General features: G+C 53.3%; 1 protein-coding gene across 1 annotated transcript; it reads left to right on the top strand.

Moving 5' to 3' along the window:
• The first annotated feature begins 28,321 nt into the window (after window positions 1–28,321).
• On the top strand, window positions 28,322–60,267 carry MXRA5 (matrix remodeling associated 5). Its single transcript, XM_079766207.1, has 7 exons — window positions 28,322–28,549; window positions 37,193–37,417; window positions 39,669–39,798; window positions 42,161–42,551; window positions 43,811–48,718; window positions 52,241–53,159; window positions 56,245–60,267. The coding sequence occupies exons 1-7, from the start codon at window positions 28,503–28,505 to the stop codon at window positions 58,166–58,168; spliced, it is 8,544 nt and encodes a 2,847-aa protein (XP_079622333.1). The 5' UTR covers window positions 28,322–28,502; the 3' UTR covers window positions 58,169–60,267.
• The last annotated feature ends 8,597 nt before the right edge of the window (window positions 60,268–68,864 follow it).

Raw genomic sequence — 68,864 nt, 5'->3', positions numbered from 1 at the left:
CCCTCAGTCTGCAGGCCGACGCTCCATCCACTGAGCCACACCGGCCCGGCCCGATGGCCCATTTTTGCTATTTTGGACCGATGCCTTGTCACGTCCATTTCTACGGCTTCCCCCCGTCGCCAGCGGGTTCCTTGAGGATTCCCGAGTCGCATCTGTTCATCTCCCATCGCCTGCGTCCCTCCCTCCCGCAGGGCGACGGCATGAGTAAACATGCCTCATCCGGCTCCAATAAAAATCTGGGCTCATCGAGTCTGAGTTTGCCTAAGTTGTTTGTGCAAACTTCCTGCCGCTAAAGAGAAACCGTTTGGCTCCCGAGCGTCTAGCATCGTCCACCCCGGGAGCCGGAGAATTGCATCCAGAAGAGAGAAAAGACCACGAAAATATCCAAGAAAAGGATTGCAAGTTGGTTCGCAAGAAGAATTTCCCTTCTCCCAGGAGGAGAAGGAGAAAGATTCAGACCAGCCCGGCCGGGGTGGCTCCGTGGTTGAGCGTCGACCTAGGAACCAGGAGGTCCCGGGTTCGATTCCCGGTCAAGGGCACAGGCCCGGGTTGCGGGTTCGATTCCCAGTGGGGGACGTGCAGGAGGCGGCCGATCCATGATTCCCTCTCATCATTAATGTTTCTATCTCTCTCCCTCCCTCTCCCTTCCTCTCGGAAATCAATAAAAACATATATATATTTTTTAAATTATATTTTATTGATTTTTTACAGAGAGGAAGGGAGAGGGAGAGAGAGCTAGAAACATCGATGAGAGAGAAACATCGATCAGCTGCCTCCTGCACGCCCCCCACTGGGGATGTGCCCGCCACCAAGGTACATGCCCTTGACCGGAATCGAACCTGGGACCCTTCGGTCCGCAGGCCGACGCTCTATCCACTGAGCCACACCGGTCAGGGCATGATCTTATTTTTTTTAAATGTGCAAATTCTTTGCCCCTAATGGGGTAGGCCTTAAATCCATAACGCCGGATTTGGGGGTAATTATAAGAACACATTTTCCGGATCCACTTTTGAGGGTCTTCATTTAGGGTAAATCCAGGCCTCAGGGGAAGGAGAGAAAAAATCCTCGCCTTTCTGTCTTTGTTGGTTTTATTTGCAGCTGAACCTAATTTGTTCCATTTTTATTTTTTTTCTCTCTCCCTCAATGAATCTCCTTTGGGAAAAAAAAGGAATTCCCGTGGGAAAGAAATAAATATTAAGTCTCATTTCTATAAGAATGAATGAGTCCTGCCCTGGCCGGTGTGGCTCAGTGGATAGAGCGTTGGCCTGCGGACTGAAGGGTCCCGGGTTCGATTCCCGGTCAAGGGCACAGGCCCGGGTTGCGGGCTCGATCCCCAGTAGGGGGCGTGCAGGAGGCGGCCGATCCATGATTCTCTCTCATTATGGATGTCTCTCTCTCTCTCCCTTCCTCTCTGAAATCAATAAAAAAAAATATATATTTTTTAAAATGAATGAGTCCAGTTAACAGTATAAGCTGAATAAAGCTTGCCTTTATTTTTATTTTTTTTTTAAATGTGACTAAGCTGAGGGTATACCATCAAGGTGGGCCCCAGCCGGTGTGGCTCAGTGGATAGAGCATCAGCCTGCGGACCGAAGGGTCCCGGGTTCGATTCCTGTCCAGGGGCACATGCCCAGGGTGGCGGGCTCCATCTCCCTCCTCCCCCCAGTAGGGGGCGTGCAGGAGGCCGCCGATCCACGATTCTCTCTCCCTCTCTCCCTTCCTCTCGGAAATCAATAAAAATAAAAATACAATTTAAAAAATAAGATCATGCCCTGGCCGGTGTGGCTCAGTGGGTAGAGCGTCGGCCTGCGGACTGAAGGGTCCCGGGTTCGATTCCCGGTCAAGGGCATGGACCTTGGTGGCGGGCACATCCCCAGGTGGGGGGCGTGCAGGAGGCGGCTGATGGATGTTTCTCTCTCATCGATGTTTCTGACTCTCTCTCCCTCTCCCTTCCTCTCTGTAAAAAAATCAATAAAATATATTTTTTTAAAAAATAAATAAGATCAAGGTGGAACCACAGTTACGGCTGATGCTCACGGGCAGGACCAGGCGTGGGCCGGACTCGACAGGACCCCCGTTTGCTTTATGGCTTTTCTGCCGACGTTAGCGGGCGCCTTCGACGTTGGCTTGACCTCTGCGTGACCCCAGGGGGGTGTGTGGGGGTGCGAGCTGAGTAGCTACAGGAAGTGGGGGGGCTGGGCTGGGCTGGGGTGATGGCAAACAGATCCCCAGCCTCCCTCCCTGCCTCCTCTCCCTCCTGTGACACCTCCATACGCCCCCCTCCCCCCTTTCCCCCGCTTGCACATGTGGGATGCATTAAGCCAGACTCGTTTTGTGCAAGCGTCTCCGAAGAAACCGGGGAGTCGAGAATTTTCTACCAGCCGTGCATTTTCAGGAAACCACGGGGACACGGTTTCGGGGAGCGCAGCCAGATCCTGGCCGATGGGGAGGGGAGAGGAGGAGAGGGAGGGGGCGTGGGGAGGGGGGAGGGGGGAGGAGGGGGGAAGATTGCATCAATTAAAACCAGGTTTTCCAGCCTCTTTGGAAATGAAAGTGACGTGAGGGAAATTTAAAAAAAAAAAGGAAGAAAGAAAAAAGTAAAAATAAAATACGGCCCAAATGGAATCCAGATGTCCGCAGCGCGGAGGGCGTCTCGGCTGCCCCTGCGTCTCCATCTTATTTTCTGAAATGGATTCGACTTGTGCCCCCGGGCCGGCCGGCGTGGCTCCGCGGTTGAGCATCGAGCTAAGGAACCAGGGGGGTCCCGGGTTCGATTCCCGGTCAAGGGCACATGCCTGGGTTGCAGGCTCGATCCCCAGTAGGGGCGTGCAGGAGGCAGCTGATCCATGACTCTCTCTCATCATCGATGTTTCTCTCTCTCTCCCTCTCTCTCTCTCTCTCCCTTCTTCTCTAAAATCAATAAAATACACGGAGCGGCCAGATGATGACGATCTCTGAACGCATCATCATCTGGCCGCTCCGTGTCTATCCTATAGAATAAAAGGCGAATATGCAAATGGTCCCCTCGACCGGGAGTTCGACCAGCAGGCAGGCCGGCCAACCGCCCACGTCCCCTCCCCCTGGCCAGGCCGGCCGGACCCCACCCATGCATGAATTCATGCACCGGGCCTCCAAAATATATATATACACACACACACACACACACACACACGGAGTGGGCAGGTTATTATGCGTCCAGAGATCATCATCATCTGGCCGCTCCGTGTATAGAAGACTGATATGCAAAGCGTCCCCGCGGGAGTTCGACCGGGTGACCGGGCGTTCGACCGCTCACCACGACGTGAGCTGACCACACGGGGCGGCGTGGAATGAAGGGAGGCCCTGACCAGCAGCTTGAAGGCCCGCACGGACCCTGATCGCCGGCCAGGCCTAGGGACCCTACCCCTGCACACAAATTCCGTGCACCGGGCCTGCAGGGAAAAAAAATATATATATATATATATATTTTTTAATAAAAAGGAATGGATCTGACGTCCGGAAAAATGACTCTGCACAGCGAGCTCTCTCCTCCGCGTGGGACGAGGGAACGCGGGAGGCGCACGGATAGATCCCCAGGTCTGACTCAGCGCAAGGGGAGGGGGCCGGTCTGGAACGGATTAGGTTCGACGTGTTTACGGGGTTCAGAGAATACCGGGGCGGGCGGTAGCTTAAGAGTAATTTATGCTTTTTTTTTTCCCTTTTTTTTTACCCCGGAATCCGTCTTCACGCAGAAAACTCACACCCACGGCCAAGCTTTCCCCCAGTCAGCACGGCCCACGGTTTCATGCATTTGACACTCCGGTGAGCGGCGGGACGTGGTGACTTTCTGCTTGTGTTTTATATATTTTTTTTTATTGTTCATTTGAGGGAGAGAGAGAGAGAGAGAGAGACATCCATGAGGAGAGAGAATCACGGACCGGCGGCCTCCTGCACGCCCCCGACTGGGGATGGAGCCCGCAACCCGGGCCTGTGCCCTTGACCGGGAATCGAACCCGGGACCTCCTGGTTCATAGGTCGATGCTCAACCGCTGAGCCACGCAGGCTGGGAAATAAAGAAAAAAATTTAAAAATAATACCGTGACCTGGCCGGTGTGGCTCAGGGGATAGAGCGTCGGTCTGCGGACGGAAGGGTCCCGGGTTCGATTCCCGGTCAAGGGCACAGGCCCGGGTTGCGGGCTCGATCCCCAGTCGGGGGCGTGCAGGAGGCAGCCGGTCCGTGATTCTCTCTCATCAGGGATGTTTCTCTCTCTCTTCCTCTCCCTTCCTCTCTGAGACCCATAAAAAAATATTTAAAAAATGATATAGCATGCCAACTGTCACTGAAAAATAAAACATTTATTTTTTTTAAAAAAAATAAGATGCCCCATGAAGTCATAGCTGAGTCGATTGAGCCGAATCTCTGCAGAGGAATCTTGTTTTGCCTCAAACCCCGTCAATGAAGAATGCTTCTCTGGTGGCCTGTCCTAGAAAATGAGGACCCCCCATCGTCAGGTCACCTCCCGTGATCTTTCAAGCTCTCCTTCGATTTACGGAGGGCTTTTAAAAAATCACATTAAAGTAAAACATCGACGAAACCCAGGCGCCGTGAACTTGCAGCCAATAAAATAAAAAAATAAAATAACATAAAATAAAATAAAATAGAATAGAAAAGAAAATAAATAAATAAAATAAAATAGAAAATAACATAAAATAAAATAAAATAAAATATAACATAAAATAGAAAATAAAATAAAATATTAAATAAAATAAATAAAATAAAAAACAAAATAAAGTAATATAAAATATAAAATAAAATAATAGAAAATAAAATAGAAAATAAAATAAATAAATAAAATAAAATATAAAATAAAGTGAAATGAAATAAATAAAATAAAATAACATAAAATAAAATAAATAAAATGAAATATAAAATAAAATAATATAAAATAACATAAAATAAAATAATATAAAATATAAAATAAAATAAAATAATAAAATAAATAAAATAAAATAAAAATAAATCCCGTCTCCACCCCTTGACCAAAACTCACCAGAAAATAAAAAAATCCATCGACCCAATTCAGAAAGGGGTCGGTGATTAGTCCCGCATTATGGGTTAGCGTGTGACTTTTGAGGACGACTCAGATATAATCTGCTTCTCCAGTTACTAACTCGTGATGAAACGACGGCGGGTTTACAGAAATCGGATTTAATTGTTACAGGTCGCCTTTCAAACAAACATCCCTGGCCGGTGTGGCTCAGTGGGTAGAGCGTCGGCCTGCAGACCGAAGGGTCCCGGGTCCGATTCCTGGTCAAGGGATTTTTATTTTATTTTATTTTATTTTATTTATTTTATTTTCTATTTTATTTTATTTTATTATTTTATTTTATTTTATTTTATTTTATTTTATTTTATTTTATTTTATTTTATTTTATTATTTTATTTTATTTTATTTTATTTTATACCTCAGTTGCAGGCTCCTCCCCGGCCCGGGCCCTGGTCGGGGGCGCGGGCAGGAGGCGACCCATCGACGTGTCTCTCTCACATGGATGTTTCTCTCTGTCTCTCCCTCCCACTCTCCCTAAAAATCAATGGACAAATATCCTCGGGTGAGGATTCACAGCAACATAACAAAAAAATAAACAAAAAACACCCTGGCATTCGTGAAAGCGAATTGTAAAAAGGAACATGTGTCCGGAAGATTCTCTGCCTCCTTTTGCGTATTCTTAACAGTAAGGCAGGATGCTTGAAGGCCAACTTTCATTGAAAAATAAAAATATTTATAAGGGGGGATGAGGACAAATAGGTCATACCTTAACCAAAAAAGAAATTAAAATGTAAAAAATATATATATTTAAAAGTAAAAGGAGTTGAATTTTATTTTGCAAGACAATATTCTTTTTAAAAAATATATGTATTTATTGATTTCAGAGAGGAAGGGAGAGGGAGAGAGAAACATCCGTCAGGAGAGAGAATCACGGACCGGCTGCCTCCTGCACGCCCCCTACTGGGGATGGAGCCCACAACCCGGGCCTGTGCCCTTGACCGGGAATCGAACCCGGGACCTCCCGGTTCCTAGGTCGATGCTCCACCACTGAGCCTCACCAGCCAGATTTATTGTTCATATTTTCAAAAAATACATTTTTATTATTTCTTGAAATATCCATGTTTGTTGCATGAAATACGATTATACTTAAGGCTGTTTTTCTTGAATAATTGGTGTTTATTGCATGTAACATAATTGTACTTAAGGCTGTTTTTCTTGAAATGTTAATGGTTCCTGCGTGAAACATTATGATATTTAAGATTGTTTTTCTTGAAATGCTAATGTTTATTGCATGTAAAAAAATATTTTTATGGATTTCAGAGAGGAAGGGAGAGGGAGAGAGAGAGAGAAACATCCATGATGAGAGAGAATCACGGATCGGCTGCCTCCTGCACACCCCCTCCTGGGGATGGAGCCCACAACCCGGGCATGTGCCCTTGACCGGGCATCGAACCCGGGACCCTTCAGCCTGCCTGCTGACGCTCTATCCACTGAGCCACACTGGCCAGGGCCCAAAAGATTTTCCTTGGAACTCCAAACTCCACCGTGGACCCCCACGGTTCATTTTCTAGGCTTGATTTAATTAGCCTCCATCTTTCGAGCGGGGTGGGGACAGCAGTCGGCGTGGGCGAAGGTTAAAATCTAAACGACGGATGAGCCATGTGCAGCGACGGGCCACACACGTTGTGAGAAAGGGATGATGGTTCCAGCAACTCTCATGAATGGTTTTCATGCAATTGTACTTTTAAAAAATATATATATCTTTCTATTTTATTAGAGGCCCGGTGCACGAAATTCGTGCATGGAGAGGGGGGGTGTCCCTCAGCCCGGCCCGCACCCTCTCCAATCTGGGACCCCTCGAGGGATGTCCGACTTTCTGTTTAGGCCCGATCCCTCTCACAATCCAGGACTGCTGGCTCCCAACTGCTCGCCTGCCTGCCAGCCTGATTGCCCCTAACCGCTTCTGCCTGCCAGCCTGATCACCCCCTAACCACTCCCCTGCCAGCCTGATTGCCCCTAACTGCTCCCCTGCCAGCCTGATTGCCCCTAACTGCCCTCCCCTGCCGGCCTGGTCCCTCCCAACTGCCCTCCCCTGCAGGCCTGGTCCCCCCCAACTGCCCTCCCCTGCTGGCCATCTTGTGACGGCCATCTTGTGTCCACATGGGGGCAGGATCTTTGACCACATGGGGGCAGCCATCTTGTGTGTTGGAGTGATGGTCAATCTGCATGTTACTCTTTTATTAGATAGGATTTTACTAGAGGCCCGGTGCACGAAATTCGTGCATGGAGAGGGGGGGTGTCCCTCAGCCCGGCCCGCACACTCTCCAATCTGGGACCCCTCGAGGGATGTCCGACTTTCTGTTTAGGCCCGATCCCTCTCACAATCCATGACCGCTGGCTCCCAACTGTTCGCCTGCCTGCCAGCCTGATTGCCCCTAACCGCTTCTGCCTGCCAGCCTGATCACCCCCTAACCACTCCCCTGCCAGCCTGATGGATGCCTAACTGCTCCCCTGCCAGCCTGTTTGCCCCTAACTGCCCTCCCCTGCAGGCCTGGTCCCTCCCAACTGCCCTCCCCCGCAGGCCTGGGTCCCCCCCAACTGTCCTCCCCTGTTGGCCTGATTGCCCACAACTGCCCTCCTTTGCAGGCCTGGTCCCTCCCAACTGCCCTCTCCTGCTGGCCATCTTGTGGTGGCCATCTTGTGTCCACATGGGGGCAGGATCTTTGACCACATGGGGGCAGCCATCTTGTGTGTTGGAGTGATGGTCAATCTGCATATTACTCTTTTATTAGATAGGATTTTACTAGAGGCCCGGTGCACGAAATCCGTGCACGGAGAGGGGGGGTGTCCCTCAGCCCAGCCTGCACCCTCTCCAATCTGGGACCTCTCAGGGGATGTCCGACTGCCCGTTTAGGCCCCATCTCTGCAGGATCGGGCCTAAACCAGCAGTAAGACATCCCTCTCACAATCCGGGACCGCTATCTCCTAACTGCTTGCCTGCCTGCCTGCCTGATCACCCCTAACCCCTCTACCTGCCTGCCTGATCGCCCCATAACTGCCCCCCTGCCAGCCTGATTGCCCCTAACTGCCTCTGCTTGCCAGCCTGATCGCCCCATAACTGCTCCCCTGCCAGCCTAATCGCCCCCTAACTGGTCCCTGCTGGCCTGGTTGCCCCTAAATGTCCCCTCGCTGGCCTGGTCACCACTAACTGCCTCTGCCTGCCAGCCTGATCGCCCCATAACTGCCCCCCTGCCAGCCTGATTGCCCCCTAACTGCTCCCCTGCCAGCCTGATCGCCCCCTAACTGGTCCCTGCTGGCCTGGTTGCCCCCAAATGTCCCCTCGCTGGCCTGGTCACCACTAACTGCCTCCCCTGCTGGCCTGTTTGCCCCCCGCCCTCCCCCGTAGGCCTGGTCACCCCCAACTGCCCCCCTGCCAGCCTGGTCACCCCCTAACTGCCCCCCACTGACCTGTTTGCCCCCCGCCCCCCCCCCCATAGGCCTGGTCACCCCTAACTGCCCCCCCACTGGCCTGGTCACCCCTTACTTCCCCCCTGATGGCCTGGTCACCTCTTACTGCCCCCCTGCCAGCTTGGTCACCCTCAACTGCCCCCCCACCGGCCTGGTCATATCTAACTGCCCCCCCCGCCGCCAGCTTGATCATCCCCCACTGCCCCCCCTGCAGGCCTGGTCACCACCAACTGCCCCCCCTGCAGACCTGGTCGCCCCCACGCAGCCTGATCAATCATCCATTCGGTTGCGATGGTCGCTTGGGCCTTTATTATTATAGATATTCCCCCCCCCCCCCCATCAGCCCCGGCTCTATTTCTGTTCATCTGTTTGTGTTGTTCGTGAAATCCCACAGAGGAGTGAGATCACGGGGTATCGCTCCTTCTCGCCTGCCTCTGTTTTCAGCTGCGCTGACCCCACGGGCAGGGGGTGCCGCGTGTGAGCTGGATGTCAGGAAAAGCCGAAAAAGATCCCACATTCCACCCCCCCCCCCCAGGACATCCCCACGGGAACCTCCGCCGGCCTGCAAACACTCCCCCCGCCCCCCGGCCGCTCGCCGACTGGAGGCAAATCAGAACGAATTATTGAAACAGATTGGAATGTCAAACCGCGTTTATAAATACAAGCTCAGCTGTTTGCATGAGCCCGACAAGATGCTGAATCAGGAAGAAAACAAACAAACAAAAAAAACCCCCCAAAACAATGAAACTGGGGATGTTGCTAACCCTGACCTCCCACCGTCACCCCCAAAAGGGCAAAGAAATTGCAAATATTTCAGAAAAGAGAACATGTCACACATTTAAAATATATATATACACACACGGAGTGGCCAGATGATGATGATCTCTGAACGCATAATCATCTGGCCACACCGTGTCTGTCCTATAGAATAAAAGGCGAATATGCAAATGGTCCCCTCGACCAGGAGTTCGACCAGCAGGCAGGCCGGCCGACCGCCCACGTCCCCTCCCCCTGGCCAGGCTGGCCGGACCCCACCCATGCACAGATTCATGCACCGGGCCTCTAATATATATATATATATATATATATATATATATATATATATATATATATACACACACACACACACACACACACACTGAGTGGCCAGGTTATTCTGCGCTCAGAGATCATCATAATCTGACCACTCAGTGTCTATATATTTGTATTGATTTCAGAGAGGAAGGGAGAGGGAGAGAGAGAGAGAGAGAAACATCCAGGAGGAGAGAGAATCATGCATCGGCTGCCTCCTGCACGCCCCCTACTGGGGACCGAGCCTGCAACCTTGGGGATGTGCCCTTGATCAGAATCGAACCCGGGACCCTTCAGTCTGCAGGCTGACGCTCTATCCACTGAGCCAAGCCAGCCAGGGCTAAACTCATTCTTTTAAAATACATTTTTATTGAGCTCAGAGAGGGGAGAGGGAGAGAGATAGAAACAACCATGATGAGCCCAGCCAGTGTGGCTCAGTGGATAGAGCATGACCTGTGGACTGAAGGGTCCCGGGTTCGATTCCCGGTCAAGGGCACATGCCCGGGTTGCAGGCTCCATCCCCAGTCGGGGGCGTGCAGGAGGCAGCCGGTCCGTGATTCTCTCTCATCACGGATGTCTGTCTCTCCCTCTCCCTTCCTCTCTGGAATCAATAAAAAAAAAATATTTTAAAAAATTGAAAAGTGAAATAAAATAAGGACCCCCTGGAGAAGAAGCCGGAGGGCCCGGCTCACATCTGCTCCTCGGAGAACAGTTCTGTTTTCCCGGACGGGACGGCCTGACTCAGCAGTATCCCGGCCACGTGGGCCGCCCCCCCCCCCCCCCCGGAGAACGGGGTTTCCCCTCCTGCCCCTGCTGACGCGGCCGGGCCGGCCCGAGGGCCTCCCGTCCAGATGGTGCCGGTCGGCCTGTCTGTGTGGCCGGGCTGAGGTCAGCGGCCAGTCCTCCTCGGGGTCGGGGCGGGGGGGGGGGGGGCGGGCAGGCAGCAGGGTCCAGACTCTAGACCCAGCGGTCGGCAAACGGCGGCTCGCGAGCCACGGGCGGCTCTCGGGCCCCCGGAGTGTGGCTCTTCCACAAAACACCACGGCCTGGGCGCGTCTGTGTGGAAGACGTGGCGTTCGGAGACGTTTTCGTTTAAAAAATGTGGCTCTCCAAAGGAATTTCCATCGTTGTCCTGCGGATGTTTGGCTCTGTGGGCGAATGAGTTTGCCGACCGCTGGTCCAGACAAAGGCCAGGGCCAGGGCATGGGGATTGGGGTGCGGGGGGTTGGGGGGGCGGTGAGGGGAGGAAGGAACGAGGAGTCAGCATCCGCCATCAGCCAGAAGAAAAATCCCCAAAGAAAAGGGATCTATCTCTTCTTCATCCCTGAAAGACTGAGCTGGGGACGAAATTGAATTTTATTTATTTTTTTAAAAATATATTTTATTGAGCCCTACCTGGTGTGGCTCAGTGGATAGAGCGTCAGCGGCCTGCGGACGGAAGGGTCCCGGGTTCGATTCCGGTCAAGGGCATGGACCTTGGTTGCGGGCACATCCCCAGTGGGGGGCGTGCAGGAGGCAGCTGATCGATGTTTCTAACTCTCTATCCCTCTCCCCTCCTCTCTGAAATCAATAAAGAAATATATATATATATATATATATATATATATATATATATACACATACATATATATTTTAATGATTTTTTATAGAGAGGAAGGGAGAGGGATAGAGAGCTAGAAACATCGATGAGAGAGAAACATCCATCCGCCGCCTCCTGCACGCCTCCACCTGGGGATGTGCCCGCAACCAAGGTCCATGCCCTTGACCGGAATCGAACCCAGGACCCTTCCGTCCGCAGGCCGACGCTCTATCCACTGAGCCACACCGGTTAGGGCTGAATTTTATTTATTATTTTATTTTATTTTATTTTATTTTATTTTATTTTATTTTATTTTATTTTATTTTATCTTTTGCAACATGGTCTCCTGGCCTGGCCGAGCCCACAGGAAATGTTGCGGATGGAAAACCTGGCTGCCGGTCGGTCGCAGGAGCACATTTTCTGGAGGAGAAGCCGGCCGCCCACGCCGTGGACCGAGCGGGGAAAGACAGACCCTCAGAAGCGCCAGGGATGGGCCGGGGATGCGGAAAAAAAAAAAAAAAAACTCAGAAAAAAGGAAGAGAAAAACGTGGAGTCGAAGCCAACAGAAGGCGTTCTCCCTCCTGCGTATCTTCTTCTTCTTCTTTTTTTTAATCCTATTTTTTAAAAATATTTTTTATGGGGTCCTAGACGGTGTGGCTCAGTGGATAGAGTGTCGGCCTGCGGACCGAGGGGTCCCGGGTTCGATTCTCGGTCAAGGGCATGTGCCTGGGTTGCAGGCTCCTCCCCGGCCCGGGCCCTGGTCGGGGCGCGTGCAGGAGTCAGCCCGTCGATGTGTCTCTCTCACATCCGTGTTTCTCTCCATCTCTCCCTCTCTCTTTCCACTCTTTCCCTGAAAATTAATGGGAAAATATCCTCGGGTGAGGATTATAAAAATAAAATAGATGTTTTTTATTGATTTCAGAGAGGAAGACAGAGGGAGGGAGAGAGAGAAACATCCATGATGAGAGAGAATCACGGACTGGCTGCCTCCTGCACGCCCCCTTCTGGGGATGGAGCCCGCAACCCGGGCATGTGCCCTTGACCGGGATTCGAACCCTGACCTCCTGGTTCATAGGTCCCATATCCCATTGACAAGGGTCCTTATAAGAAGGAAAGATGAGTGGCCAGATGATGATGATCTCTGAACACATAATAATCTGGCCACTCAGTGTGTGTGTATATATATATTAGAGGCCCGGTGCATGAATTCGTGCATGGGTGGGGTCCGGCCAGCCTGGCCAGGGGGAGGGGACGTGGGCGGTCGGCCGGCCTGCCTGCCGGTCGAACTCCCGGTCGAGGGGACCATTTGCCTATTAGCCTTTTATTCTATAGGACAGACACGGAGTCGCCAGATGATTATGCGTTCAGAGATCATCACCATCTGGCCGCTCCGTGTATACATCTCAGCCGGCCTGGCTCAGTGGTTGAGCATCAACCTATGAACCAATGAACCAGGAGGTCAGGGTTCGATTCCCGGTCAAGGGCACAGGCCCGGGTTGCGGGCTCCATCCCCAGTAGGGGGCGTGCAGGAGGCAGCCGGTCCGTGATTCTCTCGCCTCATGGATGTTTCTCTCTCTCTCTCTCTCCCTCTTCCTTCCTCTCTGACATCAATAAATATATATGATTGCTACTAAAAATTGCTATTCCAAGACCAATATGCAGGAGGGAGTTTCTTGAAGCCAGGACAGCCAAGCCACCCCACAGGGCCCACCACACACACACACACACACACACCAACCTCAGCGCGTGGGCAGCCGAGCGGGGCCCTCGTCGACCGCACGGGAAACATCACCAGAATGGAATGACGCCCCCTGTCTCGAGCGAAGGCTCTCTAAGCCCGTTTCCTGGAGATGAGATACGGAGGGCATACCCCGGTGCCTGACGTGTGCGGCTGGCGTCCCCTACAAAGACCCCGCTCTTGGACGCAATCGGGAGCTTATCTGCACGTCTAGACAGCGACGTCGGCTTGGCCAGGGGGCCGCTGGGTCTTGCCGATACAGCGGGGGAAGGAGACGACCAGGGTCCGTGGACAAGTGGACGTTGTTTGTAAAAAAAGGAAAATGACTCCCAGACACCCAACGAGTTGCCTTCTTCTTTTTTAAAAAAAAAATCCACGGAGCGGCCAGATGATGATGACCTCTGAACGCACAATCATCTGGCCACTCCGTGTACGTCCTATAGAATAAAAGGCTAATATGCAAATGGTCCCCTCGACCGGGAGTTCGACCAGCAGGCAGGCCGGCCAACCGCCCACGTCCCCTCCCCCTGGCCAGGCTGGCCGGACCCCACCCATGCACAGATTCATGCACCGGGCCTCTAATTATATACACGGAGTGGCCAGATTATTATGCGTTCAGAAATCATCATCATCTGGCCACTCCGTGTATATATGGCAATGCCTGCTTTTTTTTCTAAGCAATAAAAGAAATGCACACTTTATTATTTATACATAAAAAATTGCAAGTGCTATTTCAGTTTTTAAAAATATATTTTTATTGATTTCAGAGAGGAAGGGAGAGGGAGAGAGAGACAGAAACATCCATGAGGAGAGAGAATCATGGACCGGCTGCCTCCTGCACGCCCCCCACTGGGGATCGAGCCCGCAACCCGGGCATGTGCCCTTGACCGGGAATCGAACCCAGGACCCTTCAGTCCGCAGTCTGAGGCTCCATTCATCGAGTGTTGCCGGGTATATGCCATAAAACATCTCATCATGGATGTTTCACTCTCTCTCTCTCCCTCTCCCTCTCCCTTCTTCTCCCTGAAATCAATAAAGATATATTTTTTAAAACTATCTCACGGCATTCATGTCTTGTCAGCAGGCACCATCTCTGACATAGTAAGAAGTCAAAGAGCCAATTGTCTAATGGGTAGAAAATAAATATATAATGAGGCCATGAAGTGACTTCTCCATCCGATTGAATAAAAGCCTAATATGCTAAGGGTCCTGATCGACCAGTCGGCCGTTCAACCAATCACAGCGTAATCTGCTAATGATATGCTAAGGCCATTCAACCGCTCGCTATGACGTGCACTGACCAGCAGGGGGGCAGATAGTCGACCGGTCAACCAGTCGCTATGACGTGCACTGACCACCAGGGGGCAGACAGTCGATTGGTTAACCAGTCGCTATGACGTGCACTAACCACCAGGGGGCAGACAGTCGACCAGTCAACCAGTCGCTATGACGTGCACTGACCACCAGGGGGCAGACGCTCCGACCGGTAGGTGAGCTTGCTGCTGGGGTCCGGCCGATCGGGACTGAGCGAGACGGGCCAGACACGCCCTGGAGCCCTCCTGCGGTCCCTCCCTGGCTGGCCCACCTCCCGCGTCCCTCCCCGGCCCCGATCGTGCACCGGTGGGGTCCCTTGGCCTGGCCTGCGCCCTCTCGCCATCCGGGACCCCTCGGGGGATGTCGGAGAGCCGGTTTCGGCCCGATCCCGCAGGCCAGGCCGAGGGACCCCACGGGTGCACGAATTCGTGCACCGGGCCTCCCGTAATTATACGTAACGAGGCCATGGACTGATTTCTTCATTGTCAATAAAACAAGGTCTGTATACAAAGAAACATCACCCTAATTTCCTGATCCTGTGAACGAGAGGCTCTTATTGAACGTCTGTTCTCATGATCTCACAGACGTGATCTCCCGGAACCCAGTGAGGCGGGATTTTGTGGAATTCTCCGAACGGGAGCTGGAATCTGGAATCTGGATTCACGGTTTGGCTGCCGTCTCTGACTTCTTAACCACCGGGCAGTCGACACAGCCGAGCATTTCAGCAGCAGAATTATATGTGGTGTGTGTGTGTGTGTGTGTGTGTGTGCGCGCGTGGTGTTTCATTTCTTCTTCTTTTTCTGTTCACATCGGGATCTTGGAGTTCTTTCAACATATAAATAAATGAGAATTTTTTATTTATTTTTTTTTGGTGAAACAAAAATATTTTGCTCCTAATTTTTTTTTTTCTATTTCATCTCCCTTCGTAGAGAAGAAGAGAAATAAAGGAAAGTGGAGTTCCCTTTGAAGGACGGTTAGCACCCGGAGGGCGTGGTTCAGTGGACTGAGCATCGGCCTGTGGACTGAAAGGTCCCGGGTTCGATTCCCGGTCAAGGGCACATGCCCGGGTTGCGGGCTCGATCCCCAGTAGGGGGCGTGCAGGAGGCAGCCGGTCCATGATTCTCTCTCCTCATGGATGTTTCTCTCTCTCTCTCTCTCTCTCCCTCTCCCTTCTTCTCTGAAATCAATAAAAATATATTTTAAAAATCACCTTGATTTGGCCCTAACTGGTTTGGCTCAGTGGATAGAGCATCGGCTTGCAGACTGAAGGGTCCCGGGTTCGATTCCCGGTCAAGGGCATGTACCTCGGTTGCAGGCACATCCCCAGGTGGGGGTGTGCAGGAGGCAGCTGATGGATGTGTCTCTCTCATCGATGTTTCTAACTCTCTATCCCTCTCCCTTCCTCTCTGTAAAAAATCAATAAAATATATATATTTAAAAATTACCTTGTTTTGGACTCACCAGGATAGAACCTCAACCATAATTTCCTGGCAACGAGATCTCTGGGTGATTCAAACACTCATGAAGAGTTTAGGAGGATTTCTCAGATCCTTATATTCTGCTTTTTTTATTATTATTATTGCAAAGCATGCTACGGATTACCATATCTACTAAAATTAGAAGGTACCAATTTTGTATGAAGAAGCTCTTAGCAGGCAATCCATCCAGGAAACGCATTCAAGACAGAACCCCATGTGCACGCCTCTGTAGTACATCTACACTTTTCATGGTATTATTATTATTATTTTTTTTTTAGATTTAATAGATACTTCTTCTTGCCACCCTTTAATTTAACGCAGGAGCCAGGGGGAGCCAGAAAGGAACGTTAAACCTCTTTCAAAGCACACTGTATTGAGAAAGACGCCTTTGATGCATCATCCTTTTTTTTTTTAATTTAATTTTTTTTGGTCTTCAACCAGAGCTAAACCCCAAAAGAGCGTCTATGCCAATGCCAGGACACATTGTGGAATCGCAGGAACAAATTATATGTTAACAATCTGCTACCCTAAATTCCCCGGTGATCTGGATCCAGCAGCGTTGGCAAAACTTACAGAGAATGCAAAAGAGAGACGAGAGAGAGAGAGAGAGAGAGAGAGAGAGAGAGAGAGAGAGAGAAGGCATGCATCTGGCTACGGCTTCATTTTTCAACTTGAAAATCAGCTTTTATTGTTTAACTAGAGGCCCGGTGCATGAATTCATGCACCAGTGGGGTCCCTCGGCCTGGCCTGCGGGATCAGGCCGAAACCGGCTCTCCGACATCCCCCGAGGGGTCCCGGAAGGAGAGAGGGCGCAGGCCAGGCCGAGGGACCCCACCGGTGCACGATCGGGGCCGGGGAGGGACGCGGGAGGTTGGCCAGCCGGAGAGGGACCGCGGGAGGGCTCCAGGGCGTGTCCGGCCCGTCTCGCTCAGTCCCGATCGAGCAGAGCTCAGCAGCAAGCTACCCTACCGGTCGGAGCGTCTGCCCCCTGGTGGTCAGTGCGCGTCATAGCGACTGGTCGACCGGTCGACCGTCTGCCCCCTGGAGGTCAGTGCACGTCATAGCGAGCGGTTGAGCGGCCTTAGCATATCATTAGCATATTACGCTCTGATTGGTTGAGTGGCCGACCAGTAGACCAGATACTTAGCATATTAGGCTTTTATTATATAGGATTTTTTTTTTGCATTTGCATTCCAAGCTGTGGAGTGAGTTAATGAATAGCCAGTTGCAATCGGCTTCACTCCATTTAAATTACCTTGGATCCTACTATGTTTTTAGATATATATATATTTTTTATTTCAGAAAGGAAGAGAGAGGGAGAGAGAGAAACATCCGTGATGAGAGAGAATCATGGATCGGCTGCCTCCTGTACGCACTCCACCGGGGATCAAGCCCACAACCCTGGCATTGCCCTTGCCCGGAATTCAGCCCGGGACCCTTTTTCCTCCTTTTAATCGACCGGCTTTGTGACCATAAAAATACGTCTTTGCTCCCCGTGGCGGCCATTTTCACAGTCTTTGCCAAAAGGATATAAGTAGATACAGTGGCTTCTCCTTCTTGTTCTTCTTCTTCTTGTTCTTTTTGTTGTTCTTGTTGTTGTTCTTGTTGTTGTTGTTGTTGTTGTAGTTGTTGTTGTTGTTGTTGTAGTTGTTGTTGTTGTTGTTGTTGTTCTTCTTCTTCTTCTTCTTCTCCTAATATATCTTTATTGATTTCAGAGAGGAAGGGAGAGGGAAAGAGAGAGATAGAAACATTAGTGATGAGAGAGAATCATGGATCGGCTGCCTCCTGCACGCCCCACACTGGGGATGGAGCCCGCAACCCAAGCTCGTGCCCTTGACCAGAATCAAACCCAGGACCCCTCAGTCCACAGGCCGATGCTCTGTCCACGGAGCCAAACCAGCTATGGACAGTGGCTTCTTTTTATTAAGTTTTTAAAAACATTTTTACTGATGTCAGAGAGGAAGGGGGAGGGAATGAGAGAGAGAAACATTAAAGATGAGAGAGAAAAATCATGGACCGGCTGCCTCCTGCATGCCCCCTACTGGGGGATCGAGCCTGCCACCTGGGCATGTGCTCTGACTGGGAATCGAACCCTGACCTCCTGGTTCCTAGGTCGACGCTCAACCACTGAGCCACACTGGACAGGCTCTTTTTGTTAAGTTTTAAAATAATTTTTCAGCCCTCACCGGTGTGGCTTAGTGGATAGAGCATCGGCCTGCGGACTGAAGGGTCCCGGGTTCGATTCCGGTCGAGGGCATGTACCTTGGTTGCGGGCACATCCCCAGGTGGGGGGCGTGCAGGAGGCAGCTGATTGATGTTTCTCTCTCATCGATGTTTCTAACTCTCTTTCCCTCTCCCTTCTTCTCTGTAAAAAAATCAATAAAATATATATACACGGAGTGGCCAGATGAGGATGATCTCTGAACGCATAACCATCTGGCCACTCCGTGTCTGTCCTATAGAATAAAAGGCAAATAGGCAAATGGTCCCCTCGACCAGGAGTTCGACCAGCAGGCAGGCCAGCCAACCGCCCATGTCCCCTCCCCCTGGCCAGGCTGGCTGGACCCCACCCATGCATGAATTCATGCACCGGGCCTCTAATATATATAATATATACACACACACTGAGTGGCCAGAATATTATGCGTTCAGAGATCATCATAATCTGGCCACTCAGTGTATATTTTTAAAAAATTAAAAAATAATTTTTCATTAGTTTGTGATTTACTGTTTTTCTCCCCCCAAAAATCTGTCTTCTGCTTACCATTCATATTCACCATTTGCATCATTTAATGGACATGTGTGATGGTTTGCATTGATGCTATAGTTTGTTATAGTAAAAATCATTGCGGATTTATATTTCATTTTATTTTTGTCTGTGAGAGCAGTTCGAAGAAAAATGTCTAAAAAAAAAAAAAAGCCATTCTCCTCCCCTTTGGGATGCAGCGAGATTAACGTTCCTCAAGGTTTCTACATCATCAGACATCGCCACCGAGGCCAGTGCCAACTGGAAGGAGCTTTTGAACTGATGTCACTTTTATTTTCCGAAAGCCAGTCGTGTAATCGTTTGCAAATGCCAAGAACGCACTTTGAAATCACCCGGGAGGCACGAGGCGGAAAATGATCAAAGCGGCTCAGGATGCGTCTGTCAGTATCGCATGTGGAGACGGCTGTTTGAGAGACATTTGGTCCGCACGTCTGCTTTCAGAGATCTGCCTCTGTGTGCCCGGGGTGTTCGGTGGTTCATCTTTGCCTGTTGGCATCCTGACGGGACGAGGCAGGCAAAATTCTGTGAGCAGGCCGGGCTGGACCTGGGACGGGTATTAGAGCAAATAGGATAGGCTCCCAGCAAAAGAAACCTTCATCAGCATCCCCATCACCATCACCATCATCACCATCATCACCACCATCATCATCATTATCATCACCATCACCATCATCACCACCACCATCACCATCATCACTACCACCACCATCAGCAGCACCATCACCATCACCACCATCATCAGCAGCACCATCATCATCACCATCACCATCATCATCACCATCATCATCATCATCATCATCATCATCACCATCACCACCATCATCACCATCATCATCACCATCACCAACATCATCACCATCATCATCACCATCACCACCATCATCACCACCATCATCAGCATCACCATCACCATCATCACCATCACCATCATCATCATCACCATCACCATCATCTTCATCATCACCACCATCACCACCATCATCATCTCCATCATCATCATCATCACCACCAAATCATCATCACCATCATCACCACCATCACCACCACCATCACCACCATCATCATAACCATCACCACCACCATCATCACCATCATCATCGCCATCATCACCACCACCATCATCACCACCATCATCTTCATCACCATCACCATCTTCACTACCATCACCGTCATCATCACCATCACCACCACCATCACCACCATCACCACCAACAACATCATCCCCATCATCATCACCATTAGCAGCACAACTACCATCATCATCATCACCACCACCATCACCACCATCATCATCACCATCATCACCACATAATCATCACCACCACCATCACTACCATCACCATCATTATTGTCACCATCACCACCATCTCCATCACCACCACCATTATTGACACCATTGTCTCCACCACCATCGCCCTCATCATCCCACCCCCACTATCATCTCCATCACCACCATCATCATGACATCACCTCCATCACCATCCTGTGGGTGCTAACGAGTCAGATGTCTTACCTAATACCCACCCCCCTTCTCTCTGACTCCCCCAAATGCAGATGGCCAGTGGTAGGGTTCGCGAACATTGTAGTTCGTCATTAATAACGAGTGGCCCTGTGCACAGATTCGTGCACGTTGACAGGAAATTCATTACAAGAAATATTTGAATATCGCCATCTGCCCTCTCTCTATAAAAGAATTGTCACCCAAATTCACGATCGACAATGCCAGATCGAAACACACGCGTGCCATCGGCGCCAGCGAGAGCTTTATACGTTTCGCGCATGCGCGAGTCAATGTTTATTTTTAAATATGTACCAGCCAGCAGGTCGGTCGGACAGTCTGACGGTCGGTCGGTCGGCCGGATGGTCGGCCACTTAGCCTTTTTTATAAATAGATAAATTGCCAGTGCGTGTCATATGTACCGGCCAGCCGGTCGGTCGGACGGTCTGACGGTCGGTCGGTCGGTCGGACGGATGGTCGGCCACTTAGCCTTTTTTATAAATAGATAAATTGCCAGTGCGTGTCATATGTACCGGCCAGCCGGTCGGTCGGACGGTCTGACGGTCGGACGGATGGTCGGCCACTTAGCCTTTTTTATAAAGAGATAAATTGCCAGTGCGTGTCATATATACCGGCCAGCCGGTCGGTCGGACGGACAGTTGGACAGTCGGTCGGTCGGTCGGATGGTCCATCGGATGGACAGTCAGTCACTGAGCCTTTTATATATATAAATAAATTGCATCCGGTCGGTCTGCCGGTCGGTCGGTCGGCCGGCCAGCCTGTCGCATGGACAGTAGGTCACGTAGCCTTTTATATAGAGAGAGAGATTATGTAGAACAGGATATAGTAAAAGTTAAGTTACGAAATTTTTACTAAAAATGGCTAAAGAAACAGTGGCCAAACAATGAACAAACGAGAAGAAGCTTTTGCCATCTGTTGGGCGGCTTCTTTTTTGAAAATGTTTTTTATTGATCTCAGAGAAGAAGGAGAGAGAGAGAGAGAGAGAGAGAGAGAGAGAGAGAGAGAGAGAGAGAGAGAGAGAGAAACGTCCATGAGGAGAGAGAATCATGGACCGGCTGCCTCCTGCACGCCCCCTACTGGAGGGGATCGAGCCTGCAACCCGGGCTTGTGCCCTTGACCGGGAATCGAACCCGGGACCCCCCTGGTTCCTAGGGGGACGCTCAACCCCTGAGCCACACCCACCTGGGCTGCAACCGTATCTTCACTTGCAACAACGTATCCTCTTCGCCCTGACCGGTGTGGCTCAGTGGATAGAGCGTCGGCCTGCGGACGGAAGGGTCCCCGGTTCGATTCCGGTCAAGGGCATGTACCTTGGTTGCGGGCACATCCCCAGTAGGGGGCGTGCAGGAGGCAGCTGATGGATGTTTCTCTCTCATCGATGTTTCTAACTCTCTCTCCCTCTCCCTTCCTCTCTGTAAAAAAATCAATAAAATATATTTTTAAAAAAAGAAAAAGAAAAAAAAAACCACCAATGTATCCTCTTCGACCAGACAGACCCCGGATACGGCTTCCTTCCACGTGGAAGAAAAGAAGATGTATATTTTTTTTCTTCCCTCCTGGGTGTGGCCTAGGTGTTTTGGGGGGGCCCCGGGGTGGAAGCTGATGTAGGAACTTGTTTCTCGGTTTACCTGACTTCACAGGCCTGAGATGTGGACTCTCGCGTGGAGACGGTGACCTGACAGGGCCCCGGGCGGCGGGGCGGGAGGCGGGGCGGGGGGTGGGAGAGGACAAGGGGTGTCAGTTAAGGCTACAGAATGTCTGACTCACACACAAAGCCGTCTCCCCTAACATACCTGCCCCGGGCATGAGGGGAGGGGGGGGGGGCACGGGTGGTTCCTTTAGAACGAGAGTCTCAGGCTTTAGGATTCTAATTCGAGGGCACTTAGCCACGCCCACCCCACCTTTTCTTCTTTCTTTCTTTCTTTCTTGCTGGGACACGCCCGAGCGTGTGTTCCATCTATGTGGTCGGACTGCGTGTTCCGTCCGCGTGCCAAATCTAACGTGCAGCCGCCGGCGCCTTCGTAACGAGCACTTTCATTTATTGACGGGAGTGGGGGGGGGGGGGGTTCCCTCAGCCCGGCCTGCACCCTCTCCGATTCGGGACCCCTGGCTCCTAACCGCTCGCCTGCCTGCCTGCCTGCCTGCCTCTAACCACTCTGCCTGCCGGCCTGATCGCCCCCTAACTGCCCTCCCCTGCTGACCTGATTGCCCCTAACTGCTCTCCCCTGCTGGCCTGATCGCCCCTAACTGCTCCCCCTACCAGCCTGATCGCCCCTAACTGCCCTCCCCTGCTGGCCTGTTTGCCCCTAACTGCCCTCCCCTGCTGGCCTGTTTGCCCCTAACTGCTCTCCCCTGCCAGCCTGATCACCCCTAACTGCCCTCCCCTGCCGACCTGATCGCCCCCAACTGCCCTCCCCTGCCAGCCTGATCACCCCTAACTGCCCTCCCCTGCCGGCCTGATCACCCCTAACTGCCCTCCCCTGCTGGCCTGATCGCCCCTAACTGCCCTCCCCTGCAGGCCTGGTCACCCCTAACTGCCCTCCCCTGCAGGCCTGATTGCCCCTAACTGCCCTCCCCTGCCGGCCTGATCGCCCCCAACTGCCCTCCCCTGCCGGCCTGATCACCCCCAACTGCTCTCCCCTGCCGGCCTGATCGCCCCTAACTGCCCTCCCCTGCTGGCCTGTTTGCCCCTAACTGCCCTCCCCTGCCGGCCTGTTTGCCCCTAACTGCTCTCCCCTGCCAGCCTGATCACCCCCAACTGCCCTCCCCTGCTGGCCTGATTGCCCCTAACTGCCCTCCCCTGACTGACTGATTGCCCCTAACTGCCCTCCCCTGCTGGCCTGATCGCCCCCTAACTGCCCTCCCCTGCCGGCCTGATTACCCTTAACTACCCTCCCCTGCCGGCCTGATTGCCCCTAACTGCCCTCCCCTGACTGACTGATCGCCCCTAACTGCCCTCCCCTGCCAGCCTGATCGCCCCCAACTGCCCTCCCCTGCCAGCCTGATCGCCCCTAACCGCTTCTGCCTCGGTCCCTGCCACCGTGGCTTTGTCCGGAAGGACGTCGGGAAGATGTCCGGTCTAATTCGCATATTGCCCTTGTATTAGTATAGATTTCTTTATTTCGATAAATGTATTTTTATTGATTTCAGAGAGGAAGGGAGAGGGAGAGAGAGAGAGAGAAACATCCAAGATGAGAGAGAATCACGAACCGGCTGCTTCCTGCACGCCCCCTACTGGGGATGGAGCCCACAACCCGGGCCTGTGCCCTTGACTGGGAATCGAACCCGGGACCCTTCAGTCCACAGGCCAACGCTCTATCCATGGAGCCACACCGGCCGGGCTGTTTTCTTATTCTCTTCATTTTTCCTCCCGCCGTTCCATTTAAAAATACGCTGACGAGACGATCTGGAACCGTTCAGGACACGCCTCGGAGGAGCCGGGAGTCCGGCTCCCGAGCGTGGCATGCCCGAACCGACCCACCAACCCAGACATGCCCCCCCCCTGTCCCGGGCCGAGGCCAGGAGCCCCGTGTCCCCCGTGAAGGCCGACCCTGCAGACACGCGTGCCCCGTGGAGGGAGCACGTTCCTCAGCGTCGGCTCCTGTTCCGGCCGAGAGACATCCCCCTCCCGGGCCGGCCTCCCCGGGGAGTCGGACATTTCCTGTCCTGGCTTTTATTCCTCTCTCTCCTTCTAGAAATCCGGAATTTGGAGGGGCGGCCCTCGGCGGACGCCCAGGCCTCAGACTGCCCCCCCATGCACCCCAATCCTCACACTCCCCCCGTGCACCCCCCCTCCTCACACTCCCCCCATGCACCCCAATCCTCACACTCCCCCCATGCACCCCCCTCCTCACACTCCCCCCATGCACCCCCCTCCTCACACTCCCCCCATGCACCCCAATCCTCACACTCCCCCCATGCACCCCCCCTCCTCACACTCCCCCCCATGCACCCCAATCCTCACACTCCCCCATGCACCCCCCTCCTCACACTCCCCCCATGCACCCCCCTCCTCACACTCCCCCCATGCACCCCAATCCTCACACTCCCCCATGCACCCCCCTCCTCACACTCCCCCATGCACCCCCCTCCTCACACTCCCCCCATGCACCCCCCTCCTCACACACTCCCCCCATGCACCCCAATCCTCACACTCCCCCCATGCACCCCAATCCTCACACTCTCCCCATGCACCCCAATCCTCACACTCCCCCCATGCACCCCAATCCTCACACTCCCCCCATGCACCCCCACCTCACACTCCCCCCATGCACCCCAATCCTCACACTCCCCCCATGCACCCCCCTCCTCACACTCCCCCCATGCACCCCAATCCTCACACTCCCCCCATGCACCCCAATCCTCACACTCCCCCCATGCACCCCCACCTCACACTCCCCCCATGCACCCCCACCTCACACTCCCCCCATGCACCCCAATCCTCACACTCCCCCCATGCACCCCCCCTCCCTCACACTCCCCCCATGCACCCCAATCCTCACACTCCCCCCATGCACCCCAATCCTCACACTCCCCCCATGCACCCCAATCCTCACACTCCCCCCATGCACCCCAATCCTCACACTCCCCCCATGCACCCCGATCCTCACACTCCCCCCCATGCACCCCGATCCTCACACTCCCCCCATGCACCCCAATCCTCACACTCCCCCCATGCACCCCAATCCTCACACTCCCCCCATGCACCCCCGATCCTCACACTCCCCCCATGCACCCCAATCCTCACACTCCCCCCATGCACCCCCAATCCTCACACTCCCCCCATGCACCCCAATCCTCACACTCCCCCCATGCACCCCCCTCCTCACACTCCCCCCATGCACCCCAATCCTCACACTCCCCCATTCACCCCAATCCTCACACTCCCCCCATGCACCCCCCTCCTCACACTCCCCCCATGCACCCCAATCCTCACACTCCCCCCATGCACCCCCCTCCTCACACTCCCCCCATGCACCCCCCTCCTCACACTCCCCCCATGCACCCCCCTCCTCACACTCCCCCCCATGCACCCCAATCCTCACACTCCCCCCATGCACCCCCCCTCCTCACACTCCCCCCATGCACCCCAATCCTCACACTCCCCCCATGCACCCCCTCCTCACACTCCCCCCATGCACCCCAATCCTCACACTCCCCCCATGCACCCCAATCCTCACACTCCCCCCATGCACCCCCCTCCTCACACTCCCACCCATGCACCCCAATCCTCACACTCCCCCCATGCACCCCCCTCCTCACACTCCCCCCATGCACCCCCCTCCTCACACTCCCCCCATGCACCCCCCTCCTCACACTCCCCCATGCACCCCCCTCCTCACACTCCCCCCCATGCACCCCCAATCCTCACACTCCCCCCATGCACCCCCCCTCCTCACACTCCCCCCATGCACCCCAATCCTCACACTCCCCCCATGCACCCCAATCCTCACACTCCCCCCATGCACCCCAATCCTCACACTCCCCCCATGCACCCCCCTCCTCACACTCCCCCCATGCACCCCCCTCCTCACACTCCCCCCATGCACCCCAATCCTCACACTCCCCCCATGCACCCCAATTCTCACCCTCCCCGTCACGCAGACCAGCCCACAGTGGGGAGCAGTCACATGACCCAGCAGTCACCCTGAGGGTCCCCATCAGGCCATGAGCCACGTGATTCCGTGGTCCTGTGGTCACACAGCCTCCCTGCGACCATCCAGCTCTCTCTCCCGAGAACCACAATGCACACCCTCACGCCACCGGTCGGCAAACCGCGGCCCGCGAGCCACAGGCGGCTCTCTGGCCCCTGGAGGGTGGCTCTTCCACAAAACACCACGGCCCGGGCGCGTCCGTGTTGAAGACGTGGCGTTTGAAGACGTTTACGTTTAAAAAATGTGGCTCTCCAAAGGAATGTCCTTCGTTGTCCTGTTGATATTTGGCTCTGTGGACGAATGAGTTTGCCGACCACTGGCCTGGCCGGTGTGGCTCAGTGGATAGAGCGTCGGCCTGCGGACTGAAGGGTCCCGGGTTCGATTCCCGGTCAAGGGCACAGGCCTGGGTTGCAGGCTCGATCCCCAGTGTAGGGCGTGCAGGAGGCAGCCGGTCCGTGATTCTCTCTCCTCATGGATGTTTCTATCTCTCTCTCTCCCCCCCTTCCTCTCTGACATCAATACAAATATATTTTTAAAAAAGGAGCCCTGACCAGTTTGCTCAGTGGATAGGGCGTCGGCCTGCGGACTGAAGGGTCCCGGGTTCGATTCCGGTCCAGGGCATGGACCTCGGTTGCGGGCACATCCCCAGTGGGGGGCGTGCAGGAGGCAGCTGATGGATGTTTCTCTCTCATCGATGTTTCTGACTCTCTCTCCCTCTCTCTTCCTCTCTGTAAAAAATCAATAAAAAAATATATATATATATATATATATTTTTTTTTTAAAGGAGCAGAAAAGGACATTGAAAAGCAATCTAACATCAAAATGAAAAGGTTCACCATGCAACCAGCTAGGATCCACCCAAATCTGTGGCCTTTCGCTAGGAGGAGACCTTCCAACTTCTTGTCAAGATTCACGGCAAACCCCGGCCGGTGTGGCTCAGTGGATAGAGCGTCGGCCTGCGGACCGAAGGGTCCCGGGTTCGATTCTGGTCCAGGGCATGGACCTTGGTTGCAGGTTCTCGGGGTCCCGGGTCGGGGTGCGAGGGGGAGGTAACCCAGGGGTGTTTGTCTGTCTCTCCCCCTCCCTCTCCTCTCGGGAAAACCAATGGAAACATATCCTCGGGTGAGGATGAACAAATAAAATAAGGTTAAAATTAAATGAATAAAATAAAATAAAATATAAAATAAATAAAATAATAAAATCAAATAAATAAAATCAAATAAAAAATAATATAAATAAATAAAATAATAAAATAAAATATATAGAATAGAATAATAAAATAAAATAAAAAATAAAATAAAAATAATAGAATAATAAAATAAAATAAAAAATAAAATAAATAAAATCATAAATAAAATCATAAAATAAAATAAATGAAATCAAAAATAATAAAATAAATAAAATAAAATAAAAATAATAAAATAATAAAATAAAATAATAAAATAATAAAATAAAATAAAAAATAATAAAATAAAATAATAAAATAAAATTAATTAATTAAATAATAAATAAATAAATAAATAAAATAATAAATCAAATTAATCAAATAAAAATAATAAAATAATACATAATAAAATAAAAATAATAAAATAAAATAAAATATAAAATAAATAAATAAAAATAATAAAATAAATCAAATACAAAATAATAAAATAAATATAAATAATAAAGTAATAAATAATAAAATAAAATAAAAATAATAGAATAATAAAATAAAATAATAAAATAAATAAAAATAAAATAATAAATAAATATATATAAAATAATAAAATAAAATAAATAAAATAAAAATAATTAAATAAATAAATAAAATAACAAAAAATAATAAAATAAATAAATAAAATAACAAAAAATTATAAAATAAAATAAAATAAAATAAAATAAAAATAATAAAATAAAATAAAATTAAATAAAATTAAATTAAATAAAAACCTCTCCTATAGGATTCCACCCTGTCTCTGCTGAATTGGCTCAAGTCGTGTCAGGCGGCCCGGACCCCTTGATTCTTGGGTTCCTTCCGTTCGCCCCAGGTTCCCCAAAGCTCCCCGGGCCGCCGCCGCCCCCGCCCCCGCCCCCGCCCCCGCCCCCGCCGCAGGCTCTCCAAACCGGGGAGCTAAATCCCACCTTTTTGGCGGGATCCGCTCTGGCACCGGGGATCCCGCCGGCAGCCAGGAGCCGCCGGAGCGGCGGGAGGGCGTGGCCATGGGGTTCAGGTTGCACCCGGGGCCTGGGAGGGGGTGGGGGTGGGGGCGCCGGCTGGCGGGGCGCACTCCGCTCCCGCCCAAGCGCGCGCGCGCGCCACACGGGATCCGGGGCACCGCGGGCGGCCGGCTCCCTCTCCCCCTGGGCAGGGCGCACACCCCGCTCCTTCTCTCTCTCTCTCTCTCTCTCTCTCTCTCTCTCTCTCTCTCCCCTCCGCCCCCCAAAAGAAAGAAGCCATCCTGCAAAGAAGCGCGCCCTGGGGGCGCAGGACTGGGTCTCCAAAGGCCACCAGCCCCTCCCCAAGCCGTGCGCCCTGGGCGCGCGCCCTTCTGGGCACCCGGAGCCGGAGAGGCGTGCGCCCACCCGGGGGAGGGCGGGGGGGAACCAGGCGCGATGAAGAGGCGAGAGGAGGGCTGAGCGCACCGCCGCGCGCGCACGGCCAGGCCAGGGGCGCTTGGCTCCGGCCCGCGCGCGCCCCGTCTCCCCGGGGTGGGGTGGGGCAGGGTGGGGGTGGGCCGAGGCGTGGACTCTGGAGGCTTCTCGGCGGCGGCGCCGGGAATAAAAGGGGGCCGGCTCGCCCTGCGGGGCTGGGAAGGAAGCTGTGGCAACGCGCGCCCCCCGAGGACATGGCTCCGGGGGACCCTCGGCGGTGACCGTGCGCGCGCGCGCGCTCCAGGCCCGGTGGATGGTCAGGGCGCACCGTTCCCGGGGGTCGTGGCTTTCCAAGGACAGGTGAGGTCCCCGCGCCGTCTGGTCTGGCCAGGGAGGGAGGGTGGGGGCAGGGCGGGTGGTGGCGGGACACTGTCTCCTTCCGCTAGGGGTGCAGAAAGTTGGGGGTCAGCCCAGGAAAAGACGGGGGGGGGGAGGGGCTGAAGGCCAAGAGGCCCATTGAATTATTACTGGCACTTTCTCTCTCTATATATATTTAAATATAATTTTACTGACTTCAGAGGGGAAGGGAGAGGGAGAGGGGGAGATAGAAACACCCAGGATGAGGGAGAATCATGGACCGGCTGCCTCCTGCACGCCCCCTACTGGGCCCGTGCCCTTGACCGGGAATCGAACCCAGGACCCTTCGGGTCTGCAGGCCGACGCTCTATCCACTGAGCCACACCGGCCAGGGCTATTTTTTTTTATTATTATTAAATCTTCACCCGAGGATTTCCATTGATATTTTTTTTTTTTAGAGAGAGGGAGACAAATCCATGGGAGAGAAACGCATTTGGATGGGTGGCCTCCCGCACGCGCCCTGACCAGGGCCCTGGCTCGGGGAGGAGCCTGCAACGGAGGTCCCTGAATCGAACCCGGGACCCTTGGGTCCGCAGGCCGAGGCTCTATCCACTGAGCCACACCGGCCAGGGCTTCCTGGGCCGTATTTTCAGGGGCTGAAGGGCCATCTGGGGGTTCTGGCGGGAGGAAACGCTGAGTAGGTCCGATTTGCAAACCGGACCCTTCTCCCTTCCTCTTGCCCTTCCTCCTGCCCTCCCCCCCCCCCCCCCGCACCCCACTCCCTGGAGACCTGTCTCCCATGCACCCCTGGGTCCCCAGAGAAGCCACCAACAGGACCCCCTGGGGAAACCGACTGCGCCCCGGCTTTGGAGAGGGCCCCTGACGCTCAACCTCTCCTCCTCCCTCTCCGCCTCCCTCTCTCCTTCCTCCTCCTCCTCCTCCTCCCCCCTCCCCCTCTCTTCCTCCTCCTTCCCTTCCCTTGGAAAAGGGGGAGCCCCCGGACCCTGCAGAACCCATTACGTGGGAGCGGCGTCGGCTTTCTGGTGTCGGGGCGGCGCCCAGGGGACGCACGGAGCCACCGGAGCCGCCTTCCGGGAAAGCGAGTGTCTCCCCCGGCCGCCGCCGGCGGGGCGCGTCCGGGCGGGCGCGCTGGAAGGGGGCCAAGGTCTCCCCGCTGCGCGCCGCCCGCCTGCACCCCGCCGCCTCCAGGAGGGGGGAGGGGGGAGGGGGGAGGGTCCCTGCCCATCGGGGCGAGTGCGTTCCGGGTCCGCCTGGGGGACCCGGGGCGCGCGAGCCGGGATGCAGTTTTCATGAAGTTACTTACGTTAAGGGACGACTTTGGGTAGCAATCAAGTCATTCAACCGGCGAATGGGAGTTCCCTGCACCCTTTGGGCGGCTTAGTAATTCCACTTTCCCTCAGCGACTCCCGGGGACTGAGTTCTGAGCTCGCTGGGTAGGATTGCAACAATGTATCAGTTATGCCCGGGACCCTTAGCAACATTCTGTAATACATTGTTGCAACAATGTATCAATTATGTCACAGACACCTAACAACATCTACAATACATCGCTGCAACAATGTATCAATTACATCCGGAACATCTATAATACACTTGTCGCAACAATGTATCAATTATGTCTGGGGGGCACTTAGCAACATCTATGATACATTGTTGCAACAATGTATCAATTATGTCTGGGGACACCCAACAGCATCTATGATACATTGTTGCAACAATGTATCAATTATACCTGGGGGACACTCAGCAACATTCTATGATACATTGTTGCAATGATGTATCGATTATGTCTGGGGGACACTTAGCAACATTGTATGATACATTTTGTCGCAACAATGTATCAATTATGTCCGGGGGGCACTTAGCAGCATTCTAAGATGCATTGTTGCAACAATGTATCAATTGTGTCCAGGATCCTTAGCAACATCTATGATACATTTGTTGCAACAATGTATCAGTTATGTCTGGGGGCACTTAGCGGCATCTATGAAACATTTGTTGCAACAATGTATCAATTATGTCTGGGGGACACTTAGTGACATTCTATGACACATTGTTGCAATAATGTATCAATTGTGTCCAGGGACACTTAGCAACATTCTATGATACGTTGTTGCGACAATGTATCAAGTATGTCCAGGACACCTAGCAACATCTATGATACATTTTTTGCAACAATGTATTAATTATGTCCGGGATACTTAGCAACATCTATGATGCATTTGTTGCAGCAATGTATCAGTTATGTCTGGGGGACACTTAGCAACATTCTATGATACGTTGTTGCAACAATGTATCAATTATGTCCAGGATACCTAGCAACGTCTATGATACTTTTGTTGCAACAATGTATCAATTATGTCTGGGGGACACCTAGCGACATTCTATGATACATTGTTGCAACAATATATCAATTATGTCATGGACACTTAACATTTATAATACATTGTTGCAACAATGTATCAACCACGTCCGAGACACCTAGCAACATCTATGATATATTGTTTGCAACAATGTATCAATTATGTCCAGGACATTCAGCAACATTCTATGGCACATTGTTGCAACAATGTATCAGTTATGTCCGGGGACACTTAGCAACATTCTATGATATATTGTTGCAACAATGTATCAATTATGCCTGGGGGACACCTAGTAACATCTATGATACATTGTTGCAACAATGTATCAAGTATGTCCAGGATACCTAGCAACATCTATGATGCATTTGTTGCGACAATGTATCATTTATGCCTGGGGGACACTCAGCAACATTCTATGATACATTGTTGCAAGAATGTATTAATTATGTCCGGGGACACCTAGCGACATTCTAGGACACATTGTTGCGGTGTTACTTAAGGAACTCCTGTTCACGTGGAGGAAGCCTAAAAGGCCATGAACTTGTTCCCAAAGAACATGGCATCCGGGAAGGAGAAAAATAAAATAAAATAAAATAACGAAAAGGACAGTGGAGGAGGTGCTGAGGAAGAAACCACTAAGACATTGTTAATAATCATCCATAATAATAAAAGGGTAATATGCGAATTAGACCGGACGTCCTTCCGGACGACCTTCCGGGCTAAGCCGGGGCTGCGAGACGGTACAAAATGCAAACGCACTTGAGGCGTTGCGTGCATCCTTGGTTATGACCAGTGGTCCCCCCATGGGGGCAAATTTGAATTTTAAAGGGGAAGGGGGCAATTTGAGAAGGGAGTTATGAACAGTGAATTTATTTTGCATTTTTTATATAAATCTTTATTGGGACATATGTATGCAGTTTTAGTTCTCCATCCTAGGTTTGGAGAGTTGATCGGCTATTTCTTTCCTGTCACTTTCTATTGTTACTAGAGGCCCAGGGAATGAATTCACGCATGGGTGGGGTCCCTCGGTCTGGCCGGCGATCGGGCCATCTCACCCAGTCATGATCGGGGCCAATTGGGGCCAGCAGGTCGGGGGGGGGGCGGTAGGGACTGGGGGAGGTTGACTGTGGGAGCGCATTGACCACCAGGGGGCAGTTCCAACGTTGAGCGTCTGCCCCCCGGTGGTCAGTGCGTGTCATAGCGACCAGTCGTAATGGTCGCTTAGACTTTTATATATATATATATAGAGAGAGAGAATATAGACCCAGTGCACGAAATTCGTGCACAGGGGGGGGGAAGTCCCTCAGCCCAGCCTGCACTCTCTCCAATCCGGGACCCCTTGAGGGATGTCCGACTGCCCGTTTAGGCCCAGTGGGATCGGGCCCAACTGCTCGCCTGCCTGCCTTCCTGATTGCCCCTAACCACTTCTGTCTGCCAGCCTGATCACCCCCTAACCACTCCCCGCCAGCCTGATTGATGCCTAACTGCTCCCCTGCCAGCCTGTTTGCCCCTAACTGCCCTCCCCTGCAGGCCTGGTTACCCCTAACTGCCCTCCCCTGCTGGCTTGATCACCTCCAACTGCCCTCCCCTGCAGGCCTGGTCCCCCCCAACTGCCCTCTCCTGCTGGACATCTTGTGGTGGCCATGTTGTGTCCACATGGGGGCAGGATCTTTGACCACATGGGGGCAGCGATATTGTGTGTTGCAGTGATGATCAATCTGTATATTACTCTTTTATTAGATAAGATAGAGGCCTGGTGCATGGGTGGGGGCCAGCTGGTTTGCCCTGAAGGGTGTCCCGGATCAGGGTGGGGGTTCCCTTGGGGTGTGGGGCGGCCTGGGCGAGGGGCCTGTGGTGGTTTGCAGGCCGGCCACGCCCCCTGGCAACCCAAGGGGAGTCCCTGGTATCTGGGGTTTATTTATCTTCTACAATTGAAACTTTGTAGCCTGGAGCAGAGCCAAGCCTCCTACTCGCTCCGTGGCGGCAGCCATTTCTGTTGGGATTAATTCACCTTCTATACTTGAAACTTTGTAGCCTTAAGCGGAGGCCTGGGCCGGCCAGGGTGTGCGGAAAGCTTGGCTTCCTCCATCGCCGGGGGCAACCCAAGCCGCCCTCCTGCTCTCTCCGTGGCCTCAGCCATCTTGGTTGGGTTCATTTGCATACTCGCTCCTGATTGGCTGGTGGGCGTGGCTTGTGAGTGTAGCGGGGTGGTGGTTAATTTGCATATTCCTCTTTTCTTAGACAGGACTAGAGGCCCGATGCGTGAAATTCGTGCACGAGTCGGCCTTCCTTCCCCCGGCTACCGGCACCGGCTTCCCTCCGGGGACCCGGGCTTCCCTCGCAGCCCCGGCTTCATCCGGAAGGTCGCCCGGAAGGACGCCCGGTCTAATTAGCATATTCCCCTTTTATTATTATAGGTTATTATCTCTTTCCCGGAGGCCATGTTCTTTGCAAACAAGTTCATGGCCTTTTAGGGTTCCTCCACGTGAATAGGAGTTTGCTTTTCGAATAATGAGACGGTTTCATAAACATCTCTTTTTCTTATTTATTTCTTATTTTATTTTTTAAAATGGACTTCAGAGAGGAAGGGAGAAGGGGAGAGAGAGAGAGAAACATCCACGAGGGGAGAGAATCATGGACCGGCTGCCTCCTGCACGCCCCCCTACTGGGGATCGAGCCTGCAACCCGGGCCTGTGCCCTTGACCGGGAATCGAACCCGGGACCCTTCAGTCCCCAGGCCAACGCTCTATCCATTGAGCCACACTGGCTAGGGCTGAATACTAAGATGTATATGCACGGGGGCGGGGGGAGGGGTGGCAGCAGGATTTTAGAGATGCTGAGGTGGGACATGGCCAAAAAAAATAATAATTGGGGAATTATCGGGTTAGACGGTGGTCCCAGCACAGGGAAGGCAAAGACAGGATACCCACGAGAGAGTTAAAGGGGGCGGAAAAGGGGGTCATCTGTAATAATAAGAGCCTCAGCGACTATCGCAACTGAACGGACGACCGAACAGGCTGTGTGGGGCGACCAGGCCGGCAGAGGGGGGCAGTGAGGGGCGACCAGGCTGATGGGGGGGCAGTGAGGGGCGACCAGGCTGATGGGGGGGCAGTGAGGGGCGACCAGGCTGATGGGGGGGCAGTGAGGGGTGACCAGGCTGATGGGGGGGCAGTGAGGGGTGACCAGGCTGATGGGGGGGCAGTGAGGGGTGACCAGGCTGATGGGGGGGCAGTGAGGGGTGACCAGGCCGACAGGGGGGGCAGTGAGGGGCGACCAGGCTGATGGGGGGGCAGTGAGGGGCGACCAGGCTGATGGGGGGGCAGTGAGGGGCGACCAGGCTGATGGGGGGGCAGTGAGGGGTGACCAGGCCAGCAGAGGGGGGCAGTGAGGGGTGACCAGGCCAGCAGAGGGGGGCAGTGAGGGGCGACCAGGCTGATGGGGGGCAGTGAGGGGCGACCAGGCTGATGGGGGGGCAGTGAGGGGTGACCAGGCTGATGGGGGGGCAGTGAGGGGCGACCAGGCTGATGGGGGGGCAGTGAGGGGCGACCAGGCTGGTGGGAGGGCAGTGAGGGGCGACCAGGCTGATGGGGGGGCAGTGAGGGGCGACCAGGCTGATGGGGGGGCAGTGAGGGGTGACCAGGCCAGCAGAGGGGGGCAGTGAGGGGTGACCAGGCCAGCAGAGGGGGGTAGTGAGGGGCGACCAGGCTGATGGGGGGGCAGTGAGGGGCGACCAGGCTGATGGGGGGGGCAGTGAGGGGCGACCAGGCTGATGGGGGGGCAGTGAGGGGCGACCAGGCTGATGGGGGGGGCAGTGAGGGGCGACCAGGCTGATGGGGGGGCAGTGAGGGGCGACCAGGCTGATGGGGGGGCAGTGAGGGGCGACCAGGCTGATGGGGGGGGTAGTGAGGGGCGACCAGGCTGGTGGGGGGGCAGTGAGGGGTGACCAGGCTGATGGGGGGGGGCAGTGAGGGGCGACCAGGCTGATGGGGGGGGTAGTGAGGGGCGACCAGGCTGGTGGGAGGGCAGTGAGGGGCGACCAGGCTGATGGGGGGGCAGTGAGGGGCGACCAGGCTGATGGGGGGGCAGTGAGGGGCGACCAGGCTGATGGGGGGGCAGTGAGGGGCGACCAGGCTGATGGGGGGGCAGTGAGGGGCGACCAGGCTGGTGGGAGGGCAGTGAGGGGCGACCAGGCTGATGGGGGGGGGTAGTGAGGGGCGACCAGGCTGATGGGGGGGCAGTGAGGGGCGACCAGGCTGATGGGGGGGCAGTGAGGGGCGACCAGGCTGATGGGGGGGCAGTGAGGGGCGACCAGGCTGATGGGGGGGGGCAGTGAGGGGTGACCAGGCCGACAGGGGGGGCAGTGAGGGGCGACCAGGCTGATGGGGGGGGCAGTGAGGGGCGACCAGGCCAGCAGGGGAGGGCAGTTGGGGCGACCAGGCCGATGGGGGGGCAGTGAGGGGCGACCAGGCTGATGGGGGGGCAGTTGGGGCGACCAGGCCGATGGGGGGGCAGTGAGGGGCGACCAGGCTGGCGGGGAGGGGAGTTGGGGGTGACCAGGCTGCCAGGGAGGTTAGTGAGGGGCGACCAAACGACTGAACAGCAGGCTGCATGGGGCGACCAAACCAGCAGGCGGGGTCATGGGGGGACAGTGAGGGACGATCAGGCAGGCGGGCAGGCAGGCGAGCAGTTAGGAGCCAGCTGTCCCGGATTGTGAGAGGGAGGGATGTCTGACGGACGGAAGAGGCCCGATCTCGCCGTCGGACATCCCCCGAGGGGTCCCGGATCGGAGAGGGTGCAGGCTGGGCTGAGCGAGGACACGCCCCCTTCCCTCCCCCCCCATGCACGAATTTCGTGCACCGGGCCTCTAGTCTGTAATAACTTCATCCACAAAGATACCAAAAAGATACAAAATGCAATGACTAAGCAAGTGTGTAGCTGGCTGTCCGGCCGGCTGGCCAAGAGGTACGGGTGGGCGTGCTGTGTCTTGGTGCAAATCCAGATCCCCAAGCCAGCACGCAGGCGGGTGGGCGGGGTCGCCTGGGGCCCCGGGCCCAGGCCGGTCAGGAATCTCCCCGCCTCTGCTTAAGCCGGGCGCTTCCGGTCCCAAGAGCACCGAGGTGGCGCCCGAACTAGCTCTGTGCAAGCTCGCACCCTCAGCGCTTGAGGCCCGGCTTCGAGGCGAGGCCAGCCGGCGCGCTTGGGAGGCGAGGAACGGAGCTCAGGCCCAGGATGCAAAGAGCTGGGCATGGCGGCTCGCTCTCACCTGGCTGGGAGCGTGGAGGGTTTGATATCTGCATAGATGAGGCTGTACTTCCGTATTGCACGTTTTACTTTCTGTGGGAATTGCTTTAAAAATAATAATAATAATAATAATAATAATAATAATAATAATGCCCTAGCCCAGTGGTCGGCAAACCGCGGCGTGCGAGCCACAGGCGGCTCTCCGGCCCCTGGAGTGTGGCTCTTCCACAAAACACCACGGCCCGGGCGAGTCTGTGTTGAAGACGTGGCGTTCGAAGTTTACATTTAAAAAATGTGGCTCTCCAAAGAAATGTCAGTCGTTGTCCTGTTGATGTTCGGCTCCGTGGACTCATGAGTTTGTCGACCACTGTCCTAGCCGGTTTGGCTTGGTGGATAGAGCATCGGCCTGCGGACTGAAGGGTCCCGGGTTCGATTCCCGGTCAATGGCACATGCCCGGGTTGCGGGCTCGATCCCCCATTAGGGGGCGTGCAGGAGGCAGCCGATCCATGGTTCTCTCTCCTCATGGATGTTTCTCTCTCTCTCTCCCTCTCCCTTCCTCTCTGAGGTCAATAAAAATATATTAAGCCCTGGCCGGTGTGGCTCAGTGGATAGAACGTCGGCCTGCGGACTGGAGGGTCCCGGGTTCGATTACCGGTCAAGGGCATGTACCTTGGTTGCGGGCACATCCCCAGTAGGGGGCGTGCAGGAGGCAGCTGATGGATATTTCTCTCTCATCGATGTTTCTAACTCTCCCTCCCTCTCCCTCCCTCTCTATGAAAAATCAATAAAAATATATATTTTTAAAAAATACAGCAACAACAACAAAAAAACTACAGTTCCGGCTTTTCCACTCCCAATATTTTACGCGTCGCGAAAACTCGATCCTGGCAAGTTTTGGGACGAAGCTACGCCCCATACGAACCACAGGGGCGGATGGTACCCAAGGGCTTCCTGCCAATAAGGCGCCTCTGGTTTTGGGGTCCCCCCCACCCCGCTCCCCCTCTCCTCTCCATCCTGCAGGTCGCCAGGGCCCACGCACCCGGACAAGATGCCACCCCGCCACTGCTGCGCGCCCTGGAGAGCGCTCTCCGTGGTGCTGATTCTGGCGTGGGCGCCTCCTCCAGCCGCGGGCGCCTGCCCGCATCCCTGCTCCTGCTACGTGCCCACGGAAGTCCACTGCACCTTCCGGTCCTTGGCGTCCGTCCCCGCGGGCATCTCCAAAGACGTGGAGAGGATCAACCTGGGGTCGGTACCACCTTCTTGCCCAGCGCGCGGGGCTCTTGGCCTGCGTGTGTATTGGGGTTGAGGCGCGGATGTCTGTGCGTAACGGTCTGTGCATAACTGCACGTAACTGTGAGTTACTGTTTGTGCGTAAGTGTCTGTGCGTAACTGTGCGTAAAGGTCTGTGTGTAACTGTCTGCACGTAACTATGCGTAAGGGTCTGTGCGTAACTGTCTGTGCGTAAAGGTCTGTGGGTAACTGTCTGCACGTAACTATGCGTAAGGGTCTGTGCATAAAGGTCTGTGCGTTACTGTCTGCACGTAACTCTGTACGTAAGGGTCTGTGCTTAACGGTCTGTGCGTAACTGTCTGCACGTAACTCTGTGCGTACGGGTCTGTGCGTAAAGGTCTGTGCGTCAATGTGCGTTACTGTCTGTGCATAACGGTCTGCAGGTAACTCTGTGCGTAACGGTCTGTGCGTAACGGTCTGTGCATAACAGTCTGTGCCTAACGGTCTGTGCGTAAGTGTCTGCACGTAACTGTGCGTAAAGGTCTGTGCATAACTGTCTGCATGTAACTCTGTGCCTAACGGTCTGTGCCTAACGGTCTGTGCGTAAGTGTCTGCACGTAACTCTGTGCATAAAGGTCTGTGCCTAAAGGTCTGCGTGTAACTGCACGTAATGGTCTGTGTGTAACGGTCTGTGCGTCACGGTCTGTGCGTCACGGTCTGTGCGTCACTGTCTGCACGTAACTCTGTACGTAACTGTCCGTGCATAACTGTCTGTGCGTAACGGTCTGTGCCTAACGGCCTGTGCGTAACTGTCTGGGCGTAAAGGTCTGTGCGTAACTGTCTGCACGTAACTCTGTGCGTAACGGTCTGTGCGTTACTGTCTGGGCGTAAGTGTCTGGGCGTAAAGGTCTGTGCGTAACTGTCTGCACCTAACTGTGCATAAGGGACTGTGCGTAATGGTCTGTGCTTAACGGTCTGTGCGTTACTGTCTGCACGTAACTCTGTGCGTAAGGGTCTGTGCGTTACTGTCTGTGTGTAAAGGTCTGTGCGTAACGGTCTGTGCCTAACGGTCTGTGCCTAACGGTCTGCGCGTAACTCTGTGCGTAAGGGTCTGTGCGTAAAGGTCTGTGCGTTACTGTCTGCACGTTACTGTCTGTACGTAACTGTCCGTGCATAACTGTCTGTGCGTAACGGTCTGCACGTAAATCTGTGCGTAACGGTCTGTGCGTAAGTGTCTGGGCGTAAAGGTCTGTGCGTAACTGTCTGCACGTAAATCTGTGCGTAAGGGACTGTGCGTAAAGGTCTGTGCGTAACGGTCTGTGCGTAAGGGACTGTGCATAACGGTCTGTGCGTAACTGCACGTAACTCTGTGCGTAAGGGACTGTGCGTAACGGTCTGTGCGTAACGGTCTGCAGGTAACTCTGTGCATAAGGGTCTGTGCATAACTGTCTGTGCTTAACGGTCTGTGCGTAACTGTGCGTTACTGTCTGTGCGTAACGGTCTGTGCGTGACGGTCTGTGCGTAACTGTCTGTGCACAACTGTCTGGGCGTAACTGTGGGTAACGGTCTGGGCGTTACTGTCTGTGCGTCATTGTCCGTGCGTCATGGCGCGTCATTGGGCGCGCGTGTTCCTTTAAGGAGCGCTCTTTCTGGAATGAGGTGCTTCTGTTTTCTTCTTCTTTGCATATATTTTATTGCCCTCCCTGGTTGGTTCAGGGGCTAGAGCAGCCGGCTTACAGAACCAAAGGCCCCCGGTCCAGGGCACGTACCCCGGTTGCAGGCTCCTCCCCGGCCCGGGCCCTGGTTGGGGCGTGTGCAGGAGGCAGCCCATCGATGGGACTCTCTCTCCCATCGATGTTTCTGTCTGTCTCTGTCTCTCTCTTCCACTCTTTCCCTGAAAATCAATGGGAAAATATCCTCCGGGGAGGATTAAAAAATAAAATAAAATATATAAAATAAATAAAATGTAAAAAATTTGTATTTTTTTTTATTGGTTTCAGAGAGGAAGAGAGAGGGATGTTTCTCTCTCTCTCCCTCGCCCTTCCTCTCTCTGAAATCAATAAAAATGTCTTTTTTTTTGTAAACAACAACATATTTAATAACAACCACAGGACGCTCAGACTCAGCCGCCACAGAATGTTAACGCACACGCAAAAAAAAACAAAAAAACAGTTTTTGTTCCGCTTCTTCCTGTTTACGTGTGGGGAGTCTCTTCCATGTGGGCGGACACGCTCGCTGCGCCTCACGCCGCGTGTCTGCGCCTCAGGTTTAACAGCATCCAGGCTGTGTCCGGAACCTCGTTCGCGGGCCTGACCCGGCTGGAGCTACTCATGGTCCACGGCAACAACATCCCCAGTATCCCGGACGGGGCGCTGCGAGACCTCAGCTCGCTCCAGGTAACGCCCGCATTTATTTTGTTACTTTATTATTTTATTTTATTTTATTCCATTATTTTATTTTATTTATTATTTTATCTTATTTTATTATTTTATTTTATTTCATTATTTTATTTTATTTATTATTTTATCTTATTTTATTATTTTATTTTATTTATTATTTTATTTATTTTATTCATTTTATTATGCATTTTATTTTATTATTAATTATTTTATTTATTTTGTTTTATTTTTTATTTCATTTATTTTTTATTTTATTTATTTTGTTCATTTTATTTTATTTTATTATTTTATTAATTATTTTATTTATTTTGTTTTATTTTTTATTTTATTTTATTTATTTTTCATTTTATTTATTTTGTTCATTTTATTTTATTTTATTTATTTTGTTTTATTTTTTATTTTATTTCATTTATTTTTTATTTTACTTATTTTATTCATTTTACTTATTTTATTTTATTCATTTTATTTATTTCATTATTTTATTTTATTCATTTTATTTATTTTATTTTATTATGCATTTTATTTTATTTTATTATTAATTATTTTATTTATTTTGTTTTATTTTTTATTTTATTTTATTTATTTTTTATTTTATTTATTTTGTTCATTTTATTTTATTTTATTATTTTATTAATTATTTTATTTATTTTGTTTTATTTTTTATTTTATTTTATTTATTTTTCATTTTATTTATTTTGTTCATTTTATTTTATTTTATTTATTTTGTTTTATTTTTTATTTTATTTCATTTATTTTTTATTTTACTTATTTTATTCATTTTATTATTTTATTTTATTCATTTTATTCATTTCATTATTTTATTTTGTTCATTTTATTTATTATTTTATTTTATTTATTTTGTTTTATTTTTTTATTTTATTAATTTTATTTTATTTATTATTTTATTCATTTTATTTATTTTATTATTTTATTTTATTTTGTTATTATTTTATTTATTATTTAATTTATTTTGTTTTATTTTTTATTTATTTTATTTATTATTTTATTGTTTTATTTATTTATTTTTATTTTTTTATTTATTTTATTTTATTTTATTTTATTTTATTTTATTTTATTATTTTATTATTTTATTTTATTTAACTAGAGGCCTGGTGCACGGTGGGGTCCCTCGGCCTGGCCTGCGGGGATCAGGCCGAAACCGGCTCTCCGACATCCGCCGAGGGGTCCCGGATTGCGAGAGGCAGTTCTCGGGGGACGCACCCCAGAATCAGGCTCCCTCCTCTCTGGTTCCGGGGTGCGTTCCCCGAGAACCACAGCTGCCACGTCACCGCGGCTCGGCAGCTCCTGTGTTGAGCGTCTGCCCCCTGGTGGTCAGTGCGCGTCATAGCGACCGGTTGGACTTTTATGTATATACATGTTTGTACTGATTTCACAAAGAGGAAGAAAGGGAGATAGAGAGTTAGATATATCCATCAGCTGCCTCCTGCATGCTCCCTGGGGATCGAGCCCACAACCCGGGCCTGTGCCCTTGACCGGGAATCGAACCCTGACCTCCTGGTTCACAGGTCGACGCTCAACCCCTGAGCCACACCAACCGGGCTATAGAAGATAATTTATTTTCTTTTTTTAAAAACACATTTTTATTGATGTCAGATAGGAAGGGAGAGGGAGAGAAACATCCATGATGCGAGAGAATCATGGACCAGCTGCCTCCTGCACGCCCCCTACTGGTTGGGGATGGAGCCCGCAACCCGGGCATGTGCCCTTGACCGGGAATCGAACCCTGACCTCTTGGTTCACAGGTCGACGCTCAACCACTGAGCCACACCAGCCGGGCTATAAATGATCATTTCTTTTCTTTTTTTTTTTAAACATATTTTTATTGACGTCAGAGAGGAAGAGAGAGAGAGAAAGAGACCCATCCATGAGGACAGAGAATCACGGTTCGGCTGCCTCCTGCACGCCCCCTACTGGTTGGGGGTCGAGCCTGCAACCCTGGCCTGTGCCCTTGACCGGGAATCGAACCCTGACCTCCTGGTTCACAGGTCGACGCTCAACCACTGAGCCACACCAACCGGGCTATAGATGATAATTTCTTATCTTTTTTTTAAAAACACATTTTTATTGATGTCAGATAGGAAGGGAGAGAGAAAGAGACCCATCCATGAGGACAGAGAATCACGGATCGGCTGCCTCCTGCACGCCCCCTACTGGTTGGTCATCGAGCCCGCAACCCGGGCCTGTGCCCTTGACTGGGAATCGAACCCTGACCTCCTGGTTCACAGGTCGATGCTCAACCGCTGAGCCACGCCGGCCGGCCGGTTTTCGGCATCCTCAGCGGCATTTCCCACCCGTCTCCCCGTCTCCCCCGTCTCCCCCCCCCCTCCGCCCCCCGCAGGTCTTCAAGTTCAGCTACAACAAGCTGCGCGTCCTGACGGCGCTCACCCTGCGCGGCCTCCGGAGCCTCGTGCGGCTGCACCTCGACCACAACCAGCTCGAGTTCCTGCACCCGCACGCCTTCCGCGGCCTCACGTCCCTGCGGCTGGTGCACCTGGAGGGCAACCGGCTGCGGCAGCTGCACCCCGGCTCCTTCGCCACCGTCACCTTCCTGGACCACTTCCCGCTGTCCACCGTGCGGCACCTGTACCTGGCCGAGAACCGGCTGCGGCGGCTGTCCGAGGGGATGCTGCGGGGCATGCCGCTGCTGGACAACCTGTTCCTGCACGGCAACCCCTGGGCCTGCGACTGCGACCTGCGCTGGCTGCCGGCCTGGGCGGCCCGGGCCCCCGGTGAGGCGGGAAGGCGGGCCCCGGGGTCTGTCTGTCTGTCCGTCAGTCACCCCGGGGCACAGGCCTGCCCTGGCTCAGGCGGGGGGCGGGGGGGGGGGGAGAAGGGATGGAGGGGGCATCTTCTCTCGCCTGCCATGCGCCTTCTCTTGATTTATTTATTTCTTATTCCTTCCTTCCTTCCTTCCTGTCTTTCTTCTTTCTTTCTTTCTTTCTTCTTCCTTCCTTCCTTCCTTCCTGTCTTTCTTCTTTCTTTCTTTCTTTCTTTCTTCTTCCTTCCTTCCTTCCTTCCTGTCTTTCTTCTTTCTTTCTTTCTTCTTCCTTCCTTCCTTCCTGTCTTTCTTCTTCCTTCCTTCCTTCCTTCCTTCCTTCCTTCCTTCCTTCCTTCCTTCCGTCTTTCTTTCTTTCTTTCTTTCTTTCTTTCTTTCTTTCTTTCTTTCTTTCTCTTTCTTTCTTTCTTTCTTTCTTTCTTTCTTTCTTCCTTATTCTCTCTTCTTCCTTCATTTCTTTATTCTACTTTCAAAAACACGCACTGAGTGGCCAGATGATGATGATCTCTGAACGCATAATCATCTGGCCACTCAGTGTGTGCGTGTGTGTGTATATATATATATATATTAGAGGCCCGGTGCATGAATCCGTGCATGGGTGGGGTCCGGCCAGCCTGGCCAGGGGGAGGGGACATGGGCGGTTGGCCGGCCTGCCTGCTGGTCGAACTCCCGGTCGAGGGGACCATTTGCCTATTAGCCTTTTATTCTATAGGATCTACACGGAGCGGCCAGATGGTTATGCGTTCAGAGATCATCCTCATCGGGCCGCTCCGTGTACATTTTAATATAAAATATATTTTTATTGATTTCAGAGAGGAAGGGAGACGGAGACAGAGTAATATATATTGTTTATTGTTTTCAGAGATAGAAATGGTGGCAATGAGTTAATTTTATTCTATAGGATGTACACGGAGCGGCCAGATGATTATGTGTTCAGAGATCATCCTCATCTGGCCGCTCCGTGTCATAGGTTTAACAAACACATCTGAGCACACACCGTGCTCAACGGATTTGCAGTCAGACAGGAAGACACAGAGCCGAGGGGCGTGAAGGGCGTGAGGGGTCAGGTCATGACGGAGACGCACGCCCGGTGGGACGGCCGCCAACCGAGCCCCTTTGCCCCGTGTCCCCGGGTCCCCGGGTCGGCCCCCCCCCCCCCCCCCGTCCCTGCTCCCCTCGCTCACACCCCGTCTCTCTGCTTCCCCGTCGCAGGCGTCCTCAAGTGCAAGAAGGACAAAGCCTACGAGGGCGGCCAGCTCTGCGCGGCGTGTTCCAGCCCCAGAGCCCTGCGCGGACGCGAGATCCACGCCCTCCAGGACATCCCGTGCGCCAAACCGTCCATCGAGTCCCCCCTGAGGCCCAACACGACGGTCGGCGGCCTCGAGGAAGAACAGGACGAAGACGAGGACGGCGACCGCCCGCCCCCCCTCCCGGACCTGCCGTCCCCGCCGTGGACCATCGCCTTGAACATGACGGACGAACACGGGAACACGGCGAGCCTGGCGTGCGAGATCAAGAGGCCGACGGGCCTGGACTCCGTGCGGCTGAACCAGACCGAGTCCCAGGAGATCGAGGTCAACGCCACGGTGGCCCTGGACCTGGCGTGCCCGATGACGCGGGAGAACTACGAGAAGCTGTGGAAGCTCATCGCCTACTACAGCGAGGTCCCCGTGACGCTGCACGGGGAGCCCCCCGACGGCCACGACCCCGGAGGCGCCGCCCGCCCGTACAGGCAGGACGCCGACGACGCCGACGCTCTCTACTACACGGGCGTCCGGGCCCGCGTCCTGGCCCGCCCCGCGTGGGTCCTGCAGCCGACCATCCATCTGCAGCTCAACCGCCGCCAGAGCACGTCCAAGACGGTCCTCCTGTCCTACCGGTCGCGGTTTTCCTGGACCACGACGACGTCGTCGGGCGAAGACGCGGGGCGGTCTCGCGGCCGGAGCTGGGTCATGATCGAGCCGGGACCGGACGTGCCGAGAGCCCAGATGGTCCTGGAAGGCTCCCCGTGCCAGCTCGGCTGCAACGTCAAGGCGTCCGAGAGCCCGTCCATCGCCTGGGTGCTTCCCGACGGCTCGGTGGTGACGGCGTCCGCCCCGGACCCGGCCGGCAAGTTCTCCATCCTGACCGGCGGCGGGCTGAGGATCGGGTCGACGGAGCGGGCCGACGCGGGCGTCTACCAGTGCGTGGCCCGGGTGCCGGACGAGACGGACCGCCTGGCGTACCGGGTCCTCGTGCAGCCGCGGACCGCGCAGCCCACGGACGGGCACGCGGTGGCGGCGACCACCGTTGCGAAGAACCCGGGCGACCCGCTGACGCTGCCTTGCCGGGCGCTCGCCGTCCCCGAGGCTCAGCTCAGCTGGATCCTTCCCAACCAGAGGATCGTCCACGAGGCGGCCAACACGTCCCGCGCCTTTGTCCTGCCCGACGGGACGCTGTCCATCCCCGAGGTCCAGGTCGGCGACGGAGGCTACTACCGCTGCGTCGCCGTCAACCAGCAAGGGGCCGACCAGCTCACGGTGGGGGTCACTGTGAGTCGGAAAGGATCGGGGGGCAGAGCATCCAAGAGGGGCCGACGCCCCGGCGGGAGGTCCCTCTCCCGGCCCAGAGGCGACGTCGTCGAGGACGAAGGGGGCTCAGGCGTCGGCCCGGAGGACACCCCGTCGTCGAGGAGGGTCCTGCACCCCAAGGACCAGAAGGTGTTCCTCCACACCCAGGAGGACCCCAAGACCAAGAAGGGGAGAAGGAAGCTGAAACCCTGGAAGCACACCGAGAAAGAACCGGAGACCAACGTCGCCGAGGGCCGCAGGGTCTTCGAGTCGAGACGGAGGGTCCACGTGGCCAGCAAGCAGATCAACCCGGACCACTGGGCCAATATCCTCGCCCGGGTCCGCGGGAGGAACCTCCCCAGGGGGACGGAGGGGCCCGAGGCCGCCGCGGAGACCGCCACGGCGCCCGCCCAGAGCGCCGACGTCACGCCCGCCCGTCCTGTCGCGTCTCCTCCCTCGGTGTCCCCGGTGGTGGCTCAGAGGACAGCCAGTCCCGAGGAGTTCTCCTCCTCGGCAGACGCTCTGTTATTGGGCGAGGAGGAGCCCGTGAACAGTCCGGCTCCCGCCATCAGGGGCCCAGACCGAGGCCAGGCTGGCGTCCTTACGGCCGAAGACAGAGCCGCCAGCTCTGATCTGCAAGAATCCGTCGATGACGACGACGACGACGACGATGCGTTTTCTGAAAAGACCCAGGGTCTGCCTCAGATGGGCGTTGACGCCCAGTGGACTTCAGTGCCTGACGAGTCCTCAACGCCACCGATCCCGGACCCGACCGACGAGGAGTCGGCCGGCGATCCCGTCCCCACAGACGACTGGTCTACCCGAGACGTCGGCCCTACCATCGCCACGGAGGACTGGTCGTCAACGGCGGGAGATGTTGGGCCCGTGCCCGAGCCGACATCCCCTGAGAATGAGTCTCCCTCGGCGGCTGCCTCCTCGGACGCATCGGACCCTGTGCTGTCCGCGGCCCCCGAATGGGAGACTCGTTCACCGTCGGACGAGGATGCGATGGAAGAACCGGTGTCCCGACGTGTCACTCCGTCGCCCGCCTTGTCCGTGGTGGACTCCAGGACATCGGAGCCGCCCGGCGAGCTCCCAACACCAGGACACGGAGAGGGAGGACCAGGTGCCCCCCACCTCCTGGACGATGGCTTAAGCACTCAAGGCATCCCCTGGGTCAGAAAGGGCACGGAGGAGGACTCTCGGAAGCTTCCGGAAGGAGTCACGCCGGAGGGAGTGCCCACGAGCTCCCGAGGATCCGAGAGGAAGCCTCAGGGCGTTGAATCCGTGGAACCCACCACGTCGCTTGGTTCTCTCGCTGACAAGGACCCCGTCGAAGTAGATACAGTGGCGTCCACGCCAATGGCCACCTTAACGTCCGCGCCCACCACCATCGCCGTCGCCCCTTCCCGTAAAAGGCCCCACGGGAGGAGGAGGTTACGGCCGCACCGATTCCGACAGCGCCACAAACCGACGCGTAAACCCACGGCGTTCGCCCCCACGGGGACCTTCTTGGCCGGACCCACTCAGGACCCCGAAGCCGTGACCCCCGAGCGAGGGGGTCGTTGGCTGGTGCCGACCTCCTGGGGGGAGCGGACGGTGGGGACCCCCAAACCGGGGGACATGGAGAAACCTGTGGAGCCCGTGACCAAGGGGACCCCACGGAGGAAGCACGGCAGGAGGCCGAACAAACACCGGTACGGCCCCTCGACGGCGGGCTCCCCGGCGTCGGCGACCAGGCCCAGTCCTTCTTCGGAAAAGACGCCTATGGATGCCACCACTCGCCGTCCGGAAACGGCCCTTGTGTCTACAACCACAACCGTCTCCCAGAGAATCGGGGGTCCCCGTGAGACCACGAGAGCGGCAGCATATAAGACCACCACCCCCCACATGCATGTATCTCGTGGTGCACCCCAAGAGACGACGCCGGCCACGTACACGCCCGTGTCCGAGGAGAAAGAAACGGAGACTTCGAACGTCTCCAACATCCATGAGTCCGTCATCCACGTCACGCCGCCGTCTGGCTTCGAGGTGTCCACCGCGCGAGACGTGAAGAACGAACCCCGTCCGTCTAGCTTTCCAGGAATGGAATTCTGGGTCCCCCCCAGGACGGCCCAGCCTGGGGGTCTGCAGACGGACACCCCCGTGACCCCCTCTTTGGAGACCCGAACGCACTCGTCATCCGTTTCCCAAGAGCCGGGGCACCCGGATCTCCCCTCTGAGGTCCCCCCGTCCGTGGCGCTCTCTACACGAGACGACGTTGTTGCTACCTCTACGTGGAGCACGGGTGAGGACGCGTCTTCACGTCGGGCCGGATCCACCACCCGTGGTCGGGATCCTCACGTTCTCACGCCGGCCCCCGTGGAGGAGTCAGCCACCCCATTCCCACCCACCCGTCTCCAGCCTCTGTCACCAACCGCCACGGAGCCCGCCCACCTCCCATCAAGCCGGCCACCTCCAATGTCCACGGATCCCAAGGACCACATCTCGTCCAATTCCGTGGAGGCCCCCACCAAGAAGGAGGAGGAGGAGGAGGAGGAGGAGGAGACGCAGCCAACGTGGTGGCGAGGAAACGAGTTATCCACCCCGTCTCCCAAGACGGATGAGTTCCACGTCACGCCGAAGGAGGAGTCCGGGAAGGAAGTCTCGGACGAGAGGACGAGACACAACCTTCTACGCGGCCCCGATGGTCACCACCATCCGGACGGCAGAGTTCAAGCTCTCCATCCACCGGCCAGAGGCCCCGGCCAACCCGTCCCGCCCAGAGGGACGATGAGGCCGCCCCAATGGACCACCCGGACCCCCTTCAGGTACCCCGTGACGGTCCAGCCTCCTCGTCACGGGACCAACAAGCCGGGGATCACGGCGAACCCCTGGAGGGTTTTGTGGAACCACAAGCCCTCGACAATGCCGACCTTCTCCAGCCCGACCACCGTGGACCCGTGGCGTATGACGTCCAGGCCTCACAGGTTCCCGAACCGCAGCGCGGACCCAGCCCACGGCCACTCCAAGGTGTTTGGGTTCAACAGCATCCCCGATGCACGAGCTCCTCCTTCCTCCCACGGAAGATTCCCGTTCTTCTCTTTCAACAGGACCTTCTCTTTCCCCCAGTTGGGCGTGACCCCGAAGACCCAGACCCCGACCTCTCCCGCCCCAGGGACCAGAGAGCGTGCCGTCAACCCGGGCGCCGACAATCGGATCCGGACTCAGACCATCACCCACGTGGACTTCGGCCCGCCCGCCCCTCCGTCGCTGCCCCGGCCCAGGACCGTGTCCCCCGCCTCCACCCACATCCAGAACATCCCTGTGGCCTACCCCACGCGGAACGCCGCCGTCCCCTTCGTGACATCCCCCGGGCCGCCTTCCGGAAGCTTCCATCCGAGCGGCTCCAGGCTCTCCTCGGCGGCGGGAGGGCCCCCGGCGTCTAAGTACTGGACCCTCGGAGAGGCGCCGCAGATTATCACCAAATCGCCCCAGACCGTGACCGTCACGGCCGACACGGACGCCGTGATCCCGTGCGAGGCCACGGGGAAGCCAAAGCCTTTTATTACCTGGACCAAGGTCTCGACAGGTACGGCGTCGAAGCGTCTGCATTTTAAAAAATATATATATTTTATTGATTTTTTTACAGAGAGGAAGGGAGAGGGAGAGAGAGCCAGAAACATCGATGAGAGACAAACATCCATCAGCTGCCTCCTGCACGCCCCCCACTGGGGATGTGCCCGCAACCAAGGTACATGCCCTTGGCCGGGAATCGAACCCGGGACCCTTCCGTCCGCAGGCCGACGCTCTATCCACTGAGCCACACCGGTCAGGGCAACGTCTGCATTTTTTAAACAAAAATTTTTCCTAGAGGCCTGGTGCACGGATTCGTGTACCAGTGGGGTCCCTCGGCCAGGCCTGCGGGGATCGGGCCAAGACCGACTCTCCGACGTCCCCCGAGGGGTCCCAGATTGCGAGAGGGCGGTTCTCGGGGGACGCACCCCGGGATCGGGCTCCCTCCTCTCTGGTTCCGGGGTGCGTCCCCCGAGAACCACAGCTGGTATATCACCGCAGCTCGGCAGCTCCTGTGCTGAGCGTCTGCCCCCTGGTGGTCAGTGCGCGTCATAGCGACCGGTCGGATGGTCAGACGGTCGGACAGTCGCTTAGCCTTTTATATATATAGATACATTGATTGATTTCAGAGAGGACGGCAGAGAGAGAGAGAGAGAGAGAGAGAGAGAGAGAGAGAGAGAGAGAGAGAAACAACAATGATGAGAGAGAATCACGGACCGGCTGCCTCCTGCACACCCCCTACTGGGGATGGAGCCCACAACCCGGGCATGTGCCCTTGACCGGAATCGAACCCGGGACCCTTCAGTCCGCAGGCCGACGCTCTATCCACTGAGCCACACCAGCTAGGGCTCTTTTTTAAAAATATATATATTTTATTGATTTCAGAGAGAGGAAGGGAGAGGGAGAAAGAGAGAAACATCCATGATGAGAGAGAATCATGGATCGGCCGCCTCCTGCACGCCCCCTACTGGGGATCGAGCCCACAACCCAGGCCTGTGCCCTTGACCAGGAATCGAACCCGTGACCTCCTGGTTCCTAGGTTGACTTCTTTGATCAGCTCAGCATTTGATGTTGAACATTTCATGATGATTTTTTTTTTCTTTCCTGAGGAATGTTTGCTGGGAGTAGCAAATGGAGACGCTGTGGGCTTTTCATTCTAAAAGGAAGGGAGAGGGAGTGAGAGAGAGAGAGAGAGACGGACACACCAGTGATTTTATTATCCTAGTCTCTGCTGTTTTGTTCGTAGATCTAATTTCCCTCTCCCTTTCCTTGCTAATTTTTTCTATTTTTTCTCTACTCAATTTTTAAGAATATATGTATATTAATTTATTTTATTTTTTAAAGATATTTTATTGATTTTTTTACAGAGAGGAAGAGAGAGGGATAGAGAGTTAGAAACATCGATGAGAGAGAAACGTCCATCAGCTGCCTCCTGCACACCCCCACCTGGGGATGTGCCCACAACCAAGGTCCATGCCCTTGACCGGGAATCGAACCCGGGACCCTTCAGTCCGCAGGCCGACGCTCTATCCACTGAGCCACACCGGTCAGGGCTTTAAGAATATTTTTATTGATTTCAGAGAGGAAGAGAGAGAGAGAAACATCCATGAGGAGAGAGAATCGTGGATCGACTGCCTCCTGCACGCCCCCCACTGGGGATGGAGCCCGCCACCCGGGCATGTGCCCTTGGCCGGGAATCGAACCCTGACCTCCTGGTTCCTAGGTCGACGCTCAACCCCTGAGCCACGCCCGCCGGGCTAAATGTATTTTTAGGGAAAGTGCAAGAGAGAGGGACACACAGCCAGGGAGCCACAGGCCCGGCTCTTGTGGACACTCAGGCTGTGTCCAGATCTCAGCTATGGTGAACGGTGCTGCTATGGACATAGGGGTGCATATGTCCTTTCTGATGGGTGTTTCTGGTTTCTTGGGATGTATTCCTAGGAGTGGGGTCCCTGGGTCCAATGGGAGTTCCATTTTCAGTTTTTTTTTTTTTTTTTTTTTGAGGAAACTCCATACTGTTCCCCACAGCGGCTGCCCCCGTCCGCATTCCCACCAGCCGTGCGCGAGGGTTCCTTTTTCTCCACGTCCTCGCCAGCCCTTGCTGTTAGCTGATTTGGGGATGGTAGCCATTCGGACAGGTGTGAGGCGGTACCTCATGGTTGTTTTAATTTCCTTTCTGCTGTGGCAGTGTTATATTTATATCGTACTCTTGGATGTGTATTTTGCACACGCACACGCACACACACGTGACACATACTCGCACAGTCATCCTCGATGACTGTGAAACAAGTCTCGGGCCATGTATGGGAGCTTAGAGGAATCGGCTACTTTCTTGGGTGAAAAAGTGGGCGTGTCTGGAATCCCTTTTAGACGGTGCTGGGTCCGCCCGGCCGGCGTGGCTGCGTGTTTTGAGCATCGACCTAGGAACCAGGAGGTCAGGGTTCGATTCCCGGTCAAGGGCACATGCCCGGGTTGCGGGCTCGATCCCCAGAAGGGGGCGTGCAGGAGGCAGCCGATCCATGATTCTCTCTCATCATGGATGTCTCTCTCTCTCTCTCTCTCTCCTCTTCCTCTCTCAAATCAAGAAAAATATATTTAAAAAAAAATCTGACCGGTTGTGGCTCTGTGGTTGAGCATCGACCCATGAATCAAGAGGTCAGGGTTCGATTCCCGGTCAAGGCATATTACTTGTAATAATGCAAATACAATGAGTGGCCAGATTATTATATGTTCAGAGATCATCATCATCTGGCCACTCCGTGTGTGTGTGTGTGTGTGTGTGTGTGTGTATATATATATATATATATATATATATATATATATATATATATGAGGCCTGGTGCATGAATTCGTGCATGGGTGGGGTCCGGCCAGCCTGGCCAGGGGGAGGGGACGTGGGCGGTTGGCCGGCCTGCCTGCTGGTCGAACTCCCAGTCGAGGGGACCATTTGCATATTAGCCTTTTATTCTATAGGACAGACACAGAGCGGCCAGATGATTATGCGTTCAGAGATCATCATCATCTGGCCAGTCAGTATATATATATATATATATATATATATATATATATATATATATATATATATATATATATATCAAGGTTGGCCGGCCTGCCTGCAGTCGAACTCCCGGTCGAGGGGACCATTTGCATATTAGCCTTTTATTCTATAGGATCGACACCGAGTGGCCAGATGGTTATGCGTTCAGAGATCATCATCATCTGGCCACTCAGTATATATTTAATAAAAAAGAAAAAGAAAAACAAAGCTCTAGCTGGTGTGGCTCCATGGATAGAACATCAGCCTGCGGACTGAAGGGTCCTGGGTTCGATTCTGGTCAAGGGCACCTGCCCGGGTTGTGGGCTCCATCCCCAGTAGGAGGCGTGCAGGAGGCAGCTAATCCATGATTCTCTCTCCTCATGGATGTTTCTCTCTCTCCCTCTTCCTTCCTCTTGGATATCAATAAAAATTAAAAAATTTTTTTCTAAAAAGGGGGGCGTTTCCCTGGCGTCTCACAACCCCCTGGCCTTTGCCTTCCAGGCGCCCTCCTGACCCCCAACACCCGCGTCCAGCGCTTCCAGGTCCTCAAGAACGGCACCTTCGTCATCCACCGGGTGCAGGTCCAGGACCGGGGCCAGTACCTGTGCACCGCCCAGAACCTGCACGGCGTGGACCGGCGGGCCGTCCTGCTCTCCGTCGCGGTCCAGCAGCCCCAGATCCTCGCCTCCCAGTACCAGGACGTCACGGTCTCTCTGGGGGACACCATCGCCATGGAGTGCCTGGCCCAGGGCACCCCCGCGCCCCAGATCTCCTGGATCTTCCCGGACCGCACGGTGTGGCACGCCGCGTCCCCCGCGCAGGGCCGGGTCACCCTGCACCCCAACCGCACCCTCTCCATCCGGGACGCGTCCTTCGCCGACCGGGGCGTGTACCAGTGCGTGGCCAGCAACGCGGCGGGCGCGGACAGCCTCGCCATCCGCCTGCACGTGGCCGCCCTGCCCCCCGTGATCCAGCAGGACAAGTGGGAGAACATCTCCCTGCCCCCGGGGCTCAGCATCCACATCCACTGCAGCGCCAAGGCCGCGCCCGCGCCCACCGTGCGCTGGGCGCTCCCCGACGGCACCCACGTCCGCCCCTCGCAGTTCCTCCGCGGGAACCTGTTCGTCTTCCCCAACGGGACCCTCTACATCCGCCACCTGGCGCCCAAGGACAGCGGGCGCTACGAGTGCGTGGCCGCCAACCTGGTGGGCTCGGCGCGCAGGGCGGTGACGCTGATGGTGAGGCGCGCGGCGGGGGCGGGGGCGGCGGCGGCCAACGCGCGCATCACGGGCACCTCCCCGCAAAGGACCGACGTGCACTACGGGGGGATCCTCCGGCTGGACTGCAGCGCCTCGGGGGACCCCTGGCCGCGCATCCTGTGGAGGCTGCCCTCCAAGCAGATGATCGACACCTTCTTCAGGTACGTGCGCCCCTGGATCCTGGCGCGCCATTCACCCATCCACCATTGCGCTCCTATGAGCCAGCCAGCCAGCCATCCATCCATCCATCCATCCATCCCCCATTGCGCTCCTGTGAGCCATCCATCCATCCCCCATTGTGCTCCTGTGAGCCATCCATCCATCCATCCTTCTACCATTGCGCTCCTGTGAGCCATCCATCCATCCATCTATCTACCATTGCACTCCTGTGAGCCATTCATCCATCCATCCATCCATCCATCCATCCATCCATCCATCCATCCCCCATTGCGCTCCTGTGAGCCATTCATCCATCCATCCATCCATCCATCCATCCCCCATTGCGCTCCTGTGAGCCATCCATCCATCTACCATTGCGCTCCTGTGAGCCATCCATCCATCCATCCATCCATCTACCATTGCGCTCCTGTGAGCCATTCATCCATCCATCCATCCATCCATCCATCCATCCCCCATTGCGCTCCTGTGAGCCATCCATCCATCTACCATTGCGCTCCTGTGAGCCATCCATCCATCCATCCACCATTGCGCTCATGCGCGCCATCCATCCATCCATCCATCCATCCATCCATCCATCCCCCATTGCGCTCCTGCGCCCGCCTCTCCTTTCGCGGATGGAGACCGTCCCACCCGGGACCGGTCTTCTTGGGGTTTCCTTGGGCCGGATGAAGGCGCACAGGTCTTGCTCCACGTTTCCCCTGGTTCTGTGGGGACATGAGTTTTTCACACAACACTATCTGGTCTTTATAAGCTAGAGTGCCTGTTTGACCAGCCCCACAGAGGTTCTCACTCTCGTGTGTGTGTGTGTGTGTGTGTGTGTGTGTGTGTGTGTTAACGCAAGGTAATTTTTCCCATTGATTTTTTAGAGAGTGGAGAGGAGGGAGAAGGGGGTGAGAGAGAGAAACATCGATTGGTTGCCTCCCGCATGGCCTGACCAGGGTTCCCGCATGGAGCCTGCAACCCAGATACATTGCCCTTGATCAGAATCAAACACCCTGGACCTCTGATAACCCCTGTAACCACTAAAACACACTGGCCAGGGCCAATGCTTTTAGTTTAAATAATTTATAGTTTTAACTGTATGATATATTTTTTAAAATAATTATTTTTATTGATTTCCTAGAGAGAAGGGAGAGAGAGAAACATCCACAATGAGAGAGAATCATGGATCGGCTGCCTCCTGCACGCCCCCTACTGGGGATGGAGCCCACAACCCAGGCACGTGCCCTTGATCGGAATCGAACCCGGGACCCTTCCGTCCGCAGGCCCGCGCTCTATCCACTTTGCCATACCGGCCAGGGCTGTGGGGCTGTGTGTGGAGGTGGTGTTGGTACGCCTGAGGCATCAGGGAGTTTGAAAGAATGCCACCCTGGAGCCGTTCTACCCGTATCTCTCCCTGTAAATCATCGATGATGACAGCTGACTATTAATCTTCCTCGTTCGGGGTTCATTAAACAACCCACGTGTGTTTTGGGAGTGAGTGGCATCTGGCTCGGGGCACACTCGGGAAACGTTTAAACACGCAGATATTGGAACGCTCAGGAGTGCATTTCATTCTGATTACAATCGGGGCCAGGAATCTTGATTTTCTTTTCTTTTATTTATTTTTTATTTTTTTTTTTACATTTTAATCAAAAAGAACTGAACTCTCGCCCTAGCTGGTGTGGCTCAGTGGATAGAGTGTCAGCCTGTGGATTGAAGGGTCCCGGGTTCGATTCCCGGTCAAGGGCACATGCCTGGGTTGCGGGCTCCATCCCCAGTAGGGGGCGTGCAGGAGGCAGCCGATCCATGATTCTTATCATGGATGGTTCTCTCTCTCTCTCCTCTCTTCCTCTCTGGAACCAATAAAAATATATTTAAAACGAGTAAAAACAGTGTCTAAAGCATTTTTCTCCCCAGGGAGAACTTCACCTGTTTATGAGGGTAACTCACATTCATTCTCTCTACGATGGTAGCATTTATCATTAAAATAAAATCGGCACTGGCCTCCAGGCAAATGCTTGATGGGCACATACACACACTAACAGGACTGATAGCTTAGACCTCATTTCACATTAAAATATATATATATATATATATATATATATATATATATATATATATATATATCACTTATTGATTTCAGAGAGGAAGGGGGAGAGAGAGCGAAACATCCATGATGAGAGAGAATCATGGACCGGCTGCCTCCTGCATGCCCCCCACTGGGGATCGAGCCCACAACTCTGGGCATGTGCCCCTGACTGGGAATCGAACCCATGACCTCTGCTCTGGTGGGTCTGGCTCAGGGGATAGAGTGTTAGCCTGCAGACTGAAGGGTCCTGGGTTTGATTCCGGTCAGTGGCACATTTCTTGGTGGCAGGCTCCTCCCTGGCCTGGGTTCTGGTCGGGGCGCGTGCAGTGGGCAAGCCACCGATGTGTTTCTCTCATATCGATGTTTCTCTCTGTCTCTCCCTCTCTTTTCCACTCTCTCAGAAGATCCATACCTTTGGTTGAGGATTAACACACACACACACACACACACACACACACACACACACACACACACATTATACTGAGTAAGCTGGTCAGAGAAAGATGAATATCCCATGATCTCACTCATGTGTGGATTATCATGAACAACATACACCGATGAACAAAAACAGATCCAGAGACAGAGACGCATCGATCAGATGCTCAAACCTCAGAGGGAAGGGAGGGGAGGGTGGGGGGAAGGGGGAGAGATCAACCAAAGGACTTGTCTGCATGCATATATAGCCTAACCAATGGATGCAGACACCAGCGGGGGAGGGTGAGGGCGGGATTGGGGGGGTGGTGGGGCAATGGGGGGATAAGCACATGTTTGTAATACCTTAATCGAAAAAGGAAAAAAAGAAGAAGAAGAAGAAGAAGAAGAAGAACAACAACAACAACAACAACAACAACAAGAACAAGAAGAAACCATGACCTGGTTCGTAGGTCAACACTCAACCACTGAACCACGCCAGGCAGGGCCCGATAGCCAATAGACCTACCATCATTGGGGTCCTGTCAACCTCATTCCTTTTTCTTTTCTTTTTTCTCCCCCAGTTTGGACCCCCGAGTCCGGGTCTTCGCCAACGGCACCCTGGTGGTCAACGCGGTCACCGACAAAGACGCGGGCGACTACCTGTGCGTGGCCCGCAACAAGGTGGGCGACGACTTTGTGGTCCTGGGCGTCAACGTGGTCATGCGACCAGCCAAGATCGAGCAGAAGGAAGCCAACGACCACCGGGTCCTGTACGGGGGGGACCTCAAGGTGGACTGCGTCGCCTCGGGCCTCCCGAACCCCGAGATCTCCTGGAGCCTCCCGGACGGGAGCCTGGTCCACTCCTTCCTGCAGTCGGACGACGGCGGCGGGGCGCGGGCCAAGCGCTACGTGGTCTTCAACAACGGGACCCTCTACTTCAACGAGGTGGGCCTCCGCGAGGAGGGGGACTACACCTGCGTGGCCGAGAACCAGGTGGGCAAGGACGAGATGACCGTGCACGTCAAGGTCATGACCGCGCCCCCCGCCATCCGGAACAAGACCTACTCCGTGGTGCAGGTCCCCTACGGCGACGTGGTGACCGTGGCCTGCGAGGCCAAGGGGGAGCCCCCGCCCAAGGTCACCTGGCTCTCTCCCACCAACAAGCTCATCCCCAGCTCTTCCGACAAGTACCAGATCTACCAGGACGGCACCCTCCTCATCCAGAAGGCACAGCGCTCCGACAGCGGCAACTACACGTGCGTCGTGCGCAACAGCGCCGGGGAGGACCGCAAAGGGGTGTGGATCCAGGTCCACGTCCAGGCGCCCACCATCAACGGGAACCCCGACGCCCTGGCCACGGTGCGCGCCGTGGCCCCCGCGGGGAGCCGGAAGCTCATCGACTGCCACGCCCAGGGCGTCCCCACGCCCAAAGTCCTATGGGCGTTCCCCGAGGGGGTGATCCTGCCCGCCCCTTACTTCGGCAACCGGGTGACCATCCACCGCAACGGCACGCTGGACATCAAGAGCCTGAGGAAGAGCGATTCGGTCCAACTGACGTGCATCGGGCGCAACGAAGGCGGCGAGGCCAAGATGATGGTGCAGCTCACCGTCCTGGAGGCCCTGGAGAGGCCGGGGTTCCACGACCCCGTCAACGAGAAGATCACGGCCATGGCTGGCCACACCATCAGCCTCAACTGCTCGGCGTCGGGCACCCCGCCGCCCACGCTGGTGTGGGTCCTGCCCAATGGGACGGAGCTCCCCGGCGGCCAACGGCTCCAGAGGTTCTTCCACAAACACGACGGGATGCTGCACATCAGCGACCTGTCGTCGGGGGACGCGGGCGCCTACCGCTGCGTGGCGCGCAACGCGGCGGGCCACACGGAGAGGCTGGTATCCCTCAAGGTGGGCCTCAAGCCCGACGCCAAGAAGCAGTACCGCAACCTGGTGAGCATCGTCAACGGGGAGACCTTGGAGCTGCACTGCGTCCCCCCGGGGACACGCCCGGCGGGTCGCCCGGCGCGGTTCGTGTGGACGCTGCCCAACGGAGTGTCTCTCCAGGGAATCCAGACGCGAGGGCGCATTTCCCTCTGGGACAACGGCACCCTCACGGTGCGGGAGGCGTCCGTGTTTGACAGGGGCACCTACGTGTGCAAGGCGGACGGCGAGTACGGCGCCTCCGTGGTCAACTTCCCCGTCATCGTCATCGCCTACCCGCCCCGGATCACCAGCGAGCCCACGCCGGTCATCTACACGCGGCCGGGCAGCACCGTGAAGTTGAACTGCATGGCCATGGGGCTCCCCAAAGCCCAGATCACCTGGGAGCTCCCCGACAGGTCGCACCTGACCGCGGGGACGCAGGCGCGCCTCTACGGACACAGGTTCCTGCACCCACAGGGCTCCCTCACCATCCAGCAGACGACCCAGAGAGACGCGGGATTCTACAAGTGCACGGCCAAGAACATCCTGGGCACGGACTCCAAGACGACGTACATCCACGTCTACTGAGACAGGACACGGCCCCCGAGCTGGCGTGGCTCCGTGGATAGGGCGTGGGCCTTGTGGACAGAAGGGGTCTTGGGCTCGATTCCCCAGTTGAGGTCACATGCCCAGGTTGCAAGCTCCCATCCCCAGGAGGGGGCGTGCAGGAGGCAGCCGATCCATGGTTCTCTCTCATCGTTGATGTTTCTTTCTCTCTCTCTCTCCTTCTCCTTTCCTCTCTCTCTAAAGTCAATAAAAATATATTAAAAAGAAAAGAAAAGAAAAAGGAATGGGAGAGTGGGGACCCACCATCATCGCTTAGCTCCAGGGTTCTTGTCCCAGCCTTACGAAGGGTTCAGCAATCTGGAGAAAGGGGCTGGTGCCTAGATTCAAGAAGGAGTCCAAAGACGAAAGATCGTTTTGAAAGGCATTTGGGGATCAGAGGAGCTTCAGCGAAAGGGACTGGAGACTACCCCTTGTCTCAGGACCCCGTGCTATTTATTAACACAATTTGTCCTAAGGCAAGGTGGAAATATACACGTCAAAGGGTAAGGTATCAAAGGGTAGGGTACAGAAGCATTGTCAGATTGGTGAATAGCCTACAGCTATTCAGGTATTTGGCCAACAGGAGGCAATAACATGCCCTGAGCTGTCTGGCAGTTCACAATCCTATTCAGGTTTGGGGGAAGTGCCATTTAGCCGTTTAGCCATTCCCCGATGACTCAGCCCAGCTGACATGCTGGAATTGGCTTCCAGCAGCTTAAGACCTTGGAACAGGAACGTCATGGGAGACAGGGTGGAGAGTCTAGAGTTCTAACACCATTTGGCTCGGGGCACGGGGACCCCCCCCCCAAGGTTGGGTGTCCATGTTGTGGTGACCGTGAGCTGTAGGAAGCCATTCAGATGGAGAAGGGAGAGCACAGCTTCTCCCAAGACTTCTTCTCGTGTTTACAGGACACCGTACACGTGGTCTCCTCTCACATTATTTTCACGGGACTTGGGTGAAAATGGAGATTTCTGTGTGGCCATCGCCGCTCAGAAACTTCAATGTGTGTCTATAGGACGCTGGAGGAGCGTTCACTGAAAATGAACCGCAGATTGGAACAGTGCCTAGTTATCTCCCCCTGGTTAACACACTACCGTTTTACCATAGAATGTTCTAGAATCCGTACCCATCCTTCCGTTTAGGACATCTGTCACTTCCAAACTCCAGCTTGGCCCAAAGAGGGCTTGTAGCCAGAATGATTAAAAAAAAAATGTTTTTTACTTTTAATATATTGATTTTGGAGAGGAAGGGAGAGGGAGAGAGAGAGAGATGGAAACATCCATGATGAGAGAGAATCATGCATCAGCTGCCTCCTGCACGCCCCCTACTGGGGATTGAGCCCGCAACCCGGGCATGTGCCCTTGACCGGGAATCCAACCGTGACCTCCTGGTTCATAGGTCGACGTTCAACCACTGAGCCACGCTCCAGCCGGGCAAAACGATTTTTTTTTTTAAATGTACAACGTTCCTACCATACAGCTACCATTTTTTATATGAAAGAACTCTTTTTTCCCCCGCTGAAATTCACTTTTTATATAAATAAATATATATATATTTTTTTCTTTCTAATTCGACGATGAGGCTAGAAGGAGAATGAAACCCTTTTCTGTCTCATTAAAAAAGAATAAATTATTGGTCTTTACGAGGCTCGGGGAGACGTTGCAGCAGGCATGGAAATGCAATTAAGAAAATTCCTCCCCTCCCCCTCCAACTTCCTTCCCATTCAAACACCCTGATTATGTTTCAGTTCCAGCGAGCCCCACCGTGGGGAAGGAGGGGGTATTGGATTTCCGACTTTATGAAGTTTATCTTAAGACCTCCAGTGGGGGTGGGGGAGAGAGGAAGGAAGGAGGGAGCTAAGACACGACCCCACAGAATAAACCCAGAGACTCTCAGAAAAAAAACAAAACACAAAAATCCGGAAACACATTCTCTTCCCCCTGGGAATGTGCACCCACATAAAATAGCCCACCCCGTATTTCCATGACTGTTTTACTGCGTTTTTTTTTTTTTTTTTTTTTTAAGGTCTAGACAATGTACATTTGGATAATAAAATGATCTTTTCAAAATCACCAGGCAATGATGACTGGATATTTTCTTTTCTTTTTTTCTCTTTTTCAATAGTTGAGTTGATTTCAGAGAGAGGAAGGGAGAGGGAGAGAGAGAGATGGAAACATCAGTGATGGGAGAGGATCATGCATCGGCTGCCTCCTGCACGCCTCACACTGGGGATCGAGCCCACAACCCGGACACGAGCCCTGACCGGGAATTGAACCGTGAAAGTATATCTATTGGACAGCCCTCACTGGGTGTCAGGTCCCAGGATGGGCACTGGGAATACCCAAATCTATAGGAAACATGTCCTGCTTGGAATTCACGCTCCATATACAAGCCCTTCAGCTCGTACGGGGTTTCTCGACATTAACACAGTGACTTTTGGGGACTGGGTTGTTCTCTGTGGTGAGCCCTGTCCCGGGCACCGAGCAGCATCCTTAGGGTATGTATACCTACTAGGTGCCACCATCACCCTCTACTCTAGGTTTCACAAGCAGAAGTGGCTGCGGATATTGTCACATGTACCCCTGGGGGTGGGGGGTGTTCACAATTGCTCTTAGTTGAGAAGAAATGCCATAGATGGTAAGTAGATAGAAGGATGGATTGATGGATGGATGGATGTGTGAGTGGATGGATGGATGGATAGATGGGTGGGTGGGTGGATGGGTGGATGGATGGATGGATGGATGGATGGATGGATGGGTGTGTGGGTGGGTGGGTGGATGGATGGATGTGTGGGTGGATGGGTGGGTGGATGGATAGATGGATAGCTGGATGGATGGATGGATGGGTGGGTTGATGGGTGGATGGATGGACGGATGGATGTGTGGATGGATGGATGGAGGGAAGGAAGGAAGGAAGGAAGGAAGGAAGGAAGGAAGGAAGGAAGGAAGGATGGATGGATGTGTGGGTGGGTGGATGGATGGATGGATGGATGGGTGTGTGGGTGGGTGGATGGATGGATGTGTGGGTGGATGGGTGGGTGGATGGATAGATGGATAGCTGGATGGATGGATGGATGGGTGGGTTGATGGGTGGATGGATGGACGGATGGATGTGTGGATGGATGGATGGATGGATGGATGGAGGGAAGGAAGGAAGGAAGGAAGGAAGGAAGGAAGGAAGGAAGGAAGGATGGAAGGATGGATGGATGGATGTGTGGGTGGGTGGATGGATGGATGTGTGGGTAGATGGATAGATGGATAACTGGATGGATGGATGGATGGATGGGTGGGTGGGTTGATGGGTGGATGGATGGATGGATGGATGGATGGATGGATGGATGGATGTGTTGATGGATGGATGGATGGAAGGAAGGAAGGATAGATGAATGGATGGTGGATGGATGGATGGATGTGTGGTTGGATGGTTGGAGGGAAGGAAGGAAGGAAGGAAGGAAGGAAGGAAGGAAGGAAGGAAGGAAGGAAGGATAGATGTGTGGGTGGGTGGATGGATGGATGGATAGATGGATGGATGGATGATGAATGGATGGATGGATGGATGGATGGATGGGTGGATGGATGGATGGATGGGTGGATGGATGGATGGATGGATGGATGGATGGGAGAATTGATGGAAGGAGGATGTGTGGATGGATGGATGTGTGGGTGGATGGTGGATGGTGGATGGATGGATGGATGGATGGATGGATGGATGGATGGTGGATGGTCAGGCAGGAAGAGATGGTAGGAGAGAGGAACCGCACCCCCAGCAACAATAACATTACAAGGAGTCACGCTGGTGTTGCTCAGTGGTTGAGCGTCGACCTAGGAACCAGGAGGTCAGGGTTCGATTCCCGGTCAGGGCACATGCCTGGGTTGTGGGCTCGATCCCCAGTAGGGGGCGTGCAGGAGGCAGCCGACCCATGATTCTCTCTCATCATGGATGTTTCTATCTCTCTTTTGCTCTGGACACAAAATTATAATTCAACTTACTGCTATATAAAAAAAAAAGTGGGCATATGGATTTTGGAAATAAAAATCAATAAAAACATATTTTAAAAAATGTTTTTTCCAGCAGATGAGAAGCACTTCAGTAATTTGTGGCGGGGTTACAGGAAAGGAGCATTGAGACCTGTGTGTTTTCTGAGACCACTAATGGGAATCCCATATGGCCCTCTTACGCTTTGTTAATCATACGCTAACTAAACGGTAGGATTTTTCCCCCCAAAAAATGGCCAACTTGTCACATCTGGTACGTGTGCTCCTAAATCTGTGTGCGCAAGCAAAATCCCTCGCTAGCGGTCAATTGTCTGTCTTCAAATGCTCCCAGTCCTCACTGCCAAAGAAAACTCAAACCGGGAGACTCCCTTTAAGACTTGATTTTTAAAAAAAAAAAAAATAGATTTTTATTGATTTCAGAGAGGAAGGAAAAGAGAGAGAGAGAGAGAGAGAGACATCAATGATGAGAAAGAATCATGAATCAGCTGCCTCCTGCATGCCCCAAGCCCTCAACCCGGGCATGTGCCCTGACCAGGAATTGAACTGTGACCTCCAGGTTCTTATGTACTGGCTGGTCGGTCAGTCGTTTGGATGGTTGGTCATTTGGATGGACGGACGGATGGTCACTTAGCCTTTTATATATATACTAGAGGCCCGGTGCACGGATTCATGCACTGGTGGGGTCCCTCGGCCTGGCCTGCACCCTCTTGCAATCCAGGACCCCTCAGGGGATTTCGGAGAGCCCGTTTCAGCCCAATCCCCACAGACCAGGCCAAGGGACCCCACTGGTGCATGAATCCGTGCACCAGGCCTCTCGTATAAAATAATATGTAATGTCAACTACAATTGAAAAATTTTAAAAACTTTAGCCCAGCTGGTGTGGCTCAGTGGTTGAGCATCTTCCACCTATGAACCAGGAGGTCAGGGTTCGATTCCCGGTCAAGGGCACATGCCCGGGTTTCGGGCTCCATCCCCCAGTAGGGGGCGTGCAGGAGGCAGCCGATCCATGATTCTCTCTCATCATAGATGTTTCTATCCCTCTCTCTCTCTCCCTTTCTTTCAAAAACTAATATAAAATATATCTGAAATTTTAAAAAAACAAAAACTTTTAGCCCTGGCTGGTTTGACTCAGTGGACAGAGCATCGGCCTGCAGACTTAAGGGTCCAGGGTTCGATTACTGGTCAGGGCACCTGCCCGGGTCGCGGGCTCCATCCACAGTGTGGGGCGTGCAGGAGGCAGCCGATCCATGATTCTCTCTCCTCATGGACGTTTCTCGCTCTCTCTCCTTTTCCCTTCCTCTCTGAAATAATACATATATATTATTATGTAACGTATATAAAAAAATTTAAAAACATTATAAGATAAATGTTATAAATGAAAAGGAACAAAATAATAATAAATTAAAAAAAAAACACACACCGGAACACCTAAGAGGTTCATGTGGTCCTGTTGATTATCTTACATCGTCTAAGCTTTTGGTGAAATTTGTCCGAATAATTCAGTGATTCATTTTTTCTGGCGTTGGCGTGCAGAGCCGTCCGAGGGACTTGGCTCGGACCGACGGTTTCAAACAAATTACGTGTCAAATGCCTTTTCTCTCCTATTCCTTCTGGACGCTGGTGGGAGGCTGAGCCGTTTTAAATAAACAGCTCAAGGGAGACCTATTTTGGGACGACCTGGGAGTTTTGCTGATTCTGCAAAAGAAGGCCTCGGACAAGCCAGGGTTGAAACGAAGAATTTTAATAATAAAAAAACAACAACACAGTAATAATAATAATCATAACCACCTCCGGGAAATGCTGCATTTTGGTGCGTTTCAAAACGGACCGAAACATCATGTTGACATTCTTTTCGGCAGAAACGGAAAACGTGTACAAAGAGCCACCCACCCAGAGGAGAAATGGGTCAAAAAAAAAAAAAAAAAGGCAAATCTGGAGCCTTTTGGGAGAGAAAGACCAAGTTTCTAATGTTTTCAGGCATGAAGCTCATGCTGCACCATTTTTCCATTGATTTTTTAAAAAATATATTTTGATTTTTTATAGAGAGGAAGGGAGAGGGATAGAGAGTTAGAAACAGCAATGAGAGAGAAACACCCATCAGCTGCCTCCTGCACGCCCCCTACTGGGGATGTGCCCGCAACCAAGGTACATGCCCCTGACCGGAATCGAACCCGGGACCCTTGAGTCCGCAGGCCGACGCTCTATCCACTGAGCCACACCGGCCGGGGCCAGACCCCAGTAGGGGGCGTGCAGGAGGCAGCCGATCCAGGATTCTCTCTCATCGTTGGTGTTTCTCTCTCTCCCTCCCTCACCCTTTCTCTCTGAAACCAACAAAAATATATTTTTAAAAGCCCTAGACTATTTTGCTCAGTGGATAGAGTGTCGGCCTGCAGACTGAAGGGTCCCGGGTTCGATTCCGGCCAAGGGCACGTACCTCGATTGCAGGCTCGATCCCCAGCCTGGGCCTTGGTCAAGGCATGTGCAGGAGGCAATTCATCGATGTTTCTCTCTCTCTCTCTCTCTGTCTCTCCCCCTCCCTTCCACTCTCTCTAAAAATCAATGGAAAAATAGCCTTGGGTGAGGATTAAAAAAATAAATAAATGAAAATTAAAAACAAACAAACAATGTTATAAGATCTACTGGAGACCCAGCGCATGGATTCAGCCCGATCCCCACCGGCCAAGGGACCCCCACCATGCACTGGGCCTCTCGAATGCAGATAAGATCTTCGGTTAATCTCTTCCCGCCCTCCCCCCTTCCCCCTTCCCTCTGAGATTCATCCGTCTGTTCCATGTTTCCGTGCCTGTGCATTGAGCGTCTGCCCCCTGGTGGTCAGTGCGTGTCATAGCTACCGGGCGAACAGTCAGACAATTAGCATATTAGCCTTTTATATACATAGACTAGAGCAGCGGTCGGCAAACTCATTCGTCCACAGAGCCAACTATCAACAGGACAACGACTGAAATTTTTTGGAGAGCCACATTTTTTTTAAACGTAAACTTCTTCTAACGCCACGTCTTCAACACAGACGCGCCCAGGCCGTGGTGTTTTGTGGAAGAGCCACACTCAAAGGGCCAAAGAGCCGCGTATGGCTCGTGAGCCGCGGTTTGCTGACCACAGGACTAGAGGTCCGGTGCACGAAATTCATGCACAAGGGTGTGGGGGGTCCCCTCAGCCCAGCCTGCACCCACTCCAATCTGGGACCCCTTGGGGGATGTCTGACTGCCGGTTTAGGCCCGATCCCCGGGGATCGGGCCTAAACCGGCAGTCGGACATCCCTCTCACAATCCTGGGCCGCTGGCTCCTAACCACTCACCTGCCTGCCTGCCTGGTTGCCCCCAACTGCCCCCCCTGCTGGTCTGGTCGCCCCTCACAGCTCCCCCCCCCCCCCATCAGCCTGGTCGCCCCACGCAGCCTGCTGTTCAGTCATTTGGTCGTTTCTCACTAACCCCCCCTGCCAGCCTGGTCGTAGGCAGCCATCTTGTGAGGGCGTGAGGGTTAATTTGCATATCACCTCTTTATTACATAGGATTACCCTATTATATGGTCATGCCATGCACTGTCTGATCCTATCTCTTCAAACATCGATTTTTTTGGCCATCCCTGCAAACGACCTCCCATAAATCTCTGAAATTCTAAGACGCAGAATTGCTACAGGGGAAGGGTGTGAACATATTTCAGGGTTTTGCCAAACATTTGGAAAACGTTCTCCAAAAAGGACTTCCCAATTTCTGCCCGCCACGCGCTGGCCTACGACCGTCCCATTTCCCCACACTTTACGCCCAAGGATTGTTATCATTGCAACGGCTCCTCATTTGTTAACTTAATGGGTGTGTTTTGTTTGTTTTTTTCCTGTCTTTCGTGTTGTTTCGTTAATAGCCAAACGACATATTTTGCCATGTCACCAGGGAGTTTTATGTATTCGCTTGTTCCCACATCTCTGTGGCCCTGTTTAGTTTGATTTTTGAGTAATAAGGGTCATTTACACATAATAAGGCATTCACACATCGTAAATACAGCCAATGCATGACAAGGCATTAATATTTGTCCTAAACACACAAAGACTTTTTTTTTTTTTGTTAACAGTCCTCATTTTTCCTTCAAATCTGTTTATACAACTGCATTTTCTTTCTTTCTTTCTTTCTTCTTCTTCTTCTTCTTCTTCTTCTTCTTCTTCTTCTTCTTCTTCTTCTTCTTTTTTTTTTTGGAGCTACAAACATTTCTAAATTGTTGGTAACTGTATCTCTATTTGTTTTTTTTTATTATTTTTTATTTCATTAAGGTATTATATGTGTACATATCTTACCATTGACCCCCACCCCACTCCCATACATGCCCTCACCCCCCAGAGTTTTGCATCCATTGTCTATTTGTATCTTTTTATCACACTTTTTCAAATATGTTTTTATTGATTTTTATTTTTAAAATATATTTTTATTGATTTCAAAGTGGAAGGGAGAGGGAGAGAAAGAGAGAGATAGAAACATCCATGATGAGAATCATCGATCAGTTGTCTCCTGCACACCCCCTACTGGAGATCTAGCCTGAAACCTGGGTATGTGCCCTTGACTGGAATTGAACCTGGGACCCTTCAGTCTGCAGGCCGATGCTCTATCCACTGAGCCAAACTAGCTACGGCTGTTTTTATTGATTTTTAGAGAGAGAGGAAGGGAGAGGGGGAGAGAGAGAGAGAGAGAGAGAAAGAGAAAACACATCGATCGGATCCTCTACTGGAGATCGAGCCCGCAACCCGAGCATGTGCCCTTGACTGGAAATTGAACCATGACCTCCTGGTTCACAGGTCATCGCTCAACCATTGAGCCACGCCGGCCAGGCAAGTTTAACATTTTTTTGACTTTTGGATATGTGTAGAGAGCGCCTGGGAAAGGCCCCTGAGCTGATTGTCATCTGAACCCAGTGGTGCCCGGCAGAGCCATGCCCTGGAAACATACCTTGCCAGAGGCAGGTGTGCTGTCAGTCTGACCTTTAGCTCAGGTGCCAGGGTGTGGGTTTCATTATCAAAATCCAGCCAGGCACCAGGAACAAACACAATTATTCGCGCCCCCACCCCCCCCCCCGAAGTGACGATTACAAAGAAGCCATAAGAATACACATATGTTCTTTATCTTAAACTTTAGTAAAACTTCCTGGTATCTTACTGTATGAAATAAATTTGTTGTATCGGCTCTGGGTCCCTGTCTCTCCATCAGAGGACAGCTGTCCCACCCGGTCCCAGCTTTCCCTACTGTCTTTGTGTCTGTCTCTTTCATTTTCTCAATTCCCCTGTTGCCCCTACTCAGGACTCCTGTCTGCTCTCTAGCTTGTGCTGGTCCCAGAAAAGAGAGAAGTATGTATAGATATGAATTAAGATACAAACATTAGGAAGCTGGAGATGTAAGTGCTAAAATCAAACCGTGATTGGTATAAAGAGCATGCAGAGATTTTGGGGCCACACGTAGAGGAGGTATAATGAGGACTTAGATTTAAAGACCTCGTTACCCCAACCCTAAGCACGTGGTGGATGTGGATCAGTGAAAATTTATTAGCCTCCCATTAAAGCTTTGTGACTCCATCCGAATTAGGGCAATAAAATGCCAACCATTAAAACCAACCTGGCCCTGGCCGGTTTGGCTCAGTGGGCAGAGCATCGGCCTGTGGACTGAAGGGTGTCCCGGGTTCGATTCCGGTCAAGGGCACATGCCTGGGTTGCGTGCTCGATCCCCAGTAGGGGGCGTGCAGAAGGCAGCTGATCCATGATTCTCTCTCATCATTGATGTTTCTAGCTTCCTGTCCTTGTCTCTTCCTCTCTGAAATCAATGAAAATATATCCTATATAATAAAAGGCCAGCGATGTAATGGCATGACGACCAGAACAACCGATCAACCAGTTGCTGTGAGGTGTATTTTTTTAAAAATACATTTTATTGATTTTTTACAGAGAGGAGGAGAGAGGGATAGAGAGTTAGAAATGTCAATGAGAGAAAAACATCGATCAGCTGCCTCCTGCACGCCCCCCACTGGGGATGTGCCCGCAACCAAGGTACATGCCCTTGACCGGAATCGAACCCGGGACCCTTCCGTCCGCAGGCCGACGCTCTATCCACTGAGCCACACCGGTTAGGGCAACTGTGAGGTGTATTGACCACCTCTCGGTCCCTCCTCCTCCCCTCCCCCCACATGCTCTGATTGCTGGATGGCCAACAGGGAACCATGGGGACCTGGGGTGGGTGGTGGTGGGGTGGGACTGGGGACTGGTGAGTGGGCAGAACTCTGACCCCTTGGTCCCTCCCCCAGCCCACAGGCTCAGATCGATCACCCAGCCAATGGGAACTGGGGTGGGTGGAGGCAACAGGGTGGGACTGAGGACTGGCTAGCAGGTGGAAGATGGCTCTGATCTCAGGCTAGGCCTAGGGACCCTACCTGCGCCCAGTCACTCTGAATTTCCCATGAGAGCATGTTGTCCCCCACCTTTTAGGCAGATTCCAGATGCCACTGCACAACAGGATCCAAAAAAGCTTGTCAAGACTGTTCCGTAGCAGCTCATCATAGCTAGGTGATGGACGCTCAGCATCCCCAAGGAGTCAGAATCTTACCCCTCTTTCAGATGTGTGCAAACTCGAGGACCAGAATGTAGCCACGTGCCAAGGAAAGCAAACCCTCTACCATCTAATTCAGGAATTGC

The sequence above is a fragment of the Cnephaeus nilssonii genome (assembly GCF_951640355.1).
Source record: "Cnephaeus nilssonii genome assembly, chromosome: Y".
Classification (NCBI taxonomy): domain Eukaryota; kingdom Metazoa; phylum Chordata; class Mammalia; order Chiroptera; family Vespertilionidae; genus Cnephaeus; species Cnephaeus nilssonii.
This window is presented reverse-complemented; position numbering and strand designations above follow the sequence as displayed.

What these genes read in the sequence shown, in the direction of transcription:
- MXRA5 (XM_079766207.1), top strand. Translation starts at nt 28,503, where the DNA reads ATGGTCAGGGCGCACCGTTCCCGGGGGTCGTGGCTTTCCAAGGACAG. An exon ending in GAGACCTCAGCTCGCTCCAG is followed by an intron (nt 39,799 to 42,160) that starts GTAACGCCCGCA and finishes CGCCCCCCGCAG; the next exon opens with GTCTTCAAGTTCAGCTACAA. An exon ending in ATGATCGACACCTTCTTCAG is followed by an intron (nt 53,160 to 56,244) that starts GTACGTGCGCCC and finishes TTTCTCCCCCAG; the next exon opens with TTTGGACCCCCGAGTCCGGG.